Source organism: Quercus robur, chromosome 10 (genome assembly GCF_932294415.1).
Source record: "Quercus robur chromosome 10, dhQueRobu3.1, whole genome shotgun sequence".
Lineage (NCBI taxonomy): Eukaryota > Viridiplantae > Streptophyta > Magnoliopsida > Fagales > Fagaceae > Quercus > Quercus robur.
Genome location: NC_065543.1, coordinates 6316843 through 6388354, shown reverse-complemented (window position 1 = coordinate 6388354; position 71512 = coordinate 6316843). Strand labels below are relative to the sequence as shown.

At 37.0% G+C, this 71512-nt stretch overlaps 5 protein-coding genes across 6 annotated transcripts; 4 read left to right on the top strand and 1 right to left on the bottom strand.

The window, feature by feature from the left end:
* The first annotated feature begins 22590 nt into the window (after positions 1 to 22590).
* Positions 22591 to 24351, top strand: LOC126703779 (uncharacterized). The gene is made up of 2 exons (XM_050402851.1): positions 22591 to 23301; positions 23494 to 24351. Exons 1-2 carry the CDS (start codon positions 22591 to 22593, stop codon positions 24349 to 24351), a joined length of 1569 nt encoding a protein of 522 aa, XP_050258808.1.
* Positions 24352 to 28948: 4597 nt separating this feature from the next.
* Positions 28949 to 30932, top strand: LOC126703778 (uncharacterized). Its single transcript, XM_050402850.1, has 2 exons — positions 28949 to 29522; positions 30127 to 30932. Exons 1-2 carry the CDS (start codon positions 28949 to 28951, stop codon positions 30930 to 30932), a joined length of 1380 nt encoding a protein of 459 aa, XP_050258807.1.
* Positions 30933 to 33465: 2533 nt separating this feature from the next.
* LOC126701506 (uncharacterized) lies at positions 33466 to 41174 on the top strand. 2 transcript variants are annotated; one of them, XM_050399640.1, is made up of 3 exons: positions 33466 to 33589; positions 34683 to 36646; positions 40747 to 41174. In XM_050399640.1, the coding sequence occupies exon 2, from the start codon at positions 34686 to 34688 to the stop codon at positions 36615 to 36617; it is 1932 nt and encodes a 643-aa protein (XP_050255597.1). In that variant the 5' UTR covers positions 33466 to 33589; positions 34683 to 34685; the 3' UTR covers positions 36618 to 36646; positions 40747 to 41174. The 2 variants fall into 2 exon arrangements, with proteins under 2 accessions (XP_050255597.1, XP_050255596.1); XM_050399639.1 differs by lacking the exon at positions 33466 to 33589 and adding an exon at positions 34246 to 34368.
* An 11949-nt stretch (positions 41175 to 53123) lies between these two features.
* Positions 53124 to 56150, top strand: LOC126702443 (54S ribosomal protein L51, mitochondrial). Its single transcript, XM_050401145.1, has 4 exons — positions 53124 to 53293; positions 53360 to 53443; positions 55423 to 55529; positions 55626 to 56150. The coding sequence occupies exons 2-4, from the start codon at positions 53364 to 53366 to the stop codon at positions 55796 to 55798; spliced, it is 360 nt and encodes a 119-aa protein (XP_050257102.1). The 5' UTR covers positions 53124 to 53293; positions 53360 to 53363; the 3' UTR covers positions 55799 to 56150.
* Positions 56151 to 60900: 4750 nt separating this feature from the next.
* Positions 60901 to 68750, bottom strand: LOC126701425 (uncharacterized). The gene is made up of 14 exons (XM_050399514.1): positions 68583 to 68750; positions 66579 to 66671; positions 66149 to 66503; positions 65736 to 65922; positions 64965 to 65199; positions 64818 to 64886; positions 64127 to 64228; positions 63924 to 63964; positions 63051 to 63184; positions 62229 to 62292; positions 62049 to 62145; positions 61832 to 61950; positions 61477 to 61499; positions 60901 to 61375 (listed from the first exon to the last, which is right to left on the bottom strand). The coding sequence occupies exons 2-14, from the start codon at positions 66616 to 66618 to the stop codon at positions 61288 to 61290; spliced, it is 1554 nt and encodes a 517-aa protein (XP_050255471.1). The 5' UTR covers positions 66619 to 66671; positions 68583 to 68750; the 3' UTR covers positions 60901 to 61287.
* Positions 68751 to 71512: the final 2762 nt, after the last annotated feature.

Here is a 71512-nt window from a genome sequence, read left to right as displayed (position 1 = left end):
ATACAGCACCAAAGGCTTTCCTGGGATAGGAGCACCTAAAACTGGAGGATTAAGTAAGTATCTTTTGATGCATGCAAAAGCATTGCTGCAAGCCTCATCCCATTCAAAGTGGACATCCTTTTTCATCAATCTATTGAAAGGTTGACATCGACCAGCCAAATTCGAGATAAATCGTCGTATGTAGGCCAATTTTCCCTGCAAGCCTCTAAGTTCTCGCAGATTCTTGGGCTCTGGCATTTTCTGGATTGCTTCAATTTTGGACTGGTCAATTTCAATACCGCGGTGCCTCACAATGAAACCAAGAAATTTTCCAGATGTTACGCCAAAGGCGCATTTGCGAGGGTTCATCTTAAGCTGATACTTTCTCAAGCGGGTGAACACGGATCGTAAATCTGCCAGATGGTCTTCCCTCCTTTTTGTTTTAACCACCAAATCATCGACATAACACTCCACGTATTTATGAAGTACATTGTCAAAGATCTTCTGCATGGCCCGTTGATAAGTAGCACCAGCATTCTTTAGTCCAAAAGGCATCACTTTGTAACAGTAAATTCCCTTAGGGGTACGGAAAGCTGTAAGCTGCTCATCCTTAGGATTCATTCGAATTTGGTTGTAACCCGAAGATCCATCCATGAAAGATAAAGCTTCATGACCGGTAGTGGCATCAACCATGACCTCGGTGATGGGTAATGGAAAATCATCTTTGGGACATGCATTATTCAAATCACGGAAGTCAACGCACACTCGGATTTGTCCATTCTTCTTCTTGACAGGGACGATGTTAGCAATCCATTCCGGGTATTGCACTTCGCGAATGAAGTTTGCTTCAATGAGCTTATTGACCTCGGTTTCTATTTGAGGGATAAGCTCTGGCCGAAAGCGTCTTTGAGCTTGTTTGACTGGGCGCACGCCTTTCTTTACTGCCAAATGGTGTAGAGCAATACTTGGATTGAGCCCAGGCATTTCCTTGTAAGTCCAAGCGAACACATCTTTGTACTCTACTAGGAGCTTGAGGTATCCTTCTTCTTCTTCAGGGGTAAGAAGCGCACTGATGAAAGTTGGCCGGGGTTCTTCAACAGTTCCTAAATTGATCTCTTTAAGTTCATCAACTGTAGCTTGTCCTCCATCTTCCAAGGCTGGAGGAGCTTCATCGACCTCTTCATTGGTTGCTTCAGCATCTGACAATATACCCTCTTCTATTGTAATATGAAACGAGGATGATACCTCTTCAATTTCCTCATCATGGACGAGTGACTGACTTGTATGTACAATCGTTCGTCTTTTGACTTTGAGCGATCCTTCAGTGTTGATCTCCAAGGTAAAGTTACGTTTCATGCGTGAAGGAATGCTACTGCGGATCTCATCATTGGCTCTCTTCTCCCCTTGAACGTCAAAGTTTAATGAACTTTGAGAATGACTATCAATAGGCCTTTTCGTTGCCCCCAGTCGATCAAAGACTGATTTACAAGCAAGAGTGTCCCGATTTGATGTTGAACAAGTTGTATTTAGCCTGTTGAACACTGTGATTCGTGATGACGAGGGCTCGATGCGATCAAACACTGAGACATGGGGTGAAGAATGGTCTTTTCTTTGATTTGAACTTTCGCCGACCTCCACCGTTATGTATTGAGAACTCGAAGGATCTCTTCTTCTCTTGATCCATATCTGAGCTGGTTGTTCGGGAGTATAACCTAATCCGGTCTTTGGGATAGGGATTTTATGCCCTTCAAGCCGCATTTTCCTTTGTGTTTTGCTAAGGCCATGCATCTTTTCTCCGGTGGCTTCTGGAATTAGCTTCCCTAAGTCTTCTTGTTTTGAGAAATCGTAGCCTGCTTTGGCTAACAGCCTATATGCCTTTGGGTCGAACCATTCTTTCGTCCGCTCACTTGGTAGAATACCATGCTCTATTGGACTTTGCGAAGACCTCACGAATCCATTTAACGGCTTCGAGGGCAAAGGATTTGTGGATGAAGTTAAAGGCATGACATGATTTTCTTTTAATATGGCTACATCCTTCATCGTGAGCTCTGCAGGTCTCGACATATCTTTTGTAGGTTGAAGGCATTCCGCGAATGGTGATTGTCCATTCTTGCGATGTGATAATGGTATATACCGAAGGAATGGTTCTGGACCTTTCTTTGGGGAAGAGATGTCCTTTTTGGCGATGAATTTAACATGCTCCTTTTCATCTTGTTTACCTTTCATAGACGGGATCTCAACTGGAAGAACCTCGTTAGAAATGTCTTCTTTTGCATAAAATTTTGCATCAGCAAAATGAGCTTCAGTTTCTGCAAAAGGCTTTAAATCGGCATCGACCTTTTTTATTCCATTTTGAAAGAACTTGAAGCATTGATGCAAGGTTGATGGCACTATTCCATTTTCATGGATCCAAGGACGTCCTAACAACATGTTGTAGGTCGTCTTAGCGTCAATAACGTGGAACAAGACGTTGCTTTTCAATTCTCCAATGGATAATTCTAGGTGGATTAGGCCGATTGCACGTTGTCCTCCTTGATTAAAACCTTGGATGACCAAACGACTGTGTGATAATTCTTCCATAGTAAAACCCAGTCGTTTCATGGTCATTTTTGGAAGTATGTTAACGGCTGAACCTCCATCAACAAGGACACGCTCGATCCTTTGTTTACGAGCATAACCAGAGACATAGAGTGGGCGATTGTGGGGCTTAGAGCCTAACAATAGATCCTCATCAGTGAAAGTCAAATCTGGAGAGCATGCGTAACATCCCTGTGTTTGTTGAAGCGTATTAGTATGAGGGGCGTATATCTCTGGCTCCTCAAGAGCTCGGGTGAGCACTTCTTTTGGTGATGTGGAGGATTGCAAGGGTTCAACTTCATCGACCTGAGATTGGAGTTCCTCCAAAGATGATAAGGTCTCTTTTGGATCATCATGGTCAACATCCTCCTTTTCGTCCTGGATTTCGCAACGAGAAACTGTGTGGACGGCCTCGGCTGAGTTATTTTGAAAGAATTTTCTGGGGAAGAATTCTTCCAATGTGATGAGCTTTCGAGATTTTCGGGTTTGTGCTGAATCTTCATATACTTTTGTTCCCAGTCTCCTTTGCCTCTTATCACTCATTCTTTTTGAGCAAGGCTGAATCTGGTTTTGTGCTCTTTTGGACTCTTGGGTGATCAAATGAAGAGGGAATGCTCGTTTCTTCTTCCATCTCTTGCGAACAACCATTGTCCAACCTTCTTCCTCATCCGTCGTTGACCTTTTATCATCGTTTGAATTATAATGAGGCGCTTTTTGTGAGAGCTGAACTTGAACCGGTCCTAGAGAACCAAAATGGATGAGCGTGGTATTTGTCCCTTGCTTAGTATTTGGAGACAGGGAACTAGGTAACTCACAAGAAAATGTGACCAGGTTTGACTGAGCAACATCATTAAAATCCAAGTCGATTTTCCTTTCCTTGGCTAGCTTCATGATGAGTTCTTTAAGAACAAAGCATTTTTGGATTGGATGACTTATGATGCGATGATATCTACAATAGTTCGGGTCATCAACTTTTCCCATCTCTTCCGGTCGTTTGCATTCTGGCAATTCAATTAATTTCAACTTGAGCAGTTGTTCTAGCATTTCAGGCATATCAGCGTCTAAGAAAGGATAGACCTTTTGTTCCCATTCCTTAAGTGATGAGCGACGCGTCTCACGTTGTTGACCTCCTTCAGGCCTCTTTTCATTGGCCTTCACATTTTTTGTTGAAATTTTGATTGGGGCAGGATTGACATTCATTGAGTCTTTGATATTACTTTTTGCATTCCTGTCATTTTTCCTTATTTCCCGTCTTTCTTTCCTTTCTTCAGGTACGGGAGGTTTCGTATTTCCATGGCTGGAAATACTTAATTCCATGTCATGCGCACGAGTTGCCAACTCTTCAAATGTTCGAGGCTTTACTCCTTGAAGGATGTAAAGGAGTCCCCAATGCATGCCTTGGATGCACATCTCTATAGCAGATATTTCAGTAAGTCTATCCTTGCAGTCTAGACTCAAAGAACGCCACCGATTGATATAATCAACGACGGGCTCATCCTTCCACTGTTTAGTATTGGTAAGCTCCATCATGCTTACTGTGCGTCGTGTGCTGTAGAATCGGTTGAGAAACTCCCTTTCAAGTTGTTCCCAGCTATCGATTGATTCAGGCTCTAAGTCTGTATACCAATCGAAGGCATTCCCTTTTAGTGAACGGACAAACTGCTTTACAAAGAGGCCTCCTTGAGTCCCTGCATTCTCGCAAGTTTCCACAAAGTGAGCAATGTGTTGCTTAGGGTTTCCTTTGCCATCAAATTGCAAGAACTTAGGAGGTTGATACCCATTTGGCATTCTCATGTTATCGATGCGCTTTGTATAGGGTTTGGAATATATGAGAGAACTTGTGGAAGAACCTCCATATTGTGCTCGAATGGTATTTGTAATCATATCCTGCAGCTGTTGGACAGATATTGAGGCCATCGAGGTGGAATGTCCATGTTGAGAAGTGCCTTCACCTCCTTTTCCTTTATCACCTTTGGCGTTTTCTCCTTTGAAGGTAAAGCCAGGTGGCGGCTCAAGGCCAAGACTTGATTCACCCGTCTCTTGTACCTCCAGCTTATTCATTAGGGTTGCAATTTTGACATCCTTTTCTTCAAGTGCCTTTGTGAGAAGGATGACCCTTTGTTCCATTTCAGCCATCTTTTCTTCCATCGTAGAGGTATTAGTCATCATTACTGGCATGACCTCTATAGATGACGGGGAAAATGATGAAACGGGATGAGTCAATGGTACTTTACTCCTTAAGTTTCTCATCACGGGTGAAGAGTTGATAGAAAAGGTCTTTGTTGGAGATGATTCATTACTGGTCTCCAAATCTTTCGAGGCAGATGAATCTTTAGTGGTAGCTTTCCTATTTGCAAGAAAGTCCAGAGAGGTGACAGCAGGAGATTGGCTTTCTTGGGTTGGTTGAGGTTGGAGTCGATCGAGAGCTTTGGACCGACTGCGAGTGATTGGGCCGACATACTCATCAGCACTGGAATCATCAACCACTGACTTTCGAACATTCTTGCTAGAGGCCATTAAAGCTAGTAGCAAAATGATGTCGAATTTCTTTTCTTATGAAGGAGGAAGAGATGAGAGGCAGAGATGTCCCACCGGGCGTGCCAGAATTTGTAAGCGACTAAATTTCTAGTTCGAAATAAATCAAACAAGTAAAATAGTTTCACAAATGCGAATTTGTATTGATGATTGTGTGGTACAATTCTCTGGAATTACAAAAGAGTGATCCTCTGATTCGATCTCCTTGCAAAACTTATTGATTAGATTTATGGTAATGTGGATTTGACTTGAACACAAAATATCCTTCAATTTGGTTGAGGGATGGATTGAAGATTACTGAAACGGAATTACAATGAATCTCTGGCTATGAGCTTGTTTAGAAATCCTTTGTTCTTCGCGTTCTTCGTGTTCTTCGTGCGTTCTTCGTCTTCGAAGGTTTTGTGGTGGAAGTTCTTCGGAGCTTTAGAGGCTTGAATCCGTTGAGCTTCAATGATTTGTGATTTATTGATGTTTTCAGACACTTTTGGCTGGATTCCTGTGAACTTTAGGATCTAGGCAGATGATCTGGATGATTCTGCTTCGAATGTTCTCCGATTTTGGGGTTGAAGTTCTTGAAGTTCTTGAAGGCTTTGAGGCTTGATCTTCGCAGAGCTTCTTCACTTCTAAATTTTTTTGGTCCCTTCAAATGTCTCAGGAAGGCTTTTATTTATAGGAGTTTTGGGGTGGGTGAGCGACACGTGGCGGAGCTTGATTGGTGACACATGTCACAGCTTGATTGGTCCGCTTAAGTCATCGCTTACACGTGCGAGGTCGCTTGAGTCATCGCTTACACGTGCAAGGTCGCTTGAGTCATCGCTTACACGTGCAAGGCTGCTTGAGTCATCGCTTACACGTGCGCTGATGCGTGATTGGCTCTTGCATGACACTTGGCAAATTTCTGTTGGCTTCTGAATAGTGATAGCAAAACCTAGCAGCAATACATGGTGTCTCCTTCGGGCGATAGTAGCACAATGCCGGCCCCTCTGGCTTGTCTGTTGGACGACCCGTCCGTATATATGCTCCAATGAGGGGACTCTTCTGCCCCCTTGTCTTCGTCATGAGTGAATTCAGCTATGAAGTCTGCGACAACCTGTCCCTTGATGGCGGTACGTGGGCGGTACTGAATATCAAACTCGCTCAGTTCTATAACCCATAACGCCAATCGACCCGCAGCCTCGGGATTACTCATTGCTCGTCGTAAGGGCTTGTCAGTCAGGACGTTCACCGTATGAGCTTGAAAGTACGGTTTGAGTTTGCGGGCCGCCGTAACTAATGCAAATGCAAGTTTTCCCATAGGCGGTAAGGCTGTACACGGTGCGGTGCGGCCGGTTTTTGGGGGCTTTTTGCACCACACCTATAGGGTGCGGTTTCCCCTCAACCCTGACCGCACCTCACTTGTAGGGAGGTCGAAACCGATCTACACAAGGTGCGGTTAGTTCAGTTAAAAAGCAACCCAAATATTAAAAATAAAATCTCAATCCACATCAAACAACCCATACAGAATTATCAAACAATCCAAATATTCATTAAAAAAAAAAAAAAAACAAACAAACATATTCACAATATTTCTCAAATTCCCACACAAAATATCTCAAATAAATTCAAAATCTTTCTAAAAAGCATAGTAAGGCAAAGCATAGTTACTAGTTAGTTTCTTAGGTCTCGAGCATCAAATAAATTACATACCTAATAGCAAGGAGAAGCATAGTAGCCTAGGTATTAACCACCAAAACCTTCTCTTTAAACTTCCAAAGAATAGCTATAAGAAATAGGAGAGAGGAGAGGAAGATGCTTGGAGAGTGGTCCGAATGGAGGCATTAAGCAGCAGAGGATGGTGGCTGCGAGTGGTGAAGGCTAAAGGGGGAGAGAGAGAGAGAGAGAGAGAGAGAGAGGCTGTGACCTGTGAGAAGAGAGAGAACGAGAGGCTGTTTGATATAAATGGGGGAAATAAGAAATTTAACCTAACGGGAAATAAGAAATTTAACCTAACAGAAAACGACGTCGTTCCATAGTTTTTATTTTTATTTTTATTTTTTAATTCCAAAATGACGTCATTTTAGTATCAGAAATTTTAAAACACAAAACCCAAAACGACTTCGTTTTATTACGTGTAAAACAACTTAACCCTAACTTCAATTTATTTTTCTTCTTCCTTTAGATCAGTCGCCGCTCTCTCTCTCTCTCGTCCTCTTCTTCTCAGACCTTTCTCTATGCCATTGAAACACACACACATACATATACATATATGTATATAGGCAGTTCATCAAAAAAAAAAGCGGTGCGATGCGGTTTTCATCGGTTGGCGAAACCCACCACCGCTCGTCGTACCTGGTGGCTTCGGTATTTGGAAAACGCTGCCAATCACTACACTGGACACCTGCGGTGGAGCTCTAAGATGGGCGGCTCGGTGCGGTGAGGGGCGGTTCCGTCGGTGGCGGGCGGTGGCTGAACAGGCCTAATAGGCGGGTATCTTTCTTCAGCACCGCGAAGCGCTCGGCTTGCGTAGTATACGGGCTTTTGTACTTTCTCTTCCTCTCTGATTAAGGCAGCACTAACGGCTGCGGGGGAGACGGCTAAATAGAGAAAAAGCTCTTCTCCTGGTTATGACGGGCTCAGCAGCAGTGGGGAGGAGAGATAAGCCTTCAATTCTTCGAATGCTCGCTGGCATTCGGGGGTCCATTCGAACGATCTCTTTAGTGTTCGGAAGAAGGGCAAACACTTGTCCGTCGCCCTTGATACGAACCTATTTAGCGCCGCTATCTTTCCGTTGAGCCTTTGCACTTCCTTCACATTTTTTGGTGGTGCCATCTCCATAATAGCCCGGATCTTGTCTGGGTTTGCCTTGATTCCCCTTTGGGACACCATAAATCCTAGGAATTTTCTTGCCGTTACTCCAAAGGCACATTTTCCTGGATTAAGCTTCATGTTGTAGGAGCGAAGTGCGTCGAATGTTTCTTTGAGATCTCCCAGATGATCTTCCTCCCTCCGGCTCTTTACTAGCATGTCGTCCACGTAGACCTGGACATTCCTCCCAATTTGTTGTGCGAATCTTTTGTTCATAAGTCTTTGGTACGTGGCGCCTGCGTTCTTCAGGCCAAAGGGCATCACTTTGTAACAGAAGAGGCCTTGGCTGGTCACGAACGAAATTTTTTCCTGATCAACTTCGTGCATTCGGATTTGGTTCTACAAAGATGACAAGATCATCATAACTAGGCCTAAAAGCTGACGGTCCAAGATCATCATGACTAGGCTTAAAAGCTGACAGTCCAAGATCACCATGACTAGGCCTAAAAGCTGACGGTCCCATAGATGAAGCTATCATCATGTGGATGAGGTCCTAAAACCAACGGACCTACAAAGATGACAAGGTCATCATGACTAAGGCTAAAAAGCTAACGATCCCATAAATGAGGCTATCATCATGTGGACGAGGTCCGGAAACCAACGAACCTACAAAGATGGCAAAGCCATCAAGGCCAAAGCTAAAAAGCTGACGGCCTCACCAAATAGATGAGACTGTACTCATATGAACGAGGTTCTCAAACCAATGAGCCTGCAAAGCTGACAAACTCATCAAAAAAAAAAAAAAAAAAAAAAAAGAAGAAAGAAAGAGACTAAGGCCAAAAAGCTGACAGTCTCATCAAATGGATGGGGCTATGAAAATTAGCCAATAAATGGAAACTGACGGATTCGCAAATTCTCAGGAACAAATTATAGTCCCCGAAGATGATGGACGAATGCAAGTCTAGATAGCAACACGCTCAAAGAGACGGATACCAAGCAAAGGTAAAAAACAGTGCATGTATGACGGATGCCAAGTATCATAAGTAAAGGCAAAAAAACAGTGCATACATGTAGTAAGTATCATAATCATAAAAAAGGGGGGGGAGGGGGTTACAAGTGAAAGCCCAATAAACACAAGGGCACTTAAAGACATTGTTTAGAAATTAAACGAAAATATGAAAATTACAAAAAACAAGGCCAGAACTAAGTGGCAAGAACGTCTTTAGAAGCCCCGTCAGCTTTGTCCTTGGCAGTTTGTTCTTCATTTGAAAGCTCAGCAGGTGTGTTGGCGACAGGCTGTGCTAAAATGACTTCGTCATCAAGCAAAAGATCCAAATTGATGGGCTCGTCAACTTTGTCAGCAACGGTGTCGCCAGCAGGAGTCATCGGCACGGGGTCATCCATGGTAATTCCAGATAGATCCAACTCCGGATAAACTGACGCCACCTACTTCAGACAATCATCGAACCTAGTGCCACAATATTCACCACAGGAATCAAAGAATGACTGAGTTGTCTTGAATTTTTGGACCGCGTCAGTCCCAGCCGTCTGCAGCCTTTGACCTAGATCCGTCACCTCCTCTGTAAGCTTGTCATTCTGATGCTCAGCCTCCACCAGTTTCTCCCTGACTTCCTTCAGCTCTTTGTTCAGTGTACGGACAGCATCCTTGTACTGGGCTTGTTCATTCATCAGATTTGTATTGTGCTTCCGTACCCGAGTGACGACTCCCTCCTTTGCAACACACCGATCTTGAAGGGCCGTAACACGCACCAAGGCCTAAGGAAAGAATACAGCCGTCAGTCAAAGTCCAAAGACAAATAAAATTAAATCCAGCCAAGAGGTAGCAAGCATACCCTGGTGAGATCAAAAAGGGCCGACGTCCCTAAATCTTCCGTCTCCAACAAATCACAAGGCTTTGTGTCCGTCGGCTTTATGAAGGACTTAACCTCCCCTACGGCATAATCCTTATGGGTCAGGAGACGGCAAGGCCCCTCGCTGACGGGACCCAATGAGGTCATTGCCCCTTTACCTGCACCATGGCTCGGCTTAAGGGGTGTCTTCTCCTTTGTAGCACCGTCCCCAGGAGTGACGACGGCCTTCTTGGACGGACGGCCGTCACTCCCGTCGGGCTTCCTCTTTGCTTGCTTACTGAGGACTTTGGGGGTTGACGAGGTCTCACCCCCTGCCTCCTTTGCCCTTTTCTCCTCTTTCTGACGGGCCGCGGTAGCTCTTATCCTTTGTTTGGCGGACTCCATCTCTACAATAAAAAGAAGTCGTCAGGATAAGAGACGGAGGCATAAACTGACGAAACCAATAAGAAATCTACTTACGTCGACGAGAAAACTCCTCCAACTTTCGAGTTTCAGCTGACGGCTCTGGACCCCCACAATATAAATGAATTGTGTCAATGGGTGATCAAATCCCTACACTTACGCTCCTCCAATGGGATTTCTAGAACCCAACGGATGAACTCCTCCTGTTCGTCGGTTATATGGGGACGGGTATAAGCTGAAAGGAAAAAGAGAAGGAATGTTAGTGGCGTCACTTCAAAAAAAAACAAAAGGAACATAGCCGACGGGATTAACCTGAATCTCGGACAAAAGCCCAAGTATTGTCAAAATAACAATGGGGCATTGTCGCCCATTCCTCCTAACGGCAAACCCAATCCGTCCCTTCAACAAAGAAATACCTACTTTTCCAGTTCCTATTGGAATCTGGCATATCTGATACCAGCCTCAAATTTTTCTCCCGGGCATTAAAATGGTATGTCCCTTTAGACGAGACGATATGATGGGCCTGTAGTAGTAAAAGAACTCGTCTAAGGTAAGCTGACGGTTTCCTCCACTCAGACGGCCCCACAAGACCTCAGCCCCTATGAAAGTCCTCCAAGCATTTGGGGCAACTTGAGTGACGGACAAGCCCAGGAAGTCAGCTAGCTGACGGTGCAAGGCCGTCAGCAGTAATCTCAGACCCGCAACAAACATGGCAACATACATGCCCACGTCAGCGGTTCTCCCAGAATAACAACTTTCATTCTCCTCAGGAAGACGGATAGGGATATGGTCCGGGATTTGGTAATGGGTGCGCAACTCCCTAAAAACTTTATCACTCATCCTAGGTAAGAATTTGTTGACGGCCCAATCCTCAGGGAGAATGAAAGGACGGTTATCTCCAGGACCCTCTGAAGTTCCTTCACTTGGTCCCTCCTCCCCGTCACTATCACCTTCGTCGCTAGCATCGCCGTCAACATCTATATCATCCCCCTCACCTCCGCCCTCTCCTCTTCCCTCTTCTACTTCGTTAACTCCCTCAGTGTAACTCTCATCACCGTCAGGAGATTGGGCCGGCGTCTCTCTCTATGACGAAAGGGAAAAGTCCTCTGACTTATTACCAGAACCAAAGGCCTCGTCGTAGCCCGCTCCTTCGCGGACTGACGACTCCTCACACGACGCGTCACTTGACATCTGACTACCTACAAGTGATAGATCCAATCTAAGTACCTAGACTAGCGTCCTCACTAATAAGAGGCAAAAATAAATAAATAAATAAATAAAAAAGAAAGAGGAGATGAAAACTTACTGGTAAGATGGCCTTCTGGACGGCTTCAAAGACAGCGACGGATAAGCTGAAGGAAGTAAAGCTGACGAAAAAGGGCGACGGTCTCTCTCTCAAAGATCAGCAGGAATGAAATAGAGGAAAATAAGGGGGAGGTGCTGTTTATATATGGGATAAAAGGGCGCGGAAGACGAAGCGACGCCCTCGTCAGAAACAAAGCCAATAAAAACGACCCACCTGTCCAATGCATTAAATACACAGCGGCTCGAGGAGACCCATGTGAGCAGTATTCCCGCCTCTTTAGAAAATAACACAATCAACTCCATAACCCGTCAGTATAAAGAATGACGGAGTTATGGAGTAGGGGGCAACTGATAAGGATAAAAGAAGTGGTCAAATGAAAGACAAGGGTGACGGTATATATTTTGCCGTCAACCTTTGTTTAACAAACGGACGGCGATATTAAGTGAAGAACTCCACAGACAGACGGGACCACAAAGCTGAAGGTCATCCTTAAGCTGATGGTACGTAGACCGAAGGCACAATATAGACTGACGGCGCCCGTCAGAGAATGCTTGCTAACCACGTTTACGTGTATAAGTAAATGACTTGCTCTCCACGTTTCGTGAAACCTAAGAGGGATTCCTATGGAAAGGATCCCGCAAAATACGCCCAAGGAGACTCCTATAAGGAAAAGACTTCTACTCCAAGGAAAAGGGGTCAACCCCTACTACTATAAAAAACCAAGCACCCTCACGAACCAAGGTACGCATAATTTACCCTCTCTAGCACTCTAGAGTAGTGAGAATAGTTCTGACTTGACCTTCGGAGGGTATTTGGCCGGTACCACACCGATACTCTCTGTTAGGTAGTTTCTTTCGCTGTGTAGGTGCTATTTGGGGCGCGCAAGGACCGTGAGGCTCACTGGTGGTATTTTCGGCATCATCATCGATTGTCTCACTATAATTTCTTGAGTTAAAGAGAGCATCTAGCTTAATTTAGTTCAACAAAAAAGTTCACCCTTACCTACATAATGCTGCCTGCAGAAGAAAAATCTACTACCTTGTCTTGGGCAATGTGGCATGTCCTTTAGTAAATCCGGATAAGGGTAAAATGGGTTTGGGAACTGGGAATGTACTGTTGTGGCGGACAAAAACTGTCCTCGTGGACCTCCCCAGCTGAAATGCCTCACACAAGCTACTTATAATTAAACAACTGGGAATAACAAAAATTACAAACAAAGCTCCACTGTTTCCCACTCAAAAATTCTCTCACTCCTCAAATCATTCACTCTTACTTTCTTTTTCTTCTTTTTCAAAAGATCCAGCTTTTTTCTTTTCATGTTTCTCCCTCCTTATTTATAGGTATACTTTTTGTTCCTATTCCTACAGCTGGCCCGAACTCTCAAAGATATTTTCCTTCACTTTATTGGTTTTCCCCTCCCTTATCTTGAACTCTGACTTTTGGGGATGTTTGTACCGTTTAGACTGTATTATATGCATTTAATATGGCAAAGGTTAGGTAAGAACTCCCTCGTTAATATGGAGGTGAGAATCTTCAACCTACTTGCATATTTTAGAAGTTTCTTGTGGTCCTTGGCACCATTTAGATATTACACATGGATCACCCGTATACTTTGCTTCAAGTAAAGCTTTTTTTTTTTTGAATATTGCTTCAAGTAAAGCTAGTTTCTTACCTTTTTCACGAGAACCATCTTCCTGTGTTGTTTTTCCCTTTTTGGGTATATGAGACGGTTCAACTTCCTTTCCTTCACAGCTTGTTGCCTCTTGGACTTCCTTCAAGTATACAGGCTAAGCCCAGTTCGTTCTCATGGCCTAGTCCATCATTGGGCTTAAGGCTTGGACGGGGGACTCTTCTACTCCCCACAATTGTGTTTTTAAAAATAAGTAAAGTAACTAAGATGCCATGTCATTAAAAATAGGCATGTTATTCTTAGGGCAAAATTATAGTATTTTATTTACGGTTCCTTAAGTTCCCTTATTAAAATTTTGTAGCTATTTAATAAAATAAATTAAATGGTTTTTAAAAACAGACTTTCGACAAAGGAAACCCATCAAGTATTCGCTTGAAACTAAAATACTTTTCTTTCAAGCTAAAATACTCATCTCTTTGCTAGTAATCACACAACAAGCCCTCTAGCACTTTTAGGGTGTGTTTGGTAGAGTGGATTTTAGGGAGGATTGAACAAAATATGATAGTAAATGAAGAGGAAAAACTTTTTAGAGGGTGTTTAGTTGGGAGGGAAAGAGAGGAAAATGATAGTGGGACTCGGGTGTTTTCTCCTTAGATCCACCAAAAAGTTTTCTCCTCAAAATGGAGAGAAAACTTGATGGGAAAAATCTTATGCCTATTGACAAAAATGCCCATATGCAAGTTGCACATGGGTTTGTACGTTGCTCTTTTTTTTTTTTTTTTTCAATTCCAATTGTAATAAATATTTACTTTTTGTTCTCATTCTTTTTTCTTTTTTCTTTTTCTTTCTAATGGACGTTGCCTCTTCGTTCTTCTTCTTCTTCTTCTCTCTCTCTCTCTCTCTCTCTCTCTCTCTTTTTCTAGCCTGTTAGTGTTTGTTTGTTTTTTTGTTTTTTGTTTAGACATGCTTTTTTTTAGGACATGATTTTTTTTTTAATAAATTTGGATGATTGTATTTTTTTTTTTTGGGTTGTTTGTCACCTTTTTGTTTTAATTGGGTATCATTTTTTAACAAGAATATATGAATAAATTTATAAAAAATTATTTTTTTCATCCCTCCGCTTTTTCACTCCCAACCAAACAAAAAGGAGGAAAATTAAAATCTTTTCTATCCTCCCACTTTTCCATTCTCCCACTATTTTCTATCCTCCCACTTTTCCACCCCTCCAACCAAATGGACCCATAGTGGGTTTTACATTTACCAATAGGCATGGTGATGAGCTTCTCCATTGTTTATTTACACTTTTGTTTATTTTCTCCAAAGACAAATAAATTTTCTTTTGATGGATGTGAGGCTACCACGAAAGAAGAAAAAAACAAGGTAGGATCTTATCAAAATTAAGTGAAAAAACTACTGAGATTTAAAATAGAGAGAGAAACCCAGAACTAGACATTTCCTCTTCTCTTTCCATATTGTTGTCTATCATTAACAGAGACATAGCTATGCTTGGACCAAAGGGGGCAATGGCCCCTTTTGACCCAATTAGAAAAAGCAAAATATCAAATATATAAAAGCGTGGTTTTGAATTTTCATGCTCCCTTTTTTGCTCAATACTTCCCTACTTTCACAAAAAATATACTTTCTTTATTCAAATTTTCATTAAATTTTGATTCTTTTTATGAGTTTCTATTTGGGTTCTAAATGATTTATGAAATTTATCTATAAAAGCATTAGCATAGGATAATTGCAGCTTAAGTGTTTGATGAAGTTCCCCAAAGAAGCTTGGGATAAATAAACACACACACACACACACACACACACATGTGTATATATATATATATATATATATATATATTTCATAAGTAGCTTGGATAAAAAAAAAAAAGAAACATGGTTGTCTTTGGGTTACTCTAGAGCTATGATATGAAGATTTAGGCTATAACAAATTTTTTAAGCATTTGGGTTTGAGTGTACCTTGCCCCCCTCACTCGAAATCCTAGCTCCATTCCTAATCGTTAACCACTAAAAGATGTCTACAACATAATTGGCTTAAGAAGTTCAAATCTAATCTACCAAGGACACCATGGGAAAAAAAAAATATTGTCACTCTTTTGGGCATTTTCTGAAAGATGAGATCTCAATTTCTCAAGCTTTGCTGTCCCTCGTGTTGCAATGATTATTTCTATGGTTTAGTTATAAGGTTGTTTGGTTATATTTTTATTATAGGGAATAATCATTCCTTATGAATATCTATTCCTTAAAATAAGAAATATTATTCTTCAAAAAAATAATAAAGAGTATTCATTCCTTATAAAAAGCACTAAATCTCGATTCCTTTGTTTAATGTAACACGCTTTTTTTCTACAATATTAAAAAAATTCCCAATTTGGAATGAATATTAAGGGTTCTTGATTTCGTGACTAAACGTTTAAGTTCAAGTCTAATTAATGGGTTTTCTCATCGGAAAATTTGTTTTTTAACGCCATTTTCCTTATTTTATTAAATAGCTATGTGGCTAAATTTAAGGGAACTAAGGAACAGTAAGGTACTGTATTTAAGTTTTACTCTTATTCTTATGTTAGTCAAGTACATAAAAAAATTTTTAAAAAATAACAAAACTAAACAAAAAGATCCATACTACTTGTTTTTAAACTTTAGGAACTAAAATCACTCATTTGAAACTTCATTCCTTCAAAACTTCATTCATTCAAAACTTCAACCATTTGGAATATTATGAATTAAAAGAGATGTAAATTTTATGGACTAATAATATATTTTAACATTATTGTTTTATAATATTATGATACTGTTGCAGTTTATCTAGAAGAACTAGAAGAGATGTAAATTATGGTAGTTAAAATTTCATGGTTTGTATCATTCATAGTGTTGAAATAAGTGTGAAAAGAAATCACTTTGAACTATTGACATGATGGCTACTCTACAAGTACAAGTTCTTGTGAGGTAGGGGTCCAGATTCAAGTCTCAAGGAGGGAGGTTCATAGACAATTACGTAAATTAGACTAAAGTAGAACTTCTATCTTAGATAATAATAATAAAAATTAAAAAGGTGTGAAAAGGAAAGAGAAATTGTAATATACACACGCACACACACTAACACTACTATTTAAGGGGTTTCCCAATTTGGGATCCCATTATTGGATGCCCAAAATATCTTCATCCTACTCACTTACAAGTTTTCAACTAATAGGAATAAATACATAAAAAGAAAACTAAACAAAAAGACCCATACTACTTGTTTTTAAACTTTAGGAACTAAAATCACTCATTTGCAACTTCATTCTTTCAAAATTTCATTCACTCAAAACTTCGACCATTTGGAATATTATGAATTAAAAGAGATGTAAATTTTATGGACTGATGATATATTCTAACATTATTGTTTTATAATATTATGATACTGTTGCAGTTTATTTAAAAGAACTAGAAGAGATGTAAATTATGGTAGTTAAAATTTCATAGTTTGTATCATTCATAGTGCTAAAATAAGTGTGAAAAGAAATCACTACGCACCATTGGTGTGATACCCACTCCACAAATACAAGTTCTTGTGGGGTGGGGGTCTAGATTCACACACTCATACGTAGATTAGACTAAAGTAGGATTTCTATCTTAGGTAATTGTAAGAGCACAAAAAATGGCCCAAGCCCACTAAGAATAGTGTTACTCAGTATTTTTGACCCAACACAATTAATTTGTAAGAGAGTGAACTTTCTATGTCAACTAGAATACTAAGTAGGATCCAAGCGTGAAAATAAAGAAGCAATGACTCTTTATATGAAGAAATGAAGCACGAGTTTAGTATAAATTCTTCCTCGGGCTCGTCCGAGGATGGATTGTTCATATACATTAAGTGTCAATCTCTCTACAATTTGATACTTAATTCTCTTTTTTCAAGTTTCTGCTTGCCAACCCCATTCCTAGAGGGGTTCCTTTCTTATATAGTCTTTTCTAATGCATCTCAGCCCTCCACCTATACGACTCAGGGGAATAGTTTGGATGCTTGTCCCATCAAGACCCTTCTGAAGGTAGTAAAGAGTGTTGTGAGCTATGGAATTACTGTTTAGGTGCAGAGTATTGAATGTGGAGGTGATGGTTATCTTCTACAAATATTTCCTCTCTTCTCTATTTGCACGTCTCTGATGTCTTCCATGGTGTCTTGCTTTTGGGTGTAGGTGGACAGCTAGGGCATCTCAAGGTGCAATCGTTCCTCAAACTCCTCAGAAAATGGGTCCGTTCGTTTCCCATCCTCAGACCTCTATTTGCATATTTAGCTTGATCTAGCATTGTTTTCATGTCTGCCTTCCTCAGACTTTGTCTACGTGTCAAGTTTTGATTGGCACATGAATGGGCCTTTGTCCATCCTCGGACTAGACCTATGGGCTTTATGTTGTGTTCAGATCCCTCCCTCCCACAATAATAATAATAATAATAATAATAATAATAATTAAAAAGGTGTGAAATGGAGAGAGAAATTGAAATACACACACACACTACTATTTAAGGAGTTTCCCAATTTGGGGTCCCATTATTGGATGCCCAAAATATGTCCATCTTACTCACTTACAAGTTTTCAACTAACGGGAATAAATACGTAAAAAGAAAGCTGTTAACTATTCAATCCTAAATTTTAATTTTTCAAAAAGAAAACTATCATGTTCATCTTAACTACACAGATACGTGCAAATTCAAATATCCTTTTAGTAAATATTTTATTTTTCCCAAATAAATTCTTCTTTATTTTGAATTTGAAGGGGAAAAAAACCCCTACTATTGTATGGGACAGGGCCTCGGGCCCATTGTTTCTCGGAATCTAGAATTCTGGTACTGCACAGAGTAGTGCCCCAGGCCCGTTGGGCCTTGGAACCTAGCCTTGTACTACCATTTATGACCCCATCCCTGTTGACCTAAGGCCTTGTTCTAGACGTGCCCCAAGGCCTAATCTGGGCCCAAGAAACCGAGGTGAGGACATTCTGTCTTAAACGTCAAAAGCAAGCCCTTCCCGGTCTACTTCAACCCGGTCAAGAGTATGGTTGCCCGGAGATATAAAGTCTCAGTTTCCCGATAGTGCCTTGGGAGGCATCGCTACCGGATAGAATGTTGGAGGTAGGAACCAGTTCCAATGCCATTACCATTACTCCTAACAAAGCATCCACTTAGGAATGATAGAATTGGACTCCCTCTTCACACGAGTGAGATCAGGAAGTAATCATAACACCTCCACTTATCTCAAGCTATAAATAAGAGAATAGAATGAGGAGTCGAGGTTGGCAATTAGGGAAAGGAAAAAGAGCAAAGGAAAATAGTATAAGCAGTAGAGAGAGCAACTCAGAAAGGAAAAAGGGTGGGGTACGTATGGTCTAGAGTGTGCACCTAGGCCTCCATGCAAGGAACTACCCATAATAGGAAACTCAAAGCCCACAATACAAATAAGTTGTGAGCCCAGAAATAGGCTTAGCCCATTAGCAATATTTTTGGTGCACACAATTGGCATCGTCTGTGGGGAACTCCTACGAAGCTGTGGTTCTGTTGAGATGTGCGCGAGAAAATGACTGGAGGCCAATCAGGGAGTTACGTTGAAAGTGGCTCTAAGAGGTCTTCTTGGGGATCCACTTGGCAAGAAAAAAGGCAGAAGGAACGCGAAGATAGGGAGTATGAGCAGGAGGATGGGCAGTCTGGCCTTGGAATAGGGTCGTTTCAAACGTACCGGACAGTGTTTGGTGCTTCGGGGCACAATCGTTTTGACAGGAGGCACAAGGAATTTGAACAGAGAGACGAGGAGCTGGAGCGTTTGCGTAGGTTGGTAAGGGACTTAGAGTTGGAAGCAAGAGGTAGACGTCAAAGGAGGGACCATGAGGAACGTGAAGAAGGGTCGACAAGTGTGGGAGGTCACCACGAAGCAGGGTCCCATCAATCCGGTTCCCATAGACACCGAGATCGTTCACGGGAATATGCGGACCGGGACTTAGTTTCCCTAGAGGAGCAACAACCTCGGAATGCTGCTATGGATGCCATGAGCTACCCATTACGCTGAGCTACTTGATCACCATTCTCGAGGGACATTGAACAGGCACCGTTGTCGAGCAGATTTACGCAACCGTCGTTTATTTCTTATGATGGAAAAATGAACCCGGTAGAGCACGTAAGCCATTATATTCAAATGATGTCTTTGCACACTCATAATGATGCGCTAATGTGTAAGGTATTCCCTTCGAGTCTCAGGCCCACCGCTTTGAAGTGGTTCAATGGATTAAGGAAAGGCTCGATTCACAATTTTGCTGAGCTAATTCAAGAGTTTGGAGTCTGATTTATAACTTGCAGCCAAGTTCCGCAACCCATGGATGCCCTGCTATCAATGAAAATGGGGGCCGGGGAAACCCTCTGCAGCTACGCTAACTGGTATTGGTAACTGTACAACGAGATTGGCGGAGGTAATAAAAAAATCGCAGCAAGCACCTTTCAACTACGATTGCCCGAGGATTCCGAATTGCGAGAGTCCTTGACAAGGAGGCCTTCCGAAAATATGAGGCAGTTGATGAGGCGTATTGAAGAATATAAATGGTTAGAGGATGACCGGTTGCAAAGCAAAGGTAAGGCCCCGGTCATAAATCATCATTTGCAAAGCGGTTTCCAGTCACGGCCCTAGAAGGATTTAAGGATTCGAGAGCCAGGGCCACAGATAGGGGAAGTGAATGTAAAGTTCAAGGAGCCGGTGCACAGGATTGTGGATCGAATCAAGAATGAGTCGTACTTCCGGTAGCAAAACAAGATGAGGGGCGACCCTTCAAGGAGAAATCAAAACCTGTACTGTACTTACCATAAGGATAAGGGGCATACTGTCGAACAGTGCAGAGTGTTAAAAGATCTTCTAGAGCAGTTAGTGAAGGCGAGGTATTTGAAAGAGTTTGTGGTGGACTCTAGGAATCAGGAAGGCAGGCAGGGTGCTCGGCCTCAAGGGCATCCTCTCCTATCTCTATTGGGAGTAATAGAAGTCATCAACGCAGCTCCAAGGGGCACTTAAGTATCCAAGAGGGGGGGTGCTGGCTGTGGTACCGGCGGAAAGTTGTGCGGGTGAGCAACCTTCCGAGAAGAAGTTGAAGTACACTTGGGAGCCCATTGCCTTCAATGACGACGATCCAGAGGGCACGATTCAATCACATGATGATGCTTTGGTGGTTGCAGCCCGAATAAATGGTTTCATAGTAAAAAGGGTATTGATAGATCAGGGGAGTTGTGTCGAGGTGATGTATCCCAATCTGTTCAGGGGGCTTAGCTTGAAGAATGAAGATCTCTCCAAGTACGATACGCCCTTGATGGGGTTTGATGGCCGGATGGTGATCCAAAAGGGCAGATTTCACTTCCCGTTAATATGGAAGGTAAGGAGGTGATGGTAACATTCATAGTGGTCACTTTGTTTTCTCCGTACACGGTGATCCTTGGAAGGCTGTGGATTCATGCAATGAGGGCAGTGCCGTCCACCCTACATGAGAAGGTCAAGTTCCGCACCGAGCAAGGTATTGTCATAGTAAAGGGTAATCAGCAAGTGGCCAGGCAGTACTTGGTAGCCGCAATTGACCGGGGAATCAAGCAAAAGGAGTCAACCGAGAAGGCTCCCTTATAGCAATTACAGGAACCCCAAGAGGAAGCGGGGACTAGCTGTGCCGAGAACTTAGTAAAAGTGAGGATATTACCGAATGATAATAGAAATTTCTGATAGGAGAAAGTTTGAAGGACAAAAAGAGGGTAGAGATGCTGCTGTTTCTTGTGCAGAATATAGAGTGTTCACTTGGAGCCTGTATGAGATGCCCGGGGTGGACCCCAAGTTCATAGTTCACAAGCTCAACGTGGACCCTTTATACCCTCCCAAGAAGCAGAAGCCGAGGAGATCGGCTAAGGAGCAAGACAAAGCTGTCAAGCAAGAGGTCAAGAGATTAAAGGAAGCTGGGGCTATAAAGGAGATATTCTTTCCGGAGTGGCTTGTGAATATTGTGGTGGTAAAAAAAAGGCAAAAAGCACATTTTGGTCCCTACATTTTCGCACGATTCCTACTTTGGTCCCTAAATTTTATTTTTACCGCTTTTAGTCCCTGTTTAGAAAAACGCCTTCTGTTTTAGTCCTTTCCGTTAGTGCCGTTAGGGCACTGACCTACGTGGCAAACAGAATTATTAAAATAAAAATAAAAAATTTTATTTTGTCATTAAAAAATGCCAAGTCAGCATTTAAATTTAAAAAAATAATTTATTAAATTTAACTAAATAAAAAAAAACAGAAATAAAAATAAAAAATCACATTAATTAAGATTGAAGTGTGTCTTGAGCAAGAACAATAAGAACACATACACAAACCCAGAAATTAAAATTCAAAAATTAAAATTTTCAAAATCATCACATACACATGAGAGTTTGGAGATGGTGTGGAGGAGAAGACGGAGGGAACTCCGGAGAGAATCCGGCGCCTGTTTCAATGCCGGAATCATTGACCTCTGCCGGATTCAACACCGATCAGATCCCTCGCACTTCCGAGAACTTCACGGATGATGACGACATCGACATCGATGACGAGGCCGCCATGGATCCCGAAATCATCCGAGACGAGCCGGAAGAGGTCGAGGAAGAGGACGACGGAGAGGACCTTTTCCACAACACTTTCTTGGAGTAAGTACTCTCTCGACTCACAATCCGATCTCGATATTTGCTTCCTTCGTTTTTTGAAAATTGTTGAAAAATGTGGGACTTGGTGAAATGAAATGCAGTGATTATCGGAGAATGGATGAGCAGGACCAGTACGAGTCGGTGGGACTGGATGACTCGCTTGAGGACGAGAGAGATTTGGATCAGATCATGCAGGACCGTAGGGCTGCCGACTTGGAGCTCGACGCTCGCGAGGTTCGCGTCACTGGATGCAAGCTTCCTGAGCTTCTCCACGGTGCAGAATATTTTTGGATTGGTTGTGAGGTATTTTTGGATTGATTTGGTAGTTTGGAGTTTTAGGATTTGATGATTTTGCTAAGTTGAGAAAATGATGATTTTGAAAATTTTAATTTTTGAATTTTAATTTTTGGGTTTGTGTATGTGTTCTTGTTGTTCTTGCTCAAGACACACTTCAATCTTAATTAATGTGATTTTTTATTTTTATTTTTGTTTTTTATTTTTTTATTTAGTTAAATTTAATAAATTATTTTTTTTAAATTTAAATGCTGATTTGGCATTTTTTAATGATAAAATAAAATTTTTTATTATTATTTTAATAATTCTGTTTGCCACGTAGGTCAGTGCCCTAACGACACTGACGGAAAGGACTAAAACAGAAGGCGTTTTTCTAAACAGGGACAAAAAGCGGTAAAAATAAAATTTATGGACCAAAGTAGGAATTGTGCGAAAATGTAGGGACCAAAATGTGCTTTTCGCCTAAAAAAAAAGAATGGCAAATGGAGGGTTTGTGTTAACTTCACTGACCTGAACCGATCATGTCCAAAGGATCTATTTCCTATGCCAAAGATTGACCAGCTGGTAAGTGCCACCTACGGACACCCAAGGATGAGTTTTCTAGACGCTTTTCAGGGTTATCATCAAATTGCTCTGGCTACCGAGGATCAGGAGAAGACGGCGTTCATTTCCCCTAATGCTAACTATCATTATATCGTGATGCCATTTGGGTTAAAGAATGCCGGGGCCACATATCAACGGATGATGACGAGAATGTTCAGAGATAAGATTAGGCGCACATTTGAGGTATACATTGATGATATGGTAGTAAAAAGCAAATGGGACATAAAGCATATTGACGATCTCAAAGAGGTGTTCGAAGTATTTCAACGGCATAAGCTGCACCTCAATGACAACAAGTGTGCTTTTGGAGTGGGGGCTGGCAAGTTCCTAGGGTATTTGATCACTAACCGAGGAATAGAAGTTAACCCCGATCAGATTGAAGCAATAAAACACCTTAAACCGCCGAGCAATCCAAAAGAAGTTCAAATACTGACCGGTATGTTAGCTGCCTTTAACCGGTTTATTTCCAAATTTGCCAATTGGTGCCGTCCATTTTATCAGCTTCTAAAAAAATGGAAAGGATTCCAATGGAACGAAGAGTGTGAAAAGACTTTTCAGGGTTTGAAGGAATATTTAATGCGGGCCCCTATGCTAACAGCCCCGGAGCCTGGAAAAGACTTATACATGTATCTTTCGATATCTGAACATGCTGTGAGTGTCGTGCTGCTAAGAGATCAAGGTGTGTAACGACCAATATACTATATCAGCAAAACCTTGGTCGACACCAAGACGAGGTATTTGCCTCTAGAGAAGTTGGTATTAGCATTAGTCCACGCTACTAGGAAGCTTCCCCATTACTTTCAAGCTCATACTGTTTACATATTGACCAAGTATCCTCTACAGTCGTTATTGAAGAGATCTGATTTCACGGGAAGACTAGCTAAGTGGGGAACTCGGCTGGGCTCTTTTGACATTAGGTACAGGCCTAAAAACTTGGTGAAGGGTCAAGTTCTTGCCGATTTTGTTGCAGAGTTTTCCCCGAGAGGGGGGATTAAGATAATTTGCCCTGTAGAGGTAATCCCGTGGAAGGTATTTGTGGACGGTGCGTCCAGTGCATTAGGAGCCAAGGCTGGAATCGTAGTCATCACCTCAAAAGGAATAAAATGGGAGCATTCCTTTAGGTTAGGCTTTAAAGCTTCTAATAATGAAGCCGAGAATGAGGCCCTGCTTGTTGGATTGAGAGTTGCTTCAGATCTAGGTGCTAAGGAAGTAGAGGTCTACTTGGACTCTCGACTGGTGGTCAATCAGGTGCAGGGAAGCTTTGAGGCCAAGGATCCCTGGATGATGGAGTACTTACAGTTGGTGAAACAAACTATGGACCGCTTTCTGAGTGTAAGAGTGACTCAGGTGGCCAGGGGACAGAACCGGCATGCTAACTCCTTGGCCACATTGACGTCATCATCAACTGAGAATATTCCTCGATTAATCAAAGTGGAGTTGGTAGTAAAGCCAAGTATCAATGCAGGTGTAGGTGTTTCACTAGTAACAACAGCTGAACCATGTTGGATGGATCTGATCATTGACTTTTTAGCTGAGGATCTAGTGCAGGCTAACGAGAAGGAGGTAGAAAAAGTACGCTGGGCAACTGCTCAGTATTGGTTATCAGCTGATCGTAAGCTATACCGAAGGTCTTTTGAAGGGCCTTACCTACAATGTTTGCACCTCAGCAAGATTGAAGAACTTCTGACCGAGCTACATTAGGGAGTGTGCGGCAGTTATGTGGGGGGACGTTCATTAGCTCATCGAGCAATAACTTAGGGATTTTGGTGGCCACAAATGCAAAGGGATGTTGCCGAGTATGCACGGAAGTGTGAGCAATGTTAGAAGCATGCTCCGTTGATCCACCAGCCGGCAGGGAGCTTAAATCCCATTGGTAGCCCTTGGCCCTTCGCGCAGTGGGGGCTAGATATCGTTGATCCGCTCCCTCAAGCTACAAAAAATCGAAGGTTTGTTCTAGTGGTCATAGATTACTTCACCAAGTGGGCGGAGGTAGAGGCAGAGGCGCTGGCGAACATCCGGGATGTGAATGTTAAGAAGTTTGTATGAAGAAACATAGTGATGAGGTTCGAGGCACCAGAGCCCCTAGTGTTAGACAATGGGTTACAATTTGACAGCAAAGCTTTCCGTGAGTTTTATAGTAGCCTCGGCATCACGAACCGGTATTCTACCCCGGCATATCAGCAAAGCAACGGCCAAGTTGTGGCTACCAACAAAGCCATTGTGAACGGGTTGAAGAAGAGATTAGAAGGTGCTAAGGGCAAGTGGGCAGAAGAGTTGTCTAATGTTCTGTGGGCATACCGGACAACTCCAAGGAGGTCCACGGGAGAAACTCCATTCTCTCTGACATATAGAGCGGAAGCAATCATACCGGTAGAGATAAACTTGGGCAGTGCTCGGGTTACGGGATTCGCCCCCGCCAAGAATTCGGAATTAATGCTGAAGCAGTTGACCTTCTCTAAACTCAAGCATAATCAAATTTTTTTTTTTTTTTTTTTTTGAAAAACAAGCATAATCAGATTATCAGAATACAAACTCAAAAACACAATTTTAAAATTAATCAAATCATAACAAGCAAAAAAAAAAAAAAAGACAAAAAGACAAAAGACGAAAGACAGAAGACAGAAGCCATCTGACCCATCTGGACTGCATTGGGGATGAAGATGAGCGACGGCTCCAAGCTGGGCCAATTGCTTTGGGATAAAGATGACCCATCTAGACTGTGTTGGGGACGAATGTTTTGGAATCAAGTAAAAAAAAAAAATAGAGAGCAGGAGCTGGAGGAAAAGAGAGAGAGAGAGAGAGAGAATGAGAGCTGCTAGTATGGTGTTGAAACGTTCTTGAATAAGGGAGAAAAAGAAAATAAAAGAAGGGAGGGATAGAGATAAGGACAACGTGTGTGAAGGAGAAAAACAAGAAGAAAAAAAGAAAGAAAGAAAAACGTATGGATGAAATGAAATGAGAGAAAGGAGAAATAATATAAAGAATAAAAAATCCTAATTGAAAAATGTTCCCACAATATTTTCATAATATTTTTACAATAAATTTTAAGTAACAGATTGTTATTAGTTAATATTGATGAGTAAAAAAATAATTTCAGTGGTGGGTTCAAATTAAAACTAGTAACAACTTTCCACATAAATTTTGTTGTGAAAGTATTGCGAAAAATTTTGTGGACATAACACTTCTTATTGAAAAATATAATTGTTGGTAAATTTTATATTTTTTAATGAGTACAAATAAATCTATTTCTTACCTATTATGTAACAAAGGTATAATAGTCAATTTATATAAACTACATTTTCTATCCTCCCACTTTTCTTTTCAACCAAACAAAAGAGTTTTCCACCCTCCCACTTTTCCATCCCTCCAACCAAACACACACAAGGGAAAACTAAATATTTTCTATCCTCCCACTTTTCCATCCTCCCACTAATTTTCCATCCACCCACTTTTCCACTCCTCCAACCAAATAGACCCTAACTCTCTCTCTCGCCTGACGCCTCTCGTCGAGTCTTAGCTCTGAAGCTCTCACCAAGCTGCCGCCGCTGCCGCCCAGTTCGCGACAAACCATCGGTAAGTCTCTCTCTCTCTCACTTCTCGTCGATCAGCTTTGTATTGGTTTAAGTCATAATCCATGTCGCCCACCCACAACCACATGGTACTTGTGTGTTAATTAATTAGTGGGGTAAATTAGTCTTAACTGGGTTTCGAATTGACTTGATTATGTTAGGAGTTTGATTTAGAATGAAAATCACTACTCTCTACACTTTTGTACGATTTTGCCAATCTACAACCTAGTCCATAACTCAAGGTGATAGATACTTCATGACTTTTTTTTTTTTTGGTGGATAATTTGATAGGCAACAATGGGGATAAAGGGATTTGAACTTTGGATATCTTCGTGAGAAACAACAAGAGGTGCAAGAAATATTGTCTCTTATAGTCCAATTGGGTACAACTTATTTCACTAAAACTAAAAACTTTCTACTGAAAGTATTATAGATAAAACTAAAAACTAGCCGAAATATTACACTAGCACCCATGAATAATATCATGAGACTCATAAATAGTAGCAAAAATAAGCTAAATAGTAAAAAAAACTGCATTTTTCAACCAATGCCAAACACAACCTTAGTATGTTGTGATTTTTTTTTTTTTTTTTTTTTTTTTTTTTTTACCTTCGGACACAGTTTAGCTTTCCTCTTTTACCTTCAAACAATCAGACAATTTTATGGACTCAAATTTGTGTACATTTGATGAATCTTCCTAGTCATATATTAGACTTTAGGTTAAAATATAATTTACTTTCTTTAACTTTTTTTTTTTTCTTTTTTTGGAAAAGAAAGAGGAAGCAAACTTTTTATTAGGTTAAACCGACTTCTTTAATTTTAGGGCTTGTTTGGTAAGAGTAAAAATATGTGTTTGATACCATTTTACTATGACAGGTTTTTTAAGAACTTAAAACACAAAAGTGTTGATTAGGACCACGTTTCAATTTTGAGGATAAAGTATATTTTATGACAAAAATAAAAGTTATGTAAAGCTAAAGTGGAATCTCTCTCTTTCTTCCCACAGAACCAACAGCAAAATTTGTCTCTTCGTCCCATCTCCATGTTGCTAACCCCACCCGACTATCTACCAATCTAACATAGAAAACTTAACCACACTGTATAGATTACTCAAAGGAGATATACATAACACTTATAGAAGAAGAGCCATAGGAGATCAGAGAGATCGAGGTCTAGGTCTGAAAACTATGCTAAATAGTCGGAAAAATCCCTTTATCACCTATCACTTCTTCGTCAGGGATATCATTGATAGTCACAACTCACTAGCCATACTCGTAGAGAGAGAGAGAGAGAGAGAGAGATACTAAATAAATTTTGGGAATATAATTGCTCACATGTAGTATATGTGAGAAAACATTTATTTTTTAATAGAACTCTTGATGATTTCATTTTAATCCAAACTTTAAAATTTAAATATGACAATTGAATTTTTGTAGATTAAATTATAATATTGTCAAATCATATGGGCTAAATTATAATTTACCAAAAAAAAAAAAATTACATTGTTATATTAGGAGTAGGGGTGTCTATTCAAGTTAGCGTGTCGGGTTCGTGTCGTGTCGAGGTAGGGGTATTCGACTAAATGGCTCAACCCTAACCCGACCCATTTAATAATCGTGTCATGATCCTTCAACACTAACCCGACTTGTTAATAAGGCGGGTTGACCTGACCCAACCCATTTGACACGCTTAATAAACGAGTCATGTTGGGTTGACACGAATGTAACACAACCCATTTCCACCTACATAATATTAAATATAACATCCATCTAGAAATAATTTTTTTTACATCTCAAAAGCAGTGCATACACTTCAAGTCTTCAACTCACACTCAAAATAATATAGTTCAACAAAAATATAACATTCATCTAGAAATAAGTTCTCTACACTCTAAAAAAAGTGCATACATTTCAATCCAAAATTCAAAATAACATAGTTTAACATAAATAAAAAAAACATAGTTCAACAAAAATATAATATCCTTGGAACTCGCTAAATGCTAAGTATCAATATTGAAATAATTGGAGCAAATAATAGACTAATCCTGACTATGACTACGATTATCATCCATAGATTCTTTGTTGATGTCCAAATTCATAACATCTTCCACAAGCTCATCCAATTTCATTTGTGCAAGTTCTATGCCAAAAAAAAAATATATATATATAAGTATTAGTAGTTACAAAATATGATCATGCCTCAATAGTTTTAAAAGCAATACCCATCAAATCTAGTTTATGTGCCAGGGATTTTAATGAGATTACAAAATCTCATGAAAAAAGTGGAGGGAGATTGAGGTCGTATGGGCAAATGAAAGATTTTAGAGATACTTTGGATGAGTATGGGCTTATGGATTTAGGGTTTATGGGGAGCAAATTTACTTGGTTCAAAAATATTGCCAATGGAATCACGGTATGGGAATGTTTAGATAGAGCATTGGGCACAATGGATTGGTTTGGAAATTATCCGGCAACAAAAGTGGTGATTTTAGAATGTGGAACGTTGGATCATAAACCAATGTTAATTCATCCTTGTGGGATACCGGTGAGAAAAAATAAGCCATGGCGGTTTGAGAAGATGTGGTTAGAAGAGGAGGGGTGTCATGATGTAGTAAACTCGACTTGGAGGGAAGGGGAGGGCAGTACTCCAATGGGTGGTGTGGTGAACAAAGTGGGAAAGTGCCAAGTAAAATTAAAAATGTGGAGTGAACATTGTTTTAAGAATGTAACATGGGAGATAGCTCAAAAGAAAAAAAAAGATTGAGGGAGGCAGAAAATTCGGCTCTACAAGGAAATAATGTGGAGTTGGTGACAAAGCTAAAAGGTGAATTGGTGGGTTTGTTAGTAAAGAAGGAGCAGATGTGGCAGCAAAGATCCAAAACCCATTGGTTGAAATTAGGTGATAAGAATTCTAAATTCTTCCATACTAAAGCCTCTCAAAGGTTTAGGAGAAATCGCATCTTGGGAATTGAGGATCATAATGGGGTATGGTGTGTGGGGGAGGAAAAGGTGGCTGAGGTGTTTGAAAATTACTATAGTAGTTTGTTTACAACCTCAAACCCAAATGGTTTTGAGGAAGTAACACAACATGTGGGCCGAGTAGTCAATGAGGAAATGAATAAGGAGTTGATTGGAGATTTTAGTAGAGGGGAAGTTGAGAGGGCTTTGAATCAGATGGCTCCTTTAAAGGCACCTGGCCCAGATGGGATGCCTCCAATCTTCTATCAGCACTATTGGAGGAATATTGGCGATGATGTGACAGATGCGGTGCTGTTTTGTCTAAATACCGGCAAGATCCCCACAGGTTTGAATCATACTCATCTCACTCTCATTCCCAAACTGAAGAGTCCTATAAAAGTGTCAGATTTTAGACCTATAGCTCTTCGTAATATTTTGTACAAAATTATTTCAAAGGTTCTAGCAAATAGGTTGAAAAAAATTCTGCCATGTATCATCTCTGAATATCAAAGTGCCTTCCAATCTGACAAAGCCATTTCAGATAATATTTTAGTGGCCTTTGAGTTGTTACATCATATGAGAAACAAAAAAAAAAAACAGGAAAAAGTGGGTCTATGGCTATGAAATTAGATATGAGTAAAACTTATGATAAGGTGGAGTGGGAGTTTCTGATGAAAATAATGGAGAGAATGGGTTTCCATCCTAGATGGAGGGGTTGGATTTGTGAATGTATTAGCACTGTTTCCTTTTCTATAATGGTTAATGGGGAACCCAAGGGTAATATAGTGTCAACTAAGGGTTTGAGACAAGGGAACCCTTTATCACCATATTTGTTTTTATTATGTTTTGAAGGGTTCAATGGATTGATTCAGCAGGCTGTAAATGAAGGAAAAATTAATGGGTTCTCTCTATGTAGGGGTGGCCCAAAATTTCTCATTTATTTTTTGCAGATGACAGCCTCCTTTTTTGTCATGCAAAGGTGGAGGAGGTGAAATCCATTCAAACTATTTTGGAAGTGTATGAAAAGGCATTAGGTCAACAAATAAATGCGGAGAAGACAACTTTCTTCTTTGGGAAAGCAGTGAGAGAGAAGACCAAAAATTCCATTAAAGTACTACTCGGTGTGCCTGAGATAAAGCATTATGAGAAGTACTTGGGACTACCTGCGGTGGTTGGTAAAAATAGAAGAGCAAGTTTGAATTATATAAAAGACAGGGTTTGGGGGAAATTGCAAGGGTGGAAGGAGAAATTATTATCACAAGCGGGGAAGGAAGTTCTCTTGAAGGCGGTGGTCCAAGCTATTCCCACTTTTGCAATGGGATGCTTCAAACTCCCAATTGGGTTGTGTAAGGATATTGAAATGTTAATCAGGAAATTTTGGTGGGGACAACCGGGGGAACGAAGGAAGATACATTGGAAGAATTGGGATACTCTTTGTAAACCAAAGATTGAAGGAGGTTTAAGGTTCAAGGATTTGGCAAAATTCAACGATGTAATGTTGGCCAAGCAGGTGTGGCGGCTTAGTCATGATACAAGCTCACTATTTTACCGTGTATTTAAGGCTAGATATTTCCCTAATGGCACCATTTTTTATGCCAAACAAAAATCTGATTCTTATGCATGGAAGAGTATTTTGAGGGTAAGAAAGGTGATGGTAATGGGAGCAAAATGGAGGGTAGGGGATGGCAAATCAATAAAAGTTTTTGTGGATAATTGGTTACCGGGTAGTTCAGGTGGTAAAGTAACTCTTGTCTAGCCGGGTTTGGAGGAAAATATAAAGGTGGCTGAGTTGATATCATCGGATAGGGATGGCTGGAATGAACAGTTGGTGGAGTCTATTTCTTCCCCATGAAGCTCAACAAATTAAGGCGATTCCCTTGTGTATGGTGCCCCAAGCTGACTGTCTTTATTGGAGTGCAGAAAAGAATGGAGTTTATTCGGTTAAGTCCGGATATAAGCTACTCTGTGAAGAGGGAAGAAGGGATGCTGCATCGGGTTCAAGTAGAGAAGGAATGGCTGCGCTGTGGTCTAAGATCTGGAAGTTGAAGGTACCGGGGAAGATACTTCACTTTTTATGGAGGGCCTGTAATGATCGTTTACCTACTAAGGTAAATCTCATGAAGAGGAAAGTTGTGGATGAATCTTATAGCGAGCTGTGTGGGAAGCAGCCTGAAGATATAAAGCATGCGTTGTGGAGCTGTGAGGCGGTGAGGAGGGTGTGGTGTGTGGATTTCAATTGGGTGAGTGAAGATCTGACAGTGTACGAGACGTTTTTAGACCTGATGGAGATGTGCTTGAAGAAACCAAGTTCAGGCGAGCTGTTTGGGATAACAGCGTGGCACATTTGGACGCACCGTAATAGAGTTAGGCTGAGGGAGAAAACAATACCATTGAGTGGTATTAGTGAAGCTGCAAAAAAATTATTTGCAGCAAGTGAAGGCAGTCCATGAGGTTAGGGAAGATCAAACAGTGGTTAAACGACCACTTAGGCGCAAGTGGCTCCCACCGGCAGCAACGGGGTTCAAAGCAAACTTTGATGGGGTGTGGTTCAAAGAAAGCGATGAAGCTGGAATTGGGGTGGTGGTGAGGGACTCCGCAGGTCAGGTAATTGCTGCACTAGCAGAAAAAATAAAAAATAAACCTCACTTCGTGGACTGTTTGGAGATGATGGCAGCGAGAAGAGCAGCGGTTTTTGCACAAGAGATTGGCCTACAAAAATGCCAATTCGAGGGTGATTCAGAAACTATCATAAAGGCTCTTAATGGAAGGGATATGTCATCTTCATCTTTTGGCCATTTAATTAGAGATACTTTAATTGTTGTTAATTCGTTTTTGGATTTTTCTTTCTCTCATATTGTTAGATAAGGCAATGCTGTGGCACATACCTTAGTCCAAAGAGTTCGTTTATCTTTTCCTTTACTAGTTTGGATGAAGGATGTCTCATCTGATGTTGCTGCTTTGTTTCTGCAGATTACCATATTTCTTAATAAAATTCCTATATAGGCGTGGGCCTGTTTCCCAAAAAAAAAAAAAAAAAAATCTAGTTTATAAACTATCTCAATAAACCCACTTGCAAGATATGTAGACTGTGTCCAACACTAATACAAACACCAAAAAAAAAACACACGACACAAGACAAAAGCTACAACCGCGGCCTTAATCAACAATTAATATATCTCATATATTAATAACGGCACATGGGTTCAAAGTTTATAGAATAAAAACATTATGCAGAAAAATTACTACAGAATTTTGAAACACCAAGAAAACAGTTTTCTTTAATTCTAAAACTCACTAAACACATTAGAGAAAGAGAGAGAGAGAGCAATAACTGGCTTGAGACTTTGAGTTTGAGAATTGGGCGTAAGTCTATTATATAGTAGAGTGAGTAGTACAGCTGAAATTAAAAAAAAAAATTAGATATTTATAAGAAGGTTTATAGATTTAGGGTTCGTAGGATTTAGAGATCTAGGATTTGTAAAGTTTCAATTTCCAATTATATCATTTGTAAGTTTTTGTAATTACTCACTTTTCTTTTTAAATTAAAAATATATGTTGGATATAAAAGGTATTTGACAAATCTAAAATAAAATAAATATTTATTTGTTATACGAGTTAAACGGGTTGTGTTAAGTGAATCATTTCGGGTTGATACAAATAGATTGGTGTATCAAACGTGTCTATTGTGGGTTACGCAGGTTGACCTGCTTATGACATGTTTCTTATCATGTCACTTTTGGGTCGACCCGTTTATGACTCAAACCCATTAAGGCCCAACTCTAACCCGCAAAAACCCATGTTGGGTTTATGTCGTGTTCGCGGGTTGAGTTGAACATTGACACCTCTAATTAGGAGCAGTATAATTCATACACAGAGTAGAAGTATCTGACATTCTTTTTTCTTTTTCTTTTTTTAACCAAAACCAAAAATATTGTAACAAAAATTAAAGACTAAAATGCAAAATTAACTCTCTAAGTTTCTTCATATTTCATTTCAGTCATCTAAATTTGCTTTAATTCATTTTAGTCCTATAACTTTCAAGTTTATTCAATTAAGACTTTTCTATCAACTTTTACTATATGTTGTGGCTAATTTTTTAAAATTTTAAATTTTCTTCAAATTTTTTAAATTAAAAAAATTCAATTAATGATTGAAATTTTTTTTCCAATTTTTTTTTTTAAATTTTTAACAAAAATTGATAAAAAAACTTTAATTGAATAAATCTGAAATTTATGGACTAAAATGAATAAAACCAGTTAGAACGCTGAAATGAAACCTAAAGTCAATTGTGCATTTTAGCCCAATTCCAAAATACCTGTCTTTCTTTCTCATAAATCTCAGCCAAAACCCTACTTTCAATTGCAACCCCAAAGAGAAGAGAGCAAACATTCGACTCCCAAATCATACAATAAGGTTAGTTCCCTTTCACATTTCATTTGTGTTTTTCAATTTTATCTAAACAAAGGAAAATGAAGATTCTCAAAATTTATCTTCTTTCATTTTCTCGGCGACCAAACAGCGCCGATAGTGTTTTTTTTTTTTTTTTTTTTTTTTTTTAAACCGTTAAAATCCTCTACAAGATTTGGTTTTGAAAGTAATATAAAAGAAAATTTATACGTATAAATTTTCTTTATACCAGGGTGTGGAGGCTACTGGGGCTGGCTAGGGTTTTATTCTTTATGGGTTTGTTTATTACTTTGCTACATGAGTTTGGTTTTTTGGAGTGTAGTTTAGTCCATACGGATGGGTTTTGTTTTTTGAACTATAATTGAATCCAACAATCTATCTGTCTCACACACAAACCACAAAAACCCCATCACAGATTCACAGTTAACGCTTCGCAGCAAACTCTCTCTTTTCACTGCAAGCGCTCTCTCTCTCTCTGTCGAAATCTGGTGCCACCAGTCCTTAAATCTTGGTCGCTATTGAGATTTGGATTCACTCAAATCAGTTCTTTTTTCCTTTGATTAGATTGAGTCCTTTTTCTGATTCTTAAGGTATTATTAGCTCTTACTTTTCTTTGTGGTTTTGAGCTTGTGATCCTCTCTGTGGGATTTGTGGATGTAGGTTGAGGTTGTGAATGTTTGAGTTTCCATCTGAGGGTATGGGTTGGAAATACCGATTGAACAGAGCCGCACTGATGGAGGCCGGAGAACCGACCTTTAGCGGTGATGAAGACGTTCAGTTATAAGGTTTTGGATTCCTCAGTTTTGGGACTTTTGATTTTTTGTATTATAGTTCAAAATCTTTTTCTTTTTTTGATTGAGATGATTTTATTAAATTTATTGTTGTTGTTGTATTGGCTTTGTGATAGAGTTGTTGTATTTCCTTGTGTTATGGAAGTTTTATTTTAGCTTTAGCTGAACCAATATTACTTCATATTTATTTTAGAGCTCTGATTTGTCTCTAAACTTATTATTATTATTATTCAACCTTGCATGCTAATAATAAAAGATGGTGAATTTGTTTGGAAAAATAGCACTAAGAATGTATCTCCTTTTTCCAGAAGATGGGTCTGAAAAAACTGTTTGAAGGCAGTGACTCTGAAAATGACGATGTATCAAAGATATCGAATATTGAGGTTGACGAGCAGTATGCCAAGAGGTATGAGCACAACAAGAAGCGTGTGGCCCTTGAGCGCCTCCATGAGCTTGAGAAGAAAGGCCTCATCCAATCCTCCTCCGACTCATCTGTCTCCGAATCGGACGACGACGATTTCATCAATTCCAGCAAGAGAGATAGAGAATTCTTTGATGCGCTAATCAAGGTCAAGAAGCAAGACCCTATGATCATGAAGGAAGACGTCAAGTTCTTCGAATCTGAAGAATCAGAAGATGATGATGATGATAAGAATAATAATTATAAAAAAAAGAAGGCAATGTATTTGAAAGATGTGGTGGCAAAGCAATTGATAGAGGAGGGTCCGGAGTTTGAAGATGAGGACGATGAGATGGAGAAAAAGAAGAGTTATGAGGAGGAGCAAGAGGAGATAAGGAGAGACTTTTTGAAAGCAGCAGAGGCAGCAGAGAAAGAGGAAGTTGGAGAAGAGCAGTTATTGAGAATGAAGGAGAATGGTGATCAGGATGAGGAGGAAGAGGAGAGTGGTGAGTTTGTGAGGAAATTGGATGAGTATTTTGGAGGTGATGAGGAAGTGGAGGATGAGGGGAACAAGTTCTTGAAGGAGTTTTTTCGGAATAGGATGTGGATGGATAAGGAAGGGAAGAGTAGGGAGGTCGGGGAGGAGGAGTTGGAGCACATTTCAGAGGACGAGAGGGAGATAGAGAGACAGGAGGAGTATGAGTATAGGTTTCAAGAGAATGCTGGGGATAGGGTGATGGGGCATTCGAGGAAGGTAGAGGGGTCAGTCAGGAAGAAGGCGAATGCAAGAAAGGACCAGAGGATGAGTAAGAAGGAGAGGATGGAGGCAGCAAGGGTAGAAAGGGAGGAAGAGTTGAAGCATTTGAAGAATTTAAAGAAGGAAGAGATGGATGAGAAGGTGAGGATGATAATGAGGACGGCAGGGATTAGGGAGGATGAGGTTGTGGCATTGAATAGGAAGGAGTTGGAGGAGGAGTTTGATCCGGAGGAGTATGATAGGATCATGGAGAAGGCATTTGGGGAGGAGTATTATGCAAATGACGACATGGACCCGGAGTTTGGGAGTGGTGGAGATGAGGATGAAGATGAGGGTGAGATTGAAAAGCCAAATTTTGAGGAGGAGGATGATTTTCTTGGGCTTCCAAAAGGTTTGGATGTGTGTGGGTCTGGTGATGGGTTTTGGTCTGTGAGGGAAAGGGTTTTGAAGAGTAAGGCAGAGAATGCTAATGAAAATGTCCAAGAAGAAGAAGAAGAAGAAGAGGAGGAGGAGAAAGAGAAAGTTGAGGAAGGTAAGCGGAAGAGGAAGCGGATGCATAAAAGCATTGCTCTTTTGGAGAAAGCTAAAGAGGCGATGATGGAGGAGTATTATAAGTTGGATTATGAGGATACAATTGGAGACTTAAAGACAAGGTTCAAGTATGCGAAAATAAAACCCAATAGATTTGGATTGAGTCCAGCAGAGTTGTTGTTGATGAATGAGAAGGAGTTAAATCAGTATGTTTCTTTGAAAAAGATTGTTCCTTATAGGGAGGAGTGGAAGTTAAATGAGCAAAAGAGATACCAACTAAAAATGAGGACTAAAGAACTTCTCCGAGGTGGGCAAGTGCATGACCAGAAGGTTGGTGAGAAGAAGAGGTCAAAGGATAAAGCAGAAAAATCAACTTCATTGACGGGTACCATGGAAACTGGGAAAGTAAAATCTGTGGGGTCAAATGGTGATATGAGCAATTCATCCAAGAAAGCTAAGAGAAAACGACGCCAAGCTGAACTTAAATTATCGCACTCAAGGCTTGTCGCATATGGAAAGATACCTTCTAAATCTAAAAGCAAAGCAAAGCACTGAACCTCAGCTGTGATTCAGGCAGTAGACAGGTAATTCTTTTTGGGAGTATCTAGTTTTTCAACATTGAGATGAAGCATATATTATTTCTTGTTGCTTGTTTCTTTGTGACTAATTAGCATTAATTGTCACTTGAAACAATTAAATCAAATAAACACAGAAAAGAAAATCTTAATACTATGATATGTTGAAACTTTTGTTTTTTGGTTTTTTTTAATGTCTTTTTAGTACTTGTTAATTCCTCTGTATAATTTCAGTAAGATTAATTTCTAAGATTGACAACTTCTATGATCCATTTGATGTTATTTAAATTAAATAGTGACCTTATATAAAATAAATAAAAAAAGTTTTAAAAAAATAGTGACCTTGAGCCTTGATTTTTTGCATCGAGTACATCTTTTGACTAGTAGCTGTTCAAGCTTGATGCCTTATTTGGTTTAGGCCATCTGTTTTTGGCCTTGGTATATTAAATAACTATATTTATGTTGTGTTTTGGTTTTTTTGATTAATAAACCATTCTGTTAATTGTCTGCCGTTCTGGGTATACATGAAAGAGTTATTGGGGTTTGTATGATGAACTTATGCATCATTTGAGTTTAAGTAGGAGTCTTTGGATACTGAATGTATTTGAGTGGCTTTACAAAGTTCAATTGATTTGAGATAATGCTTTATCCTTACTTGTGGGTTATTCTTTTATTCCGTTACTCTATCCTTTTTCCTCCCTTTGATTGCTGCAAACAAAAGTGTGAATCGGTTGAATGTATAGAGAAGCTATTAGATTGGGTGTTATGAGATCTGGATCAGACTAACTATTCTCCTGGTTGGATTTAACATGATTTATAAATCCCTCTCTTTGGACAAATAAAGCACCTTACGAAGTACTTGATAAATGTTTGTGAGCCATGTAGGCTGCTGCTAAAATCCCTATATTATGCCAATGAGCTCTAGGTCAAATGGCAGGTCCTTCACCTATAAAAATTAGTGGATGGTAAGGTTTTGGGTTCAAAGACCACCGTGTGTATGTGTAGCTTACCAATTAAAAAGAAAAAGAATGTGGTAGGGTTGAGTGCATAGACAGAAGTTCTGTACTTTTGTTCTTTTTTTTTGCTTGAACTTATGCAAATTATTAATTTTTCATGTGTTGTTAGAGCGTTGTGGTCTTTTTTATAATCTTGTTATGGTTATTGCCATTTTTGTTGTTATACAATCAACCTGAGGTTGAAGGAATAAGGTACTGTTTCCTTGTTTTGTGAAAGATTTCTGTTTAACAATTTCATGAAGATGTATAAAATGCTGGTACCATGGGGACTGGAAAGACACATGGATAAAACCAATGTTTTAATACTGGTCATTCAAAGTGACAGGTTTAGAGGTCATGGGTTCAACTGAGGTTTGAACGTGAGGTCATAAATATATTTTAAAAAAAATTATATGTTAATAATAATCAACTTGTGTGTATACGTGTGTATTGTAAAAGAAATTTTTACGAGGATCAAGGCTAGTAATAAATTTTTAAAGTAAAGATAAATTATTTTTATTTTTATTTTTTGATAATGTAGTTGTTGGGGAAGGAGGGATTTAAACCTTGGAACAGTGCTAGACTGACAGTTGAATTACAAGGCTCTTGCTTAAAGTGAAGATAAATTATTGATGAGGAAAGTTAATATGTTGATAATTTTGGTGTTTATAGTGGTGGGTTCCAGTTAGCTTTAGGGTCTATTTGGTTAGGAGGATAGAAAAGTAGGAGAATAGAAAATGGTTGGTTAGGAGGATGGAAAAGTAGGAGGATAGAAAATGGGGAGTGAGTAGAAAAGTTGGTGGATAGAAAAAAATTTAGTTTTTCCTCCGTGTGTTTAGTTGAAGGAGTGGAAAAGTGGAGAAATGAAAAAAAATTTTGTTTAGTTGAGTAGAAAAGTGGGAGGATAGAAAATGTAGTTCGTATAAATTTACTCTCATGCCCTTAGCACATAAATTTAATTTTTTCAATTACTACAAACTTACAAACTAACACAACTAATAAAACATCTAGCCAAAAAAAAAACTAATAATAAAAAAAATGTGTTTAATATTAAAGAAAAAGAGCCAACCAACGTGTGCACTGTACCTGGGGAAAGGCAAAACAAGAAGAAAGGAAAAAAAGAAAAAAAGAAGAAGAAAGAGGCAGTAACATCAGTAAAATTTCCAAAAAAAAAAAAAGCAGCAACATTAATAAATAAGGGGGAGGGTAGATAGGTAATTTCACATCAAACCCACTCCCTTCCACTTTTCTCTCTAGTTTTCTCCCTAAATTGGGGAGAAAACTTTTTCCTCTTAAATGGTAGGTCCGTGGAGAAAACTCCCCCACCCCCATTTTCTCTTCCCCTCCCCCAACCAAACACCTTCCTCTCCCCTTTTCCCTTCCCCTCTATCATTTTACCCCCAACCAAATGGACCCTTAGGGCATCTCATAGAGTGGAATTGCACTCACTTTGTATTCCCCCCTTTTGGGTTTGAGAGTAAGTTGGCTTTTTGTAAGGGCGAAATTTCATGATGTTTGTAATTATAATCCAAGTGTTTTATTTGGTAAGTTATACACACACTTGATGGGTTTTGAACCCACGACTTAATCATGCACCTAGTACTTATATAGTGAGGAAGTGCCAATTGTGTTTGAGCTCATTGGTATTATAATCCTAGGTTATATTGCGGTCTTTTATACAAAACTCAGGCACACTGTTTGAAAACTGATGCATACAACTTTAATAATATGGAGAAGATTTTCATGCGAGTCCCAAACTAGGCTCTTTTTCTAGTATGAGAAGACAAACTGATTTAACACAAGGAAAGTTGGAAATGTCTAAGTTTAATGAAAAGCTGAAAGTTTCTCTTTGGTTGTTGGATTTATGGGAGTAGCTTTTTTTTCTTTTTTTTCACCTCTTCTCAAGTGCAAACTTTTTGCCCTATTTGAATGTATTAGTGGCCTCTTCAAACTTATTATGCTGAAATATAGTCAAGAGTTGGTGTGGTATGTTAAATACTATGAAGAAACTAAATGCTCCTGACCTACTATTCTACTGTCCAAAGAATTTATGAGGTTGACCATTCTCCTGTCCCTTGCTATTCTCTCTCTCTCTCTCTCTCTCTCAAGTCACAATGGTTGATCTTATGCCATATTTCCAAGCAAAAGATTTCATCTGTAGAGAACAGTGCTGCTTTGGAAACATTTTCCAGTCTCTTACAGGCTTGCCCAAATAATTTCATTGTTCGGTCAATCCTCTTCCTCTCCCTCTCTAGTTTTTTCATTGCTTATGAAAAGATAGGAAATTAGGAAGGCTCAATGTTTGCTGTAATATATTTATAACTACAAAATAAAGAGAACGTTAGTGAATGGTTTAACATGTTTATAGTGAAAAAGTCTAGGAAGGTAATTTATAAGTAATGCCAGCTTACTTTGCTGAGAGTTGAGTACATGTCTTGATATAGGATTCTTCTTTAATGCCTTATCATTATTAGTTCAACTCACCCCTGTTTACCAGAAAACTAAAACAATAAAAGACCAATTTTTTTTGGTATGTGTTACCTTTACAGCGTACAGTTATTTATATGAGCTAGTTTAAGGTTCTAAGTCAATTCTTCCAAAAAATATGTAGAAGGTTTCTAGTCAAATTAGGCTTGAGGTCATGAGAAGCTTGAATATGTTTATTTACTAAATAAACAAGCTCAAGCTTGAAATTAATGTTTGTTTAATAAATGAGCCAGCTTGAGCAAAGGCAAAGCTCAGCTTGTTTGGTTTTGCAAACAAAGTTTGTGAACTAATTCATGAATAAAGTGTAAACAAAAAAGCTACAAGAGCCTTGACTCAATGGTGATGCTTGCTCTCCTTTATGAGGAAAATCAGGTTCAAATCCATTCTCCCCCATTGTTGTAATTATCGAATTATAAAAAAATATAATAAAAAAAATTGTAAACAAGCTTGATTTTTGGAATTACATGTCCGCCCGGACGCTCATGCATACACACACACGCACAAAGGTCTATTTTCATGCCATTTTGAACTCTAGTTACATCAAGCACGGTATTGTTAGCTTGAATGTTGTGAAAATGAGGCCCAAGATTGGTATACTTGTGTTGATGATTGGGCTTTAATTTGCAGTAGTTAGTGATTTAATATAAGCCACATGGAGGACTACATGAACAAACAACGAGAAGACTAGAGGAGTATGAATGAAGACATTCATTATTCTACAAGGGTTTTGTTTTTGTGTGATTTGAAGAAGAGAAGAAAGAGGGGGGGAATTTCATATGCGCCCAGCGCACGATACGGTCCAGAAAGAGGGGATGGATGGGGGGTGAGGGCGCATTATTTACAACTGCTGCAAGTTTCTTTATAGATAGACGTGAGTTGCTGCTATCTGATAAATTTTGGAATGGACAGCAGATTGGAAGAACTAAAGAGAAATGCTGGTGTATTTAAGCTGCTATTTTTTTTTTTGTAAAATCGAACTTTTTAATTTAATCTTGGATTGGAAGAGACATGTCGATCATTTATTTACATCTTAACAGATAATATTTCTTTTTTAATTTAATCATCATTATCATTGCCTTTCCAGTTTTCATTGGTTAAATTAGTAACTAAAATTTGTGGCATCATCATTATGAATGTGTCACCAGGCCCCCACTAAAACTAGTCACTTAGAAACATATCTGGTCCAGTTCAACCTATTTGGTACACTAGCTTTAGTTTGCTCAAGTCAGTCTCCGTAAAGAAAGGATTAACAAATTGGGCCTTATTGGAAATTTTGAAAACCCAAATAATAGTGAGGGATTGTTGGTAATATAATTTAAAAACAAATTTCAGTCCTTAAAACCTGAAAATGGTTTGTCTCACTTTTAAATCGTGTATTTGGTAACTGAATTGTGAATACAATTTGCAGAATAACGGTTTTTTTTTTTTTTTAACCCAATGTTAAAAACATGTATTCTGAAAACAATCACACCTTCTAAAAATATATTTCAATGACATTATGGTAAATATTTTGAAAATTGTGGATCTTACCAAAATTTGATATGGTAGCACCTCCAAAAACATATTTTAGTGACATTACGGTAAATAATTTGAAAAGCATGGATCCTACCAAAATTTGACATGACAGCACCTTAAGGAAATAAATTTTCATTTACGAGCTCTTCCTCCCTCTCTCTACTTTTTTTTTTTTTTTTTTTTAAGTTTTCCTTTTTATTTTTAATCTTAGCTGAAGGTTGGGTTTGTGAGTAGGGGTGTGCATGGTTCGGTTAGTGTAGTTTTTTTCTAAATTTGTCATCAAACCAAGTGGGATCAGTTTCCCCACTGATTGATTAGGTCTAGGATAACTTCGTATATTCTATTAAATTCATGGCAATGAATTTAATCAAATTCAATCTCATAAAATTATCAAATTAGCTTGAGTGTACTAGAAATTGCAAAACAATTAATTGTTTCTCCTTAGAAGAAGAATTCCAATTTAAATTTTTTTTCCAAGATTTATTGTTGGGGGTTGGCAAGTTGTGTGATCAGTTCATGGCAATGAATTTAATCAAATTCAACCCCATAAAATTATTAAATTAGATTGAGTGAACTAGAAACTACAAAATAATTAATTGTTTCTCCTTACAAGAAGAATTCCATATTAAAATTTTTCCAAGGCTTATTGTTGTGCCCTACTAGTTTGAGAAAATTGTATTAACAACATACTTGACTAAGTAAGTTCCTTATAAGCAAATATGAAGTATTATTACATTTATATTATATTTTCATGATTTATAGTTTCTCTACTCCTTTATCACCTCTCTCTCAATGTATTAAATATTATTAAATTTATTTCGATTGCTAAATTAACTTGTGAATTAAGAATAATGCCTTTACACGGGAATTTACTGTTTATGAATTTATTTTTAAAGTGATTTTTATTAATCAAAATGATTTCTACTTGTAAGATTTTTTTGTTTTTTTTTTTTAAATCATGCTTATTTATGTTGTACTATTTTCTATTTAACCTTATAATATCATGAAAATTTATTTGAAAGTTTGTTTCAATTTTTGTTTAGATATTTTTAGTCAATTTTGCTAATATTTACAAATTTAATACATTTATTTTTATTTTTATTAATTACTAAATTAATTATGATATCATCACGGTTCGACCTCGATCGAACCTCAATTCAACCTTAAAAATTTTGAACCTCTTTCTTTACCAATTCTTTGAACGGTTTAGGTCTGAAACCTATACTCAATAGTCAAAAAAATCTTTTAACACCCATCACTTCTTCATCAAGGATATCATTGACAGTCACAACTCACTAACCATATTCGGAGAGAGAGAGAGAGAGAGAGAGAGAGAGAGAGAGAGAGTTTTGGGAAAATAAATGTACCCAAGTGTAGTATATGTGAGAAAACATTTATTTTTTATATAGCTAGATGAATTTGGTTCATCTTTTTGATACTGTGCTTTTTGAAAAGTAGCAATTTCAAAAAGTGCAGTATGAAACTGAACTTTTTTAAAAAACTGAGTATTTGGTAAAAACTGTTAGAGCATCCGTAGTAACTATTGCAAAAATTATGCCATTTTGTCACACCAAAAGCCTACTCTATTATTTTACCACATTATTTTACAATATCTCATTTATCAAATGTTCTATATTTTTACCACTTCATTTTAATATTATTTCTTAATTCTTTTTAATTCTTATTTTATTCTTTCTTTATTATTTGTTCCCAACATTAATATTTGTACCTAAACAGTCATATTTTCAAATATTTCTTATTCTAACGGTAACATTTTCAAACAATCCTCTTAATTCAACTGTCATATTTTTAAAAATCCATATTTTCTTAAGCATTTTTTTTTTAAAAAAAAAAAAAAAACTTAGAACCTGTCACCTTCAACATAAAAATAAAAATAAAAAACTCAAAACCTGGGGACTTCAAAAAAAAAAACCTCAGAACCTGTCACCTTAAAAAAAAAGAGAAGAAGGCACATCCGAATATCAATATCATCCGAATACCAATATCAATATCATTGTAAAACATCAAAAGATAAGCAATTCATCATTGCAATATCAATATCAATAGCTAAATCCAAATCTTTGTTTATAAAGTACTAATTGCAATTACACATCCAAATCCCCAAAAACCAAAACAAAACAAGAAAAGTTTTTGTGCCAATACAAGAAGGGAATTACAGCTTTTCTTCCCTTGGGATAATCCTCCCCAAAATAGTTTGGACAGCTCACAAGCTCAAACAAACCTCCTCTTGGCACCCTGTAACCTTTACCTTCCTTTTTCAGAGCCACCAAAACTCTATCTGACCAAATATTCACTCCTATGCCACCTAAAAACACCACCAACCCAATAAAAAACCTCAACCAGAACCACCCATCACCTTCATAATCCTTATACTGAGACACCCTGTCAAGGCTCATATCAAAAGCCAAAAACATATGCAATCTAAAAGCCAACCTGTCAAGTTGAAGTTGTTTCAATTGAACTAAACTACCAATGTAGTCCATAGAAAACTTACACAAATAACTCATATCCAATAACATTAACTCACACAGAACCCATTTAATTAAACATAGTTGAGCTTGCCACTTCCTTGATGACAAATGCTACTTAAATTTAATACAACAAAACAATTGGCTAATACTAAACTTAACACAACAAAACAACATAGCCAATGAGTTTTAATAGTAGCTTCATAAACAAAATGAAACAAATAAACCAAATCAAAAGTTTTAATGGCAACTCCATAAAGAAGAGGAGACAAATAAACAAAACCAAAAGTTTTCATGACTCTCCTTGTAATTGCCATAAATGTTCGACGAAATTCAGTTGGAGTTGAGAATGAACTTCTCGATCCCTAATGCATTGATGAACTTGAATGAACTCCGTAAATTCATTTGTCGGCTCACGTGACATTGTACATGAAATCTCATCAATTTGTTCATAATCTAAGTCCACTGCTTCAGCTTCATCTCGCTCATCTTTAATAATCATGTTATGAAGAATTATGCATGCTTTCATAATGTCTTGTAGTGTTTCATGATAGAAAAACCGTACAGGTCCACGTACAATTGCAAATTGTGCTTGAAGCACTCCAAATGCACGCTCTACATCTTTCCTATATGTCTCCTGAGCTTTTGCAAATAATTTTCTTTTTGCTCCTAGTGGCCTTGGGATTGTCTTCACAAATGTTGACCATTGTGGATATATGCCATTAGCAAGATAGTATCACATTGTGTAATCATGACCATTGATTGAGTAATTAATTGCAGGAGCACGTCCTTGTGCAAACTCAGAAAATACATGAGACTGCTCCAACACGTTAATATCGTTATTTGACCTAGGTAACCCAAAAAATGAGTGCCATATCCAAAGATCATATAAAGCCACTGCTTCCAAAATAATACTTGGCTCACGAATATAACCACAATACATTCCTTTCCATGTAGTTGGACAATTTTTCCATTTCCAATGCATGCAATCAATACTTCCCAACATGCCTGGAAATCCACAGTTTTGGCCATGGGCTAACAATCTAGCAATGTCTTCATTGTTTGGTGACCTCAAGTATTCCTCTGAAAAATAGCAATCACTGCTGCAACAAATTTTTTTATATTGGTTATTGCAGTGGTTTCTGCTATTCTCACATATTCATCCATAAAATCAGCTACTATTCCATAAGCAAGCATCCTAAGTGCAGCGGTCATCTTTTGAAGGGGAGATAGACCAAGCTTTTTGGCAGCATTTCTTTTTTGGATAAAGTAAGGTTCATGAGCTTCTACCTTATATAGGATTCGAAGAAAAAGAGAACGTCTCTTTCGAAATCTCCTTCGAAATAATTTGGGAGGATATACAGGTTCTTCGGCAAAGTAGTCATCATAAAGCCTTCTATGGTCTGCCAAATGATTACGATCGATATACCGACGATGCTTACGTTGTGATGTCGAACCCGTGAGAAGTTTTATAATTATCTCATCTTCATCTGAGTCATCATTAAGCAATTCACGAAAAAAAGAACGACCCACGGAGATAAACTAGAAGAAAACATTAGAAAGCAATTATCAATATAGATGCAAGAAACATAATATGAAATGAAATCAATAACTTTAAAAGAAGGTTTGATTACAATTAAGATGTTATTGCAGGTTTAATTGTCATTATATACTCAGAAGTGTGCTACATAAGCTGGAATGTTGTACAGACCAAAAGAAAAAATATATACAGATTATGGACAGTAATATATATATGATACCAATATCCTTGTTAGGGTAAATTATGGTCCCTCTAGCATAGGCAAATTGACTTAACAGAAATATCATCCCCTAAGCCACAAAGCTTTGATGCAATCTAGTTATATGACCTTGTAAATGGGCAAGCTCCTAAATGTTTTAGATTCTAATCCTATTTTTTTGCTTTTCCCCCCTATGAGTACTTCCTGTGCATAAGGGTTGCAATCACTTTTTGCCACTTTTTGAATGGTTTTTATTTACCTATCCATCACCATAGATAAATCATAATCATGTTGACAACTAAAAGCTCTTGCCCTTAATAAATCTGCCTATTTCATTCTTTTCTTTTCAAATATTCAACATGAAATATCCGTTGTTTATATATAAAATGGTTAATCTAAACTCTCAGGAATGATAGACCACCAAAAATAAAAAACAAACAAAGTAACAGATTATAGATTATAGATTTTATATGAAATGTGCTTATCCTTTTATATGTACCATACCATCACAATACTAAATGTTCATGAATGTGAGCTATAACTAGTTACACATTTAATTGGTCAATCCATAAACACAAAAGGATATATAATCTTTTATCATATATTAACATAAATAAAATTATAAAAAAAAAAAAACAATTAATTTCCAACATTTGCATGTCACCTAAATGTTTGACATACTAGCTTATTCTTGACAAATGTTTCACCTAATCCCTTATTTTCATGCAATATCCCCCATTTGCTATCATCTAGCACACACATATATCTAATACCTACTACACAACCTTAACCAATGCCAAACTGCACACTGCTGCAATGCTCCACTAATACTACTACACTGCAACAATCACTAACACAGCATACAGCGTACAGCACCAAAGCAGAATTAGGGCACTTACACATTGGCCTTTCAGCCCAATCAACAGCGTCAATAACACAACACAAGCATTAAGCATGACAGTAATATAAATTCTATAGTAATATAAAATCAAACATAGAAAATACACGACATTTTATATAAGCTAAAATGTTAGGATTACTTACATAGCAGTGGCCTACCAGAATCTACAACGAAATCACATAATAAAAGAGTTAAGACCTTTTGCTAAGATCACAAAATACATATCAAGGCCTAAAATCAGCTACACCCAAAAAATGCCACAAAATACATATCAAGGCCTAAAATTAGTTACTACCAAAATAAGGTTGAAACAAGACATCACCAACATCATCTCAACCCAACGAATGACTTGATCTTTGTTTTGCAAGGATTTCTTTTTTGAGTCCATCATAAAAAGTTCTTTGGTCTTCGTTCATGCCACTTGTGTCTAGCATCATAATTCTTTCATTCTCTTTCAACTCTTGCAAGCGAACCTTTTCCGCTTTGATACGTACTTTCTGTTTTTTGGCTACACAACTTTCTTCAAGAATTTTCTTTTTCTTTTTCAAATATTCCGTTGCAATATCTTTCCCATCATCTTTTCGCTTTTGATTAGCCTTTTCAGCTTTTCTACCAATTGGCCTCTCGAAATCCATAATGCCATCAACCCCCCCTCCTTGATCTATTGAATCTGGAGTTTGAGGCATTTCTTTTCTTGAATCTTCCCTAGGCATAGTAGATGCCCACTTTGGAAAATCCTTCAAGATTAGCCAACAATGTTCAAATTGAAAAAAGTAACCATGAATTTCTTTAAACAATTCCCTTGCTTTCTCAATCTAAAAAAAATTAAATAAATATAACATAATTAGTTTCTTCAAACAATTCATTTGTGTTGTAAATCTAAAAAAATTAAAGACCATTGCAAAATTTATACCTTGTCAAAAGCCGTGGTTCCACTTTCATTCTTTGCTTCAATTTTAGCTAAGGACCCACAAAATTTTACTGTTTCCATATTAATCGTTCCCTACCAAGTTGTTAGGGATGAAATACTACATGTAGAATCAATCTCGTGGTTCTTGAAGTATTTTGCAACTTTGCCATAAAATGTTGTTTTATGTTGCTCATTACCATACACAGGATCGACATTGGTATTGAGTCATGCTGCTACAAGCAGCTTGTCTTCCTCAGCACTAAAGTTGACACCACGTGTTGATTTTTTCTTAGAAGTGGCAACTTCATCATTCAGTGGAGAATCTTAGACTAACAGCTGACTATTTTCAGATACACCGAAAAGTTCTTCCTCAAGATTAATATTCCCCCGTAAGACATCAGTGAATGATGAATAATTTCTTGAGCCCATGCTCTAAATAGATATGTAGATAAAAATAATTTAGGTAGTCCAAAGAGAGCCCTCCAAAAATAAAAAATCAAATGCATATCTGAATGCACAAAAACAAGAATTATTACAAACGATTTATTAATATATATATATGGCTTCGAGAAATTGTGACTGATAGGTTCACCTTTAACACACACACACGCACTTGTGAATCCTCGCCTCACTCTTTATCATTCTAAATTCTAAATGCTTGAATTAGATCTTTGGTACATATGGTTTTAGCCTAAATGCTGGAATTAATGAAACAAATACATAACACAGCACACAACACATATGAACTAAGAAGATAGAGAGAATAGAAGTAGACACCGAAATACCGAGAGAATCACAAAGAAGACGGAGAACTTACCTGTACGCAGTAGATGTAGAACGAATCGATGAAACCTTCAGAGAAACGGGGAATCGATGAAACCTTCAGAGAATTGGTGAAACTGAGATTGAACAGCGAATCGGCGATACCGAGATTGAACAGTGAATCGGCGACTTTGAGATAGAACAGAGAGGAGAGAGCGAACAAAAGGGGAAAAAAAAAACCAGTGAAGGAGATTTTATAGATCAGTGATGATGGAATTTGTGAGATGGTAGAGAGGAAATCGGTGGTGGCTCATGATTCATGAATGGGAAGAGAATAGGGCAAAAGGGAAGAGGGAAGAATGAAGAAGAAAGAGTATGGGAGAGTGGAGATGGAGGCGGTGAATAGCTGAAGGAGAAGACGAAAGAGATAATTGGGATGAGAGAGAAAGAGGAATAAAAAAATAATAAAACCATATGCCATAGATGTCCGTACCATGCCAGATATGTGAGGATACTGTAGCATGTTGCAAAAATTATGAGATTTGGAACATCTGATATTTGCTGTTTTTTGGTGTTTGGTGTGCCAAATGTACCAAATATTTGGCATTTGGCACATTTAGCACATCTATTGTGGATGCTCTTAAAAAGTGTTTTTTGAAAAAACTGAATGTTTGGCTAGCACTTATAAAAATGGCGGTTTGAGTTGTAAATTACCAAAAGAACAATGTATATTCATACTTAAATCAACTACTTATTAATAATAATAATAAATATATTGTTGGTATTAATGACTTCTTATCAATATTAAATCAATTTTTTTTTCATCATGGAGCACAAAATGATAATGTAAAAAAGATGATAAAATATGTGTTACGGAGAGGATAACAGATGGTGTTATTTGTTGATTTATCAAAGGGTACAATTGGGTTTTTAAGAAAACATGTGGGCAATTTGGGAATTGATCCTACCGTTCAAACGGTAATATTTAATAAAGGGTTGTGGCTTTTTGCAATTCCTAGTGCTGGCTATCCACACGTTAATAGGCAAGTTCTTTGTATTTAAAAACGTAACTTTCTTCCAAAACACTTTTGCATTATGTTACCAAACACTCATTTTGAAATTCCAACTTCAAAAAGTGTGTTTTAATCTTAAAGTGGAATCAAACGCACAATTAATGATTTTATTTTAATCCAAACTTTAAAATTTAAATGTAATAATTGAATTTTTGAAGATTATGAAATCATAAATTATAATTTACCCAAAAAAAAAAACATTACTTTTTTATGAAAAAAAAAAAGAGAAACATTACATTATCAAATTAGTAGCAATCCATACATTCTTTTTTTCTCCTTTCTTTTTTATAATTTGATATTTACAATGAAAAATATTTGAATTTTAAATGTTTTTATTAGAAAACACTTATAAGAATTACCAATTAATCTGCATGACTCTTGCCAATGCTGGCTGCCTGGTTCAAAAAATTTCCCAAAAAAAAAAAAAAATGTAAGCTTCTAACGAGCTCCAAAAAAAAAACCTGATTATAATACACCTTCTTGAATCTTGATCTTCCATGTCGGGTCGGGTAAAAACCGAACCACATAACAAAAATGAAAATACCGAAAATACCAAAAATATCCATCATTTATGAGCTTTCTTTCTCAGAAATCTCAGCCAAAACCCTCCCTTGCAAAGAGAAGAAAGAGCAAACACTCAAGTCTCAAATCATACAAAAAGGTTAGTTCCCTTCTCACATTTCATTTGATTCTCTTCAAATTTTCATTCATTTTCTCGGCAACCAAACAGATTCGACAGTCTTCAAAAAAAAACCCACAAGATTTGGTTTTGAAAATAATGTAAAAGAAGATTTATACCAAGTAAAATAATAATGAAAACCATTTTTTTTAAAAATTAGGTTCATCTATAAGCTTGTTTTGGTATGAAGTATAAAGCACTTAGATTCCTCAGTTTTGGGACTTTTCAACAACAACCCAAAAAAAAAAAAAATGCTTTTATTTTTGAATGTTAAGTCACAGGGGCGGCCCTAGACATTTTGGGGCCTAAGGCGAGAACTAAAAATGTATGTGTATGTGTATGTGTGTTTATATATGTGTATGTATATGAGTGTGTATGTGTATATGTATGTTTATGTGTGTGTATGTGTATATTTATGTTTATGTTCATTTATATTTATGTATGTGTGTATGTTTATGTATGTGTATGTGTATGAGTGTGTATGTGTATGTGTATGTGTATGTTTATGTATGTTTATGTGTGTTTATGTTTATGTTCATTTATGTTTATGCATGTTTATGTATATGTGTATGTTTATGTATGTTTATATTTATAAACATAAATATAAACATAAACACACATATAGATAAACATACATAAACACAAATACAAACAAACATACACAAAAACAAAACAAACATAAACACACATACACATAAACACGCATATACAAATATAAACAAAAAAAAACAAACATAAACACACATATACATAAACACACACCCGTAAACATAAACATACATAGACATAAACACACATACAGATTGAGAAAAATTAAACCCTCATATAGACTGGAAAAAATTGCAAACTAACACCAATCCTCAAACAATTTCGTTAGTTACTTTAGTGTGCTAAATCGAACCTTTATGTGTGTTTATGTTTATATTTAAGTTTATGTGTGTATATGTTTACGTTTATGTGAGTTTATATGTGTTTATGTGTATGTGTGTTTATATTTATGTATGTGTATATTTATGTTTATATGTATGTATGTTTATGTGTATTTGTATGTGTATGTTTATATACATGTGTGTATGTGTGCTTATGTATGTGTATGTGTATGTGTGCTTATGTATGTGTATGTGTATGTGTTTATGCGTGCTTATATTTATGTATGTTTATGTGTATGTGTATATGTTTATGCGTGCTTATGTATGTGTATGTGTATGTATATGTGTATTTGTATGTATAGGCCTCTTTGTTTTTTTCAGATTCAGGTGCAATACCCTAATGCAATTGTAATTAATGGCTGAGATTAAAAGTTGAAAAAATAACTTTTAATCTCAACCATTAAATAAAATATATTAAAGGAGAGTTAAAAGGTATAAAAAAAAAAAAAAAAAAAAAAAAAATGTAAAAAATGTAAAAAAAATACCTACGACAGTGCACCTGATCTCAATCCGTCTTTCTTCTCTCACCATTTTTCTTTTCTTCTTTTTTACGTGGTGCTTTGTTATTTTTCGCTTTATTTCTCTTTATTCGTCGCCTAGGCTGACAGGAAAGGAGCGAGCGAAAGCCACGTCAAGAAAGGAAATTGAAGATTGTGCTGCCGAGCCAAACACTATGAAAATCTCTTTCTCTCAACTCAGACGATCCTCTTAGGTGAAATTGTGGCTCACGAGGTTTCACCGGATTATGGTGTGTGATTTTTGGTTATTTATTTATTTATTTGAGGTTATGAAGCAAATAGTTTTTTATATTTTGCTTACCCTTTCTATTTTCTGAAAACACTTTTCTAGGAAATACTATTTTTTTTGCTTTGCTTTCAGTCTATCATTCTTGCTTGTGGTATGTGTTTGATTAATTTGGATATAAAATTAGTTCAACAAGATGATTCTTCTTCTAAAATATAATAACAAAACCAGTATATGTTTTTTTAACGGTGGGTTCACTTTCAGTATTTTCATTTTGTGATTTTGGTTGTTTTGTGGGTTTTGTGTTTTGATTTCGGTGGGTGTGATTTGATTTGTGATTTGGTGGGTTTCTGGGTTTTTGTTGCAATTTGATTTTGGCTGGGTTTTGGCCGTGGTGATGGTCGTGATTTTATTTTGGCTGAGTTTCGGCAGTGGTGCGTGGTTAGAGGTGATGAGCTTGAAAAGCTCCGGCCATGGAGGTTTAGAAGGAGAGCTTGGTGGTCAGCCATGGAGCACGGTGTGACGTGGGTTGAGGCAGAGAGAGGATGAGAGGGAAACAAGGGCGGCCCTAGACATTTTAGGGCCTAAGGCGAGAACTAAAAATTGGGCCTTTTTTATACTTATTTATTAATTAAATTAATGTTTATTTAATATTTTTATATTATATTTTTCATCATTATTTTCATTTTCTTCTAAATTATTTTGGTGAATTTCTTGATCATTTGTGATATTTTCATCTAAACTTTATGTTATATTTTGTTTATTACTAATAACAAATTTATCCATTAATCATTTTTGAGACTCAATTAAATTTTTTTTTTTCTTTTTTTAAGTTTTTCATATCCAGATGCATATTTTCTAGTATACATTTCTAATCAAAAAATATATTTATAAAGACTAAAATAAAAAATAACTTTCAAGTGTAGAGCAAATGAGAAATAGAACCTAATTTATATAAAAAGAATTGTTGTAGTTTCACTGAAAAATAACAAGTTTTTAGCAATCTCAACCTGCATAAATTAAAAAAAAAAAAAATTAAGCACAAGCATAACAAAAATTTAAGCACAGTCATAACACTGACACAAGACTTATTAATAAGACCCACCCACCAAAAAAAAAAAAATGCAGGCTTTTGAAAAAAAAAAAGAAAAAACTTGAAGGCCCAAACTTAACGCCCAGTCCATGGAGGGTCCAGGCAGCCAGGGAGGGCCCAAATAAACAAAGTTATCTTAAGTTCTTAACAAATAAAATGGCCCAAATATTTATAATTTTATACCTGATTCCTGAACCTCAGAACCTGATACAATGAGGTGAGCAGTTGAGACTTGAGAGAGGCGGAGAGCAGAGAATCAGAGAGAGGCTGAGATGAGAACAGACTGAACAGTGGAGAGTGGAGACTAGAGAGAGGCGGAGAGCAGAGACTAGAGAGAAAGGTAAAATTTTTAGGGTTTTGAGTGGATTTATTTGTGATTGTTGTTGTTGTTGTATTGGTTTTGAAGTGAGATGGCTTTGAGAGGTGTATGGCAACTTCAAAAGCTGGTTGTGAGCTATTCTGATTGGGGAGGAAGCAGTAGGGGCATCAGGTATGCTTTATATATATATATATACACGCATGTATTAAATTGGGTGTTTGACAGTTTTAGCTTAGAACTTTCTCCTAGAAACAAAAAAGTGATTTGAGTGAAGAAATTTTCTTGGTTGATCTGAATTTTAGATTTTTTTTTTTTCTTAGAAAGAAAATAAATTTTTGGTACATTTTGTGTGCTAAGGTTATGTTCTTTATTGCATTAACTTTAATGACACTAATTACTTATCAAAAATGATTTCACCTTGATGGTAGTGATGTGTACCCTTAGGACATAATTATGCCAGACACTGTAGAACTACTGTGTCTTTAGTGGGGAAAACGCGATAATTATTTTATGATGTGCTTACTGTCAGTCTGTTTAATTTATGCAAAGGATAGTGATCTAAGGTGGTTTTACAATTTGGCAAAGGGAATTGCCCTAGACTTTGTGACTCCGGGCCTTTCTGTATATTTTATAGCAGGTTAAATTTGCATTTCTCAGGGTACTGGATTGAGTATTATGTGTTCTAGCAGATTAAATTTGCATTTTTCAGGGTACTGGACTGAGTGTTATCTGAGTTTTATCTTTTATCTAGAGTCATGAGGGCTTCAGAGCTGTTAACTTTCTCGTGATAATTTTTAGGTAGAATATGAAGTTGCTTTAGTTTCTCATATGGTATTTCCATGGAGTTTTAAAGTTGAGAGTACCAAAAAGAAGAAAAGGTGAGTGATACCTATCAAAGAACATTAAAGGTGAGTGAAGAAAGATACTTATTTATCCCATGTAACTTTGTTATAATGGGACCATAATGAAGTTATCTTGCAATTGCAAATGGATGGGATAGCAAATAATTTATGTGTTTTGAGGCTTTCTTTTGATTTTCTGGAAGTTATTAGCAGTATTTGGTATTCTGGGGGTAAATTCATTCGCTAGTTCTTCCAAATCACCCCTGGGTGCTTTTTTCAAAGTTGCTTTATAGTTTTTTATTGGTAAGTTTATACATGCACCGAATGGGTCTTGAACCTACACTCTCACCCTCAACTTAGCACTTATTAAGGGGAGGAGGTGCTAGCGGAGCTCATTAGCAAAATTGCATTATGGTTTTGTGATCAAGATATTGATAAATTGCCAGTGGCATAATGGAGGCAATACTTATTTACCCAATTAACAAATCCCAGCCATTTTCCTTGCTTCCATTACACTTTACTTTTTAGTGATATGGTGGCAAGAAATCACGTACTGTGAAATAGAAAGAATCTAGCTTGGGTTTGGTGTCAAAAATAGTGTTGATAATGTATATTTCTTTTTTCTTTTTTCTTTTTTTTGGTTTGTTTTAGGTGGCTGGTTTGGTTATGCAAGTTTTGTAAACTATTGATGGAAGCACAAATTTCCGTGTTGTATATTTCCTTTCTATTCTGCGTTCTTTCTAGTAGGATTATTTATATTTGCTGACTGCTTTTTTGGTCAATGCGCTACAAGCACCGCAGAGAATAATAGTAATATCTAGGATCTGAGATGAATAATTGGTTAAGATCTCTGAAGATAATCATAAAACTGGACATCCAGCAGGGTTCATATTGTGAAAAGAAACTGGATGCTAAACATGGGCCATGGCTTTTTTTACTTGTTTTGGCATTTTACTTTCTACAATTTCTTTTTAATTGTTTCATATATATTATCTAGCTGACATGCTTGAGTAGATGTAGGTTTTAAACTCCCCCTCCCCCTCCCCCCCCCCCCCCCCCCCCCCCCCCCGCGGAATACACCCTTAAATAAATAAATAAAATTAAAAAAAAAAAAAAAAAAAAAAAAAAAAAAAAAAAAAAAACCTTCAGTGGGGTTCCCCTTCCTCTTTACAGGGGCATCAATCTTCTGTGCATAATATATTTGGCCAAACTTCTCAAAACCTGTGTTCTTCCATAAAGTATTAAAAATCTAGTGTTTTCCTTCATTTGCTTATTTAATGATTAATAAGTAAGCAATCAATATGGCAGGGCATTTATGGAGTCGCATCTGCCAGCATTTAAAGAGAAAAATCCTCAGTTAGAGGTTGCTACTGAACTCATTCGTGGTCAGCATCCACATTTGAAAGCCTTTTACCGTAAGACTCTCACTCTCTCTCTCTCTCTCTCTCTCTCTCTCTCTCTCTCTCATGCATGTGAAGTGTAGTTAAGGATTTCTTTTGCCAAATGCACAGGGAACAAAAATGAATGGGTGGTATGTGTGAAGAATATGGATCCAGAAGAGGTTCTTCTACATGCAACTAGGCTAAGGAATGCATTGGGAAGAAAGGTTGTGAAACTGAGGACAAGACATGTTACCAAACATCCTAGCGTTCAGGGTACATGGACAACGGATGTGAAATTTTGAGGCACAAGATACAGCTCCATATGAGTAGCTTCCTTTGGTGTGTTCTAATAGTTCTTTTTAGCCATGATTACAGGTCTAGTGGAACCATTACTTAGAGGAGCTTGAGGATTGTAATCAGTTGTGCAATCTGGCTAATGCTTTATGTACTGCAGTATGATTCTAAGGGGATATTCATATTTCCCACATTTTGGAATTTTTATTGCATTTACCCCACTTTTGTTCTAATTGTAATAATGACAGGCATTTGGGTATTCACGTTCCTCCTAATCCTCTGTACTTTGTCACAATTGTGGGATTAATCTGAGAAAGCAATGGTTTTTGTTTCCTATTAATAGGTCAACCTTGAACTCAAGCTCATGTGTCTACTCCCAGCCAATGTTAGCACTGTTGAGTGGACTTCTAGGCCCCTATATATAGCCATGCAAGCTTGGCTGGTTTCCCCAGCTGGGTTGCATGTGTTTGCCCTAAATCCAAATGAGGTTAATGTCTGAAAGAGGAAAAATAGATATATCATTTGACCAAGTGTGTTTGGGGCAAAAGGGAATTTGAGAGTACTGTCCAATTTTACTACTTTCCCTTGACTGAATGGGATCAAGTATCGATAAGTTGAAGGATACAATTTTTTGTCACAATAGTTGATATGGCTTATTGTAATTGTTTTATAATAAAAATGATATTAATGATAGATCTTAGTAAAGTGGTGCTCCTATCAAATCAGACTATGTCAACAGTTATGAAAAATGTTTGTAACCTGTATTACTCATCAGTTAACAGAGAAATGCATCTAATCTGCCCTTCTCCAAGTTGTTATAGGGGTTCAGGTGTTCCAGGGCACAGTAGCCAATCTCCAAGTATAAGGTGGGAATTTTTTGAAATCTTAATATATTTTTGCTTCTCTCCACTTGGAAATTAATCAATTATATAAATTTATAACGTAGGAAAGACAGGAAAAATCGTAGTAAAATAATTGAAGTTGCTCTCCTTGCGAAGTCATCTCAGTGGTTTTTTTTTTTTTTTTTTTTTCTCAGTTTGAGCTGAAACCCTACTATATCATTTTAGTAACCACAAGCAGTCATTAAAATTTAAGTTCAATAATAATTAGCAAAAGCAGTCATTAAAATTTTAAGAGATCTAGGATTACAACTTTTATGCCACAACTCTGATATAACTATGAGTGATTGTTTATCACTTTTACATGAATCCTTTACTTTTTCTCTATCGCTCATAATTACTCATATCAAAGTATTGGCACAAGTTGTTCACAAATTTTCTCAAATTCAAAATTCAATGGAAACAACCATCTTCTTTGTAGGCTAACAAAATACATTTTATTACAAAAAATGTCGGCAACCTTGAAAATGAACAAACCAAGAACCACGACAAGATACAAAAGAAGCAAATTTCATCTATAACCCATTTTTTTTGCCTTGAAGCCAACAATTACTAAACAACTAATCGCAGACTTACGAATATATAATTATTTTGAGATATGATAGAATATATATTATATTCTCTAAATTATATTGTAGATAATTTTTTCTCTCTAAAAAGTAAGAGTTTCTAAAAGTAATTTATATCTCTCTATTCTTACAAATATATAATTTTATCATTATAGTGTTTTCAATTGATATTATTCTTTTTTTAATGGTCCATATTCTTCTAACTATTGTTATTATGCATTATATTTTCATTATTTCTTTTGGTAAAATTAAATTTGTAAGTTTCAAAATTATTATTTAAATTTCTCATTCTCTTAAGGAGATTATCATAATAATCAAAAGTTATCATATAATTACAATTGATAGTACTCTTAACCCAAACTTGCCTTTTCCAATTCTTAAGTAAGTTCGCTGAAATGGAACGAAGTTGACCAAATGGACTGAATGGATCAATTGGACCAATGTGGACGTATTAGACCAAATGGAAACTAGACTGAAGTGGAATGAAATGGACTAAATAGACCAAAGTGGACTGAATTCTCAACCGTAATTATTAAACATAACTCAAAATATTAATAATAATTATAATAATAAAGTGATGTAAAACCATAATCTATAATAAATGATGTATTCCGATGTGAAGGAAGTGGTTTGTTGTTGAAGTAACATCAATCAAATTTGTTATAACATTAATATTTTTAACTAAATTATTATGTATGTGTTTGTGATTCTATTTCTATGTGCTTGTTGAAGGTTTTATTCAAGTTGAAGTCGGTACCATGTAGGGAAAGTTGGTACACCACAAAAAGTATAGGGAAAATCACTTGCATGAAATATTTAAAAAAAGAAAAGAAAAAAAAAAAAACATTTGTTAAGGGTTTTATTATCTCTATCTCTTAAAGTTTATGAAAATGACATATGGTTCTCTAAGTAGGAGCAGAACCAAACCTTTCAACCAAACCTTGAATACTATATTAGCATACAGATATAAATATAGTGTTGAAATAAGAAAAAAAAAAAATTCAGGTGAGTATAAACTAAAAATAAATAAATGGGGTCTCCACCTAAGATGTTTGTATTACATGTATTTTCTATTACAAGTTACACTTAGGTTCAAGAATGTGTAAAATCATGGTGGTGAAAAGTGATGGTCATATCATGATTGATAAGTTAAAATTAGTTTTGAAAATGGGTGAAGGCATAATGCATTATTACATACATTAATATTTATATAAATTTTTTTTAGAGTAGTTCTACATGTACTACAAATATTATTACATTGATCTTACAAATTGATGTATCATCAATTAGAAAGAGACAATTCAAAATTCAATTATGAGGTGGTTGAAAACCCACCAATCGCATTCATTGTCACATCAATTTGTAAGTTTCATGTAATAAACTTATTGTATCTTTAACATTTTCCATTGTTATAAGAAATGATAGAAAAAAAATAATGACATAATCATTGATGTAGCTCAACAGAAACTTATCAATAATAAATGTTACGTTTTAACTTTTAGACATTACATAGATATAAATAAATTCAAAGGAAAACCTATCAGAACTGTGCTTGGTCACAATGGTGCAGCTCCTTTGGACAATAGCTTGTGTAATGGAAGGAAGAATTGGTCGTCGTGATGGCTATGCAACAATCAGTGCCGATGGTTACAATTTGACTCTTTCAAGTGAGAGACAAGCTCTATCACTTCAATCTTTTGTTGTTAATCTCCCTAAAACGACATGACTAAACAGCAACTGTGCATGATTTTGTGTGCATTAACGTGTAACAGAAGGCCACTACAGGGCATTGTTTCAATTCCTAGGCCCTAACCTTCCTTAGGGAAGGAACCAGCTCGCCTTTCATTCTATCCAATACTTAAAAGACAATAAGAAGCAAGACAACCACAGACATAAGTAATTTATAACAGGAACCAGATGATGACAAGTTGGTCGTCGTGATGGCTATGCAACAATCAGTGCCGATAGTTAAAATTTGACTCTTTCGAGTGAGAGACAAGCTCTATCACTTCAATCTTTTGTTGTTAATCTCTCTAAAAGACATGACTAAATAGCAACTGTGCATGATTTTGTGTGCACTAACGTGTAACAGAAGGCCACTACAGGGCATTGTTTCAATTCCTAGGCCCTAACCTTCCTTAGGGAAGGAACCAGCTCGCCTTTCATTCTATCCAATACTTAAAAGACAACAAGAAGCAAGACAACCACAGACATAACTACATAAGTAATTTATAACAGGAACCAGATGATGACAAATGACAACACAATCTTAACTGGAAAACCATCATTTATCAATGCAGCTCTAATATGAAATCATTAAATACCGCCAAAAACTTTATAGCTCAACAGGTTAACACCTTCCAGTATTTCTGTAAAGTTATGATTTCTAACTATGTTGTGTTGGCTTTAATTTCGTGCTAAATTTGATTGTAATTTCTTCAATTATTTTTCCCTTTATGTATGTGGGTTTTTAATTGTAAGGAATGAGTGTGAGAAATTGTGGAGACCCAAGTTTCAAATGATGAACAAGTGGATTTTGCAAGTGTTTCGTGAGAAGCTTACCTACAAAAAGAGCCATGTGTAGAGCACATGATTGGAAGATGAAGAGTCGTGCCAGGCTATACGATTTCGCAAATGTCTCGCGGGTAAGGCCAACCCATGAAAGACTCGCGAAACACTCTATATGGCAAAAAGTTATGTTTTGCTTTGCCATGTCTTTACCCATACTATATATATCCTCATTACCCACAAATTGTAAAATGTGTCTTTCAGAGAAAAAACCCTAGAAAATACATTTGAGAGTTAAAAATTGTTATACCCACAATCATTTACACATTTCCTTGTGATTTTCCTCAACTCCTACTTCTCCATCTCTATATCCTTGAGAGGTTGCTATCTCAAGCACTTACCACACCTATTCTGAGTGTAAAGTAAGATTTTGGTAATGTTGGGAAGCATTGGAATGAGCCATTCATTGACGGATGTAATCAGGTTGAATTACGGGATCTAGAAAGTCAAAAAAGACAAGACTCCGAGAAGTTAGTTGGTAACAAGAGCTTGGAGGGCTCAAGTACATGAGGTAGACTACGCTTGGAGGGTCTTTTGTTATACGTGTACTCCAACTTTATTATCTAGTGAATCAATTTTGACTTGGAGGGTCGCGGAGAGGTTTTTTACCGAATTCTTCGGTTTCTTCTTCGATAACACGTCTCGGTATTATTTTGTATTTGCATATCTTTTCTCTACTCTTAAACTTTCCTTTTATTGTTGATAATGGATGAATATGACTTAGGATAGTAATAACAGTTATTTGCACTTATTTACTCTTGTTCCACATGTACTATAAGTTAGAGTAAAAGCTGTCTAGCTGTAATTTTAATTTGGAGGTCTAAACAAACTCTTGTGTTTTTTGCACAAATCCGAGCTTTCAATTTCCAAATGAGACATTAAGAGCCCGTTTGGTATGTATGTTTAAATAACAGTTTTTAGTTTTTTTGGAAATACGTGTAGATGAAAAAATATGTGAAAATCTATGTAATATAATTTAAAAACTGAATACATGTGTTTAAACAAGTCTACCAAACCCTAAAGCATTCAAATTTCCCCTTCCCCCAATTATTAAATTATCAAAAAAAAAAAAAAAAAAAAACATTAAATATCGACTTTGCTATTACCAAAAGAACTACATCCATTATCTATGGTCTAATGTTCCACATCTTCCAAAACGGGGGCACTCCCTTGTCCCCCCACCCCCCTTTCCCTTTTATCATCCTATTTCCAATTAAAACTTACAAAGCATGATAGTAGCATCATAAACAAAGTTACACTCTTAATGTTAAAATACTTTGACCGCCTCAAAATTGTTTGGGAAAATGCAAGCAAAAATCTCGCACAAGAACCAGTATACGCTTAGACCTGTTCAAGGATCAACTGCAGGGAGATTCACACAGGAGCCTCAAAGTCCATGTTCAGGTGCATCAATCGTATATAATGGATTCAGGAGCCATTTAACAACACTCCCGCATTCAATCATGAACCCCCAGCATCCTCAGTAGCCTTTTTCTCCTTTTGTTTCTCCCTTTTTTTCTTGTTTCGCAGTGCATTCTTGCTCATTGCTCTAAATTAATCAACGAATAAGCATTTTGATGACCGAATCAGTTTTATAAAATCCAAACCATGAACATAAAGAACAAACAAACAGATAAGTAGGGTACTTACTCTTTAGGAGCCTCTCCAAACAGCTGCATACAAAATACTTAAAATCATCAGAACCACATAAAACAATTAACATAATCCAACTGAAATTCAGTGTAAGCAATTAAAGCTTGTTTTAATTTTTACCCTTTTGTTATTTACCAAAGAAACATGTATTAATTTCATTAAATACAAAATCAAAAAATCTCCAATATTATAAACAAGAAAGTAGAACAATTTTTATCAAATCTGATACCAAATGCAGGGAAGAATTTGGTCCAAGCAAGAATGCCAAATGCAACTATATGAAGAGCCTGACCCTTGATGTCAGGAAACAAAACAATTAATGATTGAGAAACAAGACATGGATCATGTATACCTCTGCCTGAATGGCAGCAGAATTCTTAGCATGTGGTGGCCGATATGCAGCAGGCTTCTGTGCAGGAGGGTTAGTGGAGGTGGTTTTTGTGGAAGCCTGGGAAGATTTTGACCCTTGTCCTGAAAATAGTTGACTCTTCAATTAAAAAGAGAAAAAAATATACAAGTAAAAATCCAGAAAAAAATAGATATTCAAAGCACTAAGCACGAGACAGAACCTTGTGATTTTTTTTCTTCAACCTTTAGAGAGTCAATAGACTTGATGAGATCAACAATTTCAGCAAACCTTTCAGGTGACTCTGGTTTCCAATCAACCTGTACAGACAGTTCCCTTGAAAAATCAATTGAGTATAGCTAATTGATATAAGAACATCTAAAGGGTCGCAATCAACACTGACCTGATACAACTTGTCAAACATCTTCTTGAAGTATAGAGATCCATTGTGGTGGAAAATTTTAATCCTTCAATAAGAACAAGAAAATCAGAAAATGATTCAATTGTAATAAGTGTCTGAGGACCAGATCATCATACTGAATCCCATCCACCTAGAGGATCGCATGTACATAAAAAACCCAGAATGGAAAATATATATATATATATATATATATATGCTAAGACATCCTTATGATGCTTTAAAAGTAGAAATAATACAAGGTTTCCTTTCAAATAACAAAAGGACTACTTTCTACAGGCCATCACAAGGCTTAGAACAAATGCCTGAGTGCAAACCTTGTAGTTTAAGCATCATAAATTTCTGGAAATACAACCCCCCCCCCCCTCCCCCAAAAAAAAAAATATATATATATATATATATAAATAAATTGAAACTGTAACCAATCAGCAAGGGTATTTCAATAATTCCATTCGTGTGTCATTAATTTATGACCAACCAAAAATACAACCAAATAGAACAATCAAATCAAAATAAGGCCAGTTTCTCCACACACACACAAAAAAAAAAATCAATATAAGGCCAGCCATCTGAATGGTCTTTACAATCAAGAACAGAATTTTATGCCCATGCATGGACAAATGTTCTTTCACAATGATAATCGGGAGAATCTAGAAAAGTTACTCTCAAATAACTAAAATACAAGCTACATCTTCACTAAATTTACAGATTTTTAGTACACCAAAAATTTGTGACATGTACCTACTACCCAATAACCCCCCTCTTTCCAATCAACAAAATGCCAAAATATAACAAAGGTTAACATACCCATTGTCAACTTGTAGTCTTGGAGCTGTAGTTGCAGTCATGAAATAGCGTCCATCTGGGGACCATTCACTTGTCACAGACCATTCAGCCTTAGTTGTTCCAAGCTGCTTTTTCTCTTTATAGTCCCAAAATGCCTAGAGGGTAAACAAATACATAAATGAACTCCAGATCTGAGAACCATTATCTGATTATCCTCTCTCTCAGCCAAAAGAAAAAAGAAAAATAACCTTTTGACATTATGGGTGCCTATGTATGGCGTTTTTGTAGAAACAACATTCTAGTTTTCAACCTTTCTTTTGCTTTTAACTTATTGATGAGGAAAAACACAATTCGAAGAGGGGGACGGGGGGAGGGGAAAATCTGGAAAAGCACCAAAAGAGGGAAACAAGCAAGAGAGACAACAGGAGAATAATTGGCTTCCCAAAGTCACAGTCCCAGGATGAAGAACCTCCGAGATATCACTAGAAGTAGAATCCTGAGTCTCGGAAACCAGAAAACATAATATTCTTTCACCTCAACTCTGATATCTTCATTGAAGACTTGTAAAAAGATCTAGCCATCCTTTCACCACAAAGGCTCCCAAAAAATAAACAAATAAATGTAACAGTTATTGACCAATCACATTTCCTGACAATATAACTGATTACATTGGTCAATATTAAGAATTCTATTTTAGAATCTTTTTTAAGCCCAGGGAAGATAGTGAAAATTGTTTGAAAAATAAAAAAGTACAAAGAAGAAGATATCATGGAACATTAGGTTATTTTGGAAGAAAAAGTGTCCCAAGTCGTGGGAAAGACAAAATCAAACTAATTTTTATCACACCCGACAAAAGAGCAAGAAAAGAAAGCAAAAGCATCTAAGATTACATACCATGTCACCAGGTAAGTTACCAAAACCTGCCAAACATAGAACTGCAAACCAGAGAGTTAAGGCCACTAATGTAAAAAGTATTTTTCAATTTTTGACAAATACATATATTAAAAGGAGGAACAAGCTTTTCTGAAATCTGAAAAAATATATAAATTTGATATTCTGAAGAAGTATATGAGATCTTTCTTTTCACTGGAGGATACATTTCCCTTTTGGGTTCCACCGGATAGTATTGTAAGGTCCTGTTCCGAGCTCAAGTAGAGGATTACACTTCTTGTCAAACACAGTTGCCTTAGCAGGCATAACTATAATAAGTTAAGGGGTACAATAATCATGCCAGCAATTGCAAAAGAAGATCATAAACAGCTGAAAACAGAACATAAGGATCCAAACATATGCACAACATCCAAAATAAAGAAAAGGAAATCCTTCCAGAGAGTTCATAACCTTGGTCCATTGCATCGCCTACAAATATTTATTAGCAGATGCAATGATGCATGGCATGTAACATGAGGATCCACTAGTGGAGGCACCTCACCCCAGATATCATCTTTGCCGCACAAGAATTTAAATGAAAAAAAAAAAATCATAATACAATACAATTAAAAAATAAAAATCCTGAATTTTCTCAATCCAGAGATTTATGAATTTAGTGCCACCAGGCCTAAGAAATTTTTTAGAAAATCTCAAACAAAAACCCCAAACAAGATCATAAATTAATCAAAAGCTAGACCATTGAAAGGCAGTGAAAATCTACTAATCATCAGCATGCCAGACATTGTGTTAATAAAAATATATAACAGAAACTCAAAGATATGGTTCCTAGGTTCAACAAATCTGCTTATTGGACAGTTGTCTCTCTAAAATATGTAATCTTACAGAGAAAAAGGATACATCCATAAACAACAGCAAATTCTGAACCAGAATAAGACCACTGAACATCATGAACAGGCCCCTCTTTACCTGCCAGTTTATTCAACAATCAGTTGCTTGCACTCACTTAGAACCAAAATTTGATTTACAATTAAATTTAGAACATACGAAGAGATACAACTCCTTCATAGGTGCCGTCTGTTGTCAAGTAGTTTAGCTTTGATTCTCCATAGTAACTTTGGTTGGTTTTATCAACATCAGATTGCACAACAGCAAGAAGCCCAGTCGAGCCACGGTTCCAATTCAATTGAACAGTTGAACATCGAAAAAAACTCCGACGAGCAATAGGTTGACTCTCTGAATCTTTTCCGCAAGAAAATATCTGGATACTACCCGGAACCCCCTATATGGGTAGAAAATATAACTTCAGAATGAAATAATAATAAAAGAAAACCTTGAATATGAATGCTAAATATCAGTAGTATTTCTAGATGCCAAATGAATGTGACAAAGAAATCAAATTTCTACTGGGAATAAATGTCACAAAGGAATCAATATTTTCAATAGTGACATAGCTATGATCCAATGAAGTGAATAAATTCAGAAACCACATTCAGCAATAAAATTTCCTGGAACATGATATGTTTGGGTTTTAGCACAGGTATGCTCAGATACCCAATACATGGTACATTGGGCCAGGAGCACCAGCTATGGAGGCTTGAAATGTGAAACTACCACAAATTAGGACACATGATCCAGTTTGCAGTTTGTATGGTGGGAAGGGGGATCCGGTAAGGCAGTAACTCTAGTCTGCAACCATCTATGGGAAGGTAAGTAAAATACGCGTATAAGTGTACTGTGTCAAACATTCTTGTATGATTCCAAATTATCCCTTTAGAAAAGATACCCTAAATCAGCGTGCACTTGTGGAGCACACACCTTAGATTCTGGAACAAATGCTGCCACATGGGACCCAGGTGTCTTAGAAAGCTCAATTGCAGCCAGACCAGGAACTCTTATCCGATGGACAACTCCCTTGGAGAAATCATGAGCATCAAAGAATTGGATCTCATTAGTTGCCAACCGACAAGCAACAACTTCATCAGAGCTAAATCGAATTGAGGGCCTGAAAGACAGAACAATTAACTATTGAAAATACTAAAAGTAAAACAAACCTGAATTTAAAACATACATGAACTCCATTTTGCTAGAAAGTTGAGCTTAAATGTCCTATTGGTAACAATAGTAAAATCGTATTGTATACCATGACTTGTGCACAAGAAAAGAGTCGGAACTGAGCAAAACGTTTTGAATTTACGAAAATGTTAGGCCTTGAAAATTACTAGATGTACCATGTGGCTTTTGTCATGTTCTTTTGAAATTGATGATAAACAGGATCCCCAGTCTCCGTATTCCATAAGATCACATTTTTTTCCTGTGGTGTTGAGGCCTTCTGAAAGGTCTGAAGAAAGGTCCCACATGGAGACAAGGTGGCTGCAGATAAATTGGGGATTTGAAAAGATCTGATTTCTTTGTAGCTGCTGCAATCATTTATGCTAATCACAGAGTCAGGCTTCAACACCATGAGTTTGGATCCATCTTCACTGAAATTCACGTTCGAGCAAGGAACCTTTTCAATCTTGATACCAGGTTCACCATTGCTGAATGGGGGCCCGTTCCAGAGCGAGAACCCTTCTGGTCCCCGAACTGGGAGAAGAGGAAAAAAGAGTAAGAGAGAGAAATAATATACAGCTAATAATTTGGGAAAATATAACTAGTTACCTAAAATCTCCAAAGACGGTGAACGGTCAATGGCTGCCATAGCAAGCTGACAGAGGTATATGTGAAGGAGAGGCTACCTTGTTGATAAAATGACTGCAAAAGACAGAGTTAGGCACAGATGTTTCAAAAAAAATTTTGCTTCAGCAAGATAATATTAAAAAGCTTTCCACTGAATCAGTTTGAGCCCACAGACAATATTCCCGTCAAGTGAGTATTTGTTACTTCAACTGCTATCCTAGGGCTAAAATATCCCATTAAGTGAGTATTTGTTACTTCAACTGTTATCCTAGGGCTAAAATATCCCATTACTTTCTGTGGAATTTAGCACAGAACCAAACAACTGTCTCCTGACCTCGAAGACACATGATGTAACTTCTTTTAAATAAAACTATCCCATCTCGAACAACATAAGCATCTCATTTCCAATCCAATTTGGTATTCAGGCATGTTTCTTTTATCATTTCTCTCATCCTGTTCTTGGTTTACCACCACTAACATTAGCATTCCTTCTCAGTTATTTGAAGTGCATAATTACACATGAAACCTACCAAACCCCCCCACCCCCCCCCCCCCTCCCACAAAACATGCACAAAAAGGCAGGGAATTCAGCTTAAGACAGGTCAATGACCCTGAACCTAGCGGTACTTCTCTTCCTTCTAAAGTGAGGTATATATTCAAGTGCACAAGAATTATTGGGTCAGAGGTTATCATACCATTTCAGAAAGGGCTCAAAAGACAAGCCAGTGAGCACTAACTCAAATGCCACTTCCTCCTCCCATAAGAACGGGTGGAGGGTAGGTCCGTCCTAAGTTCAAAACCCAATGGGTGCACCTTTAACTTACCAATCAAAAAGAAAGGCCTCAAAAGACAAATAAAAAACTAAACTAAATTTATACCTCATCCATAGAACTGAAACCAGCCCACAATGAAAAACATATCATAAAAAATAACTCAAATTCGGCATAAAAACAGTCCTTTTATAAACAAACAATGAGGAACGAAAACACACTTGTATAAATTTTATCTTTCTTTCTATTACTTCTAAAATCACAAATGCCACTTCCTCCTCCCATAAGAACGGGTGGAGGGTAGGTCCATCCTAAGTTCAAAACCCAATGGGTATTTGTTTAACTTACCAATCAAAAAGAAAGGCCTCAAAAGACAAATAACCAACTAAACTAAATGTATAACTCATCCATAGAACTAAAAACAGACCACAATGAAAAAACATAGCACCAAAAAATAACCCACATTCGGCATCAAAAACAACCCTTTTATAATGAAAAAAACAAGTAACCAAATACACACTCGTTTAAATTCTCTATTTCTTTCTATTACTTCTAAAATCACAAATGCCACTTCCTCCTCCCATAAGAACAGATGTAGGGTCGGTCCATCCTAGGTTCAAAACCCACCGGGTGCACATTTAACTTACCAATAATTTTTTTTTTAAAAAAGGCCTCAAAAGATAAACAACCAACTAAACTAAATTTATAACTCATCCATAGAACTAAAACTAGACCACAATGAAAAACAAAACATCAAAAAATAACTCACATTCGGCGTCAAAATCAGTCCTTTTATAACAAACAAAAAGTAACCAATACAAAACTCGTTCAAATTCTATCTTTCTTTCTATTACTTCTAAAGCCACAAAGAGAACACAAGGTTTTCTTCAAATCTATATTACCTATTAAACATATTTCCCTGCCACTGCAATCTTAACGGGTTTATTTCAAGCATTCACTCTCAAATTAAGCATGAATTTCATAGCTTAAAAATTCTACAATTCCCATAAATAAATTATATTATCTTAAGTAGCTAAGCCAGAAAATCGAAACAGACTCGTTTTGTGCGCTTCTGAATCCTCAAATACTACAAACTGAAGTAATATAATATTCAAAAGATTTTCACTTTCTTTTCTTTTCCTACGTTTTCTCAGTAACCAAACGGGGCTTAATCATTGAAGTTAAACATCGAGGGTTTAAGAAGAGAGAGGAGTACCAGGATCGGAGGATGGAGCCGGAGAGAGTGATGCCGGCGTCGAAGCTCCGGCGGAAAATCAACGGGAATTGAAGAGGCACTAAACGACGTCGGACAGTGAGATCTTCTGTGCGCGCGGTGCGCTTTTATCCATAAATAGCCCTATAACTTCTTTTTTTTTTCTTTTTTTTTGATAGGATAGCCCTATAACTTTTTAATTGGTGACAAAATAAATTATGTACTTTGTTTCTTTATTTTATAATTTGATAGTAATATTTTCTCCAAAAAATATATAATAATAATAATAATAATAATTTGATAAATATAACTGAGATTCAAGAGAGTGTGGTGTGTTGAATGAAAAAAAAAAAAAAAAAAAGTGTGGCTTCGATAAAAAAATTTTTCTAGAAAAAGACTTATTTGGATTTTCATTTTTGGCCCAAAGCATAGATTTTGTTAAGTGGATAGGACCACTTGCAAAACATAAAGATCCACGAAGGAAATCACATATTAGCCACTTTTACGCAAATGAAATCTTGTTTGCTCTACTCTATGCTTACTAAAGTCGCAAATGAACTCCTAGAAAACAAAATTTTAAATCACAAATGAATTCATATTTTGCCCAAAAAAAAAACATGTAGTTTCATTTATTTACTTATAACGAAGAATGAAGTTGCTCACTTTAGCAACTTTCTCAAGGATGTGTTTGTTTGGAGGTGAAATAAGGTAAATGGAAAACTTTGGAGAGAAAATTGGAAGAAAAATTTTTTTAAAGTGTGTTTGGTTGGATGTGGATGAAGGAAAATAAATAGTGGGTTTAGATGTTTTCTCTCTGGTCCCACCAAAAAGTTCTCCTCAAAATGGAGAGAAAGCTAAAGGGAGAAATTGGGCATCACTTTTGAACGAAAATGCCCACATGTAGTTGCACATGAGCTTTGTCCACGTTGCTCTTCTTCACTTTTTTTTTTCTTTTTTCTTTTGATTTACTAGGCATGCTTCGTTCAGTGCTCATATTCTTTTTTTCTTTTGCTTTCTTTTGGGTTTTTTTGTTTTTGTTTTTATTTTATTTTTTGGTTAGATGTGATTTTTATTTCTGGACATGATTTTTTTTTTAATAAATTTGGGTGATTGACTTTTTTTTATCACTTTTTTGGTTTTAACTGGGCATCATTTTTTTAGCAAGGGTATATGCGTAAATTTATACAAACTAACTTTTTCCATCCCTCCACTTTTCTACTTCCAACCAAACAAAAATGAGAGAAATTAAAATTTTTTCTATCCTCCCACTTTTCCACCCCTACAACCAAACAAGTCATTTCATAAGTTCAGTCAATTAGATTTAGTTAACGTATTTCCTCAATTGTGACTAAATCAACTCCTTTCTTTACCTTTTTTTGAGAATGAGCTCCTTTCTTTACCTAAGTTAAAACAAATTTGAAATTTAACTCTCATTTCACAACATATCAGTCGATAGCTTCGACCTTTATTCAAAATCAAACCTTCAAGACGTCCTTGGCCTACTATAAAACCTCTTCATCAAGTCCTGTATTGTCAACTCATTATCAATCTTAAATAACTCTTCACTCTTCTCTATATAAAAATATAATAAATAAAAATAAAACTCTTCATTGAAATAAAACTTCATTTAGGATACACAATTATTTGCAACATTGTGCCCTTCTTACCCTTACATGTATTTGTCCCATTTATTTAGTTTCAATTAGTTGAATTGATAAAATCTTTTATCATTGAATAAGGAACCTAAATTCAAATCTCATTTACATAAAAAGAAACTGATTAATGCCTTTTCCCTATAGTAAGAGCAAATTATGAAACAAGTATCATAGGTTTCAAATTTTGTTGTATCCATTAAAAAACCAAAAACAAAAAGTCTTATAAAGCAACATAGTTTGACATGAGATGTTAAGTTCAGATTATCATTGTGTTCTTGACGACATCTATATGGAATCTTGTAGCTCAACTGGCCTTTTTCTTTGTGATTTTAACGAATACATCTATGTGGAATGTAATGTTGTGGAAATAAATTGCAAGTAAAGGGAACTCACTTGTAATTCTCTAATCTTCAAGGTTCAATTGCATTGTGTTGATGGACATCATTGTAATTGCAGAATCTCAAATATTTTTTTATATTATTAAGAAAACTAATGAATAAAATTGGAAAGAGTTTCCAGGTATTTGATTTATCCTACGGGTGAATGTTGAGATCCTTAAGGATTCCACATCCAATCTTTTTCTAAGGTTTTGCTAAGGTCTTATAAATTAGAAAAATCACATCACTGTTTGGCCATCAGAATAATTGGATGGTATTGCAATAGTCTGCAAAACCCTAAAAGTACAAGAGGGAAAAAGGTGAATACCTTGAAAGTCAACAAACTTGGGTTGCTAATAAGTTCCTATCCTATTCTTCTCAAAATCCATGATTATGTGGTGTAATGATTCTTGAATCAAACAAAAACAAGTAAGCTTATTGAATTCGACTGAGGAACAGTATAACAGTTAGTTTGACTATTGTAGTGAAAGATCGAGTGAGATCTCTTGTTGAGTTTGTCTTATTCAAGTTAAATTAATGCAAGTGTTCATTCATTTGAGTATAAATTTCCTTTAGCTGTTACTTTATCGAATTATTGTGTAAAAGTTCTCTTAATTGAGGCAATATCAAACTTGTTGGGTTCAATGGGCCTTTCCCTTCACTAGTGCATGGGCTTACATGTGTCAACTTCGCATGTCTGTTATCCTCCATGGGAATCTTGCTTCTCATTGTTTGTCTAGCACCATTGGCAATAGTCTTTTTTGTTAGGCCTTTTCCAAGATTCTTGCTCCATTTGTGAAAAGGTTTCAAGTACACACACCCTATTCTAGCTCCAATTGCGAAAGGAACCTCGATAACCTTATCATTTCTACCTCACACCACCATAAGCTCTAATATCATT

Bases quoted from the DNA above. Each gene is read 5' to 3' on its own strand.
- LOC126703779 (XM_050402851.1), top strand. From the start codon at position 22,591: ATGCCAAAGATTGACCAGCTGGTAAGTGCCACCTACGGACACCCAAGG. The intron at 23,302-23,493 runs GTGAGTGTCGTG...TATCCTCTACAG, and splicing joins TTTCGATATCTGAACATGCT to TCGTTATTGAAGAGATCTGA.
- LOC126703778 (XM_050402850.1), top strand. From the start codon at position 28,949: ATGGGAGATAGCTCAAAAGAAAAAAAAAGATTGAGGGAGGCAGAAAAT. The intron at 29,523-30,126 runs GTTTGAATCATA...TATTTTTTGCAG, and splicing joins TACCGGCAAGATCCCCACAG to ATGACAGCCTCCTTTTTTGT.
- LOC126702443 (XM_050401145.1), top strand. From the start codon at position 53,364: ATGGCTTTGAGAGGTGTATGGCAACTTCAAAAGCTGGTTGTGAGCTAT. The intron at 53,444-55,422 runs GTATGCTTTATA...TCAATATGGCAG, and splicing joins GGAAGCAGTAGGGGCATCAG to GGCATTTATGGAGTCGCATC. The intron at 55,530-55,625 runs GTAAGACTCTCA...CCAAATGCACAG, and splicing joins ACATTTGAAAGCCTTTTACC to GGAACAAAAATGAATGGGTG.
- LOC126701506 (XM_050399639.1), top strand. From the start codon at position 34,348: ATGAAGACGTTCAGTTATAAG. The intron at 34,369-34,682 runs GTTTTGGATTCC...TCCTTTTTCCAG, and splicing joins TGAAGACGTTCAGTTATAAG to AAGATGGGTCTGAAAAAACT.
- LOC126701425 (XM_050399514.1), bottom strand. From the start codon at position 66,618: ATGGCAGCCATTGACCGTTCACCGTCTTTGGAGATTTTAG. The intron at 65,200-65,735 runs GTGTGTGCTCCA...CTACCCATATAG, and splicing joins CATTTGTTCCAGAATCTAAG to GGGGTTCCGGGTAGTATCCA. The intron at 64,887-64,964 runs GTATGTTCTAAA...ATAAACTGGCAG, and splicing joins TGAAGGAGTTGTATCTCTTC to GTAAAGAGGGGCCTGTTCAT.